The sequence below is a fragment of the Trachurus japonicus genome, chromosome 21, assembly GCF_045865225.1.
Source record: "Trachurus japonicus isolate A0001 chromosome 21, Traja_1.0".
Lineage (NCBI taxonomy): Eukaryota > Metazoa > Chordata > Actinopteri > Carangiformes > Carangidae > Trachurus > Trachurus japonicus.
The window spans coordinates 36,970,096-37,041,861 of record NC_140927.1 but is presented as its reverse complement, the minus strand read 5'-3'; the positions used below and the strand labels follow the sequence as shown (position 1 = coordinate 37,041,861).

The window sequence follows — 71,766 nt, the reverse complement described above, 5'->3', positions numbered from 1 at the left end:
GTAAGTACTAAGTCAAGGATATGATTAAAAGTGTGAGTGGGTTTGTTTACCCTCTGAGAGAAGCCGACTGAATCCAAAAGTGACTTGAATGCAGTAGCCAGACAATCATCATCGACGTCCACATGAATGTTAAAGTCACCTACTATAATGACTTTGTCTGAGCTCATTGCTAAATTTGACAGAAAGTCAGGGAATTCTTCTAGAAACTCAGAATAAGGTGCAGGAGGACGATACACTACAGCAAGTAAGAGTGGTTTTTCTGCTTTCCAGTCTGGGTGAGAGAGGCTGACAGTAAGGCTTTCAAATGTATTATATGAACTATTATGTCTAGGGTTGATAATCAGATTTGACTGATAAATAGCAGCCACTCCTCCTCCTCGGCCTGTGTTACGAGGCACATGACAGTTAATGTAACTAGGAGGGGTAGATTCATTCAAACTAACATATTCATCTTGCTGCAACCAGGTCTCAGTGAGTGTTAATATGTCAATATGGTGACTTGTAATTAAGTCATTCACTAGGAGAGACTTGGATGGGAGAGAACGAATGTTGAGCAAACCACATTTAATAGTTCTATTAGTTTGGCTTGCTGGAGCAGTGGTTTTGATTTTAACTAAGTTGCTATAAACAACTCCTCTAGATTGGGGTTTAGGCTTAGACAGCCTCGAGGCAGACACAGTTTCTATAGGCTGGGTGGGTGACAACAAGAGGGACCCAGCAGAGGGGCGTCTTAAACTGCGGCTCTGCCTGCTGGTCTGAACTCTGGGTGCTTGTCAGGGATTAGCACGGCTAATAAAGTTCCCTATATTCCTAGATAGGAGGGATGCGCCATCCAGAGTAGGATGGACGCCATCTCTCCCAATCAGACCAGTCTTTCCCCAGAAGGAGGTCCAGTTATCTATGTAAGCCACGTCGTTATCTAAGCACCACCTAGACATCCAGCGATGGAATGAACGCATGCGACTAAACATATCGTCACTCACTAGGTTGGGCAGCGGGCCAGAGAAAATTACGGAGTCCGACATTGTCTTTGCAAAGTTGCACACCGAAGCCATATTAACCTTAGTTAACTCCGACTGGCGAAGCCGGGTGTCATTACCGCCGACATGGATTACAATCTTACTGTATTTAACCTTACGTTTACATGCCAGCAGCTTCAGATTAGCCTCAACGTCGCCCGCTCTGGCCCCTGGGATGCACTTTATGCTCGCTGGTTTCTCTACCTTCACGTACCGTAAAATGGAGCTGCCAATGACTAATGCCGACTTCACAGCGGGGCTGTGAGCAACAGAGTCGACATGTTGAGTTACGTTCTCAGCGGGTGTGTCGCTGAGTGGGGAAAAGCTGTTGGAGACGTGAAGGGGTTGGTGGGCCAACACGGGCTTATTGCGTCTATGTTTCCCTCGGTTTGTTGTCACCCAGCCGGACTGACTAGTTCCCGGCTGCTCGGGGGCTGGGAGGGAACTGCTAGCGGCGGCTAGGCTAGGTGGCTCCGCACCGGCTAAGCTGGACTGTGAAGCTACTATAGCTGGACTAGCCTCCATGGTGCGGAGCCGGGACTCTAACTCGCTGAGCCTCGCCTCCAGAGCTACAAACAAGCTACACTTATTACACATACCATTACCACTGAAGGAGGCAGAGGAGTAGCTAAACATCTGACACTCAGAGCAGGAGAAGGAGACAGAGGAGGGAGGGGAAGCCATAGCTAGTATGTTAAGCTAACTAGCGGACCTGTGGCAAATACAACAAGTTGAATGGAGAAATACAAAGAGAGTCCTGTTAAGGACTTAAGTGACAGAAAGTTGTGTTAATGTAGCAAAACGTGGTGCACACTGGTGCTTAAAGTGATTAAATTAGCAGAACACTAGACGGAGGATTGAGAAAGTCTAACACAACACAGCAACAGTGCAGCAGGTACAGGCAGGAAATGACGTAACACGCTCACCGTAAGTCACGCAGTCACGCAGCCACGCTAATCGAGCACAGCCGATCTGGGTGGGAGTAGTAGCGTTGACAGACAACCCCATTCAGCCAATCAGCAAGTTGGTGTAGTGACGGGGCTTTGCACCAGTCGGTCCCTGATTGGCCAACGTGCTGTGTCAATCACAGCGGCGACGCTGATTGGCTCTTAGGCCTTCTGAGGGTTTCAGGCCAAACGCTTACAGCGGATATGAGGCCAGACTCTCCCTCAGAAATGAAATGAAATGCATTTCCGGGAGCGGCTGGTTTACGAGGCTACATTACTGTAGCATTCCTGGCCAAGCGTACCGTGCCCAAGCTACACCTCTTCCAACCGCGCCGGGCCAGGGAAGTGGAGGAACACTTCACTCACACCAGCAATAGAATCCGGACTTTAGGGGGCAAACGTGCTTGGGCACAGTACGATTGCCTAGTGTGAGTGCACCCTAAAAGCTTTCTTCCCCATTTCTGTTCTGACCTTGAAATGACAAAAGTCCTGAGAGCGGAGACAGTAGAGACAGTAGAGACAGTAGAGACAGTAGAGACAGTAGAGACTGTAGAAACTGTAGAGACAGTAGAGACAGTAGAGACAGTAGAGACAGTAGAGACAGTAGAAACTGTCGGCTCTGTTATTATAGATTAGAAGAGATGATAAATAAGATGGAGTCATCTCAAGAACAGCCTTGTAAATCAGCACATACCAATGACCGAGCCGGGGCACATATAAAGATGGCCAATTTACTTTACTGTGTGTGTGTGTGTGTGTGTGTGTGCAGGCGGAGCTGCTGGACCCGGGCCCGGGGGGGGGGCCGGGGGGGGCCTATCTGTCCGGCCTGGAGGAGCTGGCGGACGGGGAGTCGCTGCTCTCCAGGAAGAAGATGAAGAAGACTGAAAGTGGTATGTACGCCTGTGACTTGTGCGACAAAACATTCCAGAAGACCAGTTCCCTCCTAAGACACAAATATGAGCACACAGGTATATATCACATTTGGACACTTGTTCTTTTTACCCCCCCTCCACCTGCCCCCTACCTACCCCAATGCTTCTTTTCTTTTCACCCCCCAGTAGGGAGGTTAAGCGACATTTGACTTCAAGTCATGATGCAAAGCTCCCCTTTGGCATGGAAGTACCTTAGGGTCATACAGATAAATCTATCCTAAGACACAAGTGAGATCACACTTTGTATCTGAAATAAACACGTTTTTAAAATGCCTTTTTTTAATTGAGAAAACACATGTTAAAAGCACATTCCATGTAGAATGTCCATAGAAACTACAATGTTTTCAGCTCCTGGATGTTATCTACAGCTTATTTGTGACATGATTGCAATATTTCAGGATTGTTTCTCAGTTTGAATGATGAACAGGGATCTAATGTTTTTAATCTGTAGGGTGGACTGACATAGGAAGCCTAAAGTCCAGTCAAGACATTCCATTATGGCTCATTTAAAATAAGAAATAAAGATACTGTAACATCATGAGATTGATAAGATGAGCATTAACAAGCATTTGCAAAAGTAAAACTCTACCAAAATAATGAAGCTTACCAGTTTATCAACATTACTCTAAGAGAGGATCTTAGCCAGCTATACTGCGCAGGTGAAATAAGTCAGTCCTCATCATATGCTTTATGTGGGAGCTGTGAACCTAAACTTCCCTATATGTACATAAAAGCTGAACATTGCTTATTAAGGGCGTTCTAAAATGTGTTAGTTTACTTTAGGAGCATAATGTAAAATGATTTCAGTATCAGGTTATATAAGCCTTAAATAATGTAGAGGGTCCAATGTGACCCATCTTTACATTTGAGAACAGTAAAAACATTTTTCCTTTGACTTTAAGATGACCCAGAATGGGTCAAACACATGTCATACATGTAAATTCAACTTTTTTTAAATCAACATACACAAGCAGTAACTAGTTATAGGTAGGCCTAGATAGATAGATAGATAGATAGATAGATAGATAGATAGATAGATAGATAGATAGATAGATAGATAGATAGATAGATAGATAGATAGATAGATAGATAGATAGATACTTTATACATCCCGAAGGAAATTCAGTTTCTCAGCTGCACAATAAACAAACAGTCATTCAACAGCAAGACATAATAGCCTACATTTTGACCAACACAATATTTGGCTAATGGGTCTTTCCTGACACCACTGTGATATGAATTACATCTTATTATTTAACTACTTGTATCAGTATAGTTTTATTAATGTTTTTACATTAATAAAACCCAATATCCTGTCACACAAGCAGCTCCATGTTGTCTCAGAAGCTGTAGATCTCATCCAGGAGCTGAAGGCATCAGGGGATCTGCCTGAGTATAATGGACAATCTACAGTAAATGGAATGTGCTTTTAACATGCGTTTTCTCAATTAAAAAAAGGCATTTTAAAAACGTGTTTATTTGGGATACAAAGTGTGATCTCACTTGTGTCTTAGGATAGATTTATTTGTATGACCCTAAGGTACTTCCATGCCAAGGGGACCTTTGCATCATGACTTGAAGTCAAAGGCCTATTTTTTGGGCTTAACCTCCCTACTGATGTCTTCAGTCACACTCCTCCACTGTAGCTGCTCCTCTCCTCTTCTGTTCTGTCTGTTCTGTTGTGGAGAGAAACACCTTAACATGTTCATTTCTTTACAGCTGGGGAGGGGGGGGACGTCCATTTATTACATTTATAGAAACTAACAGAGACAAACATCTGGTGCTCCTACATGAACACATGAACACATGAACACATGAACACATGAACACATGAACACATATTCCATCTCCAGTGTGTGAGGGCGGTTCAGAGGATGTCTCCATCAGCGTGTTTAGTTGCATCTAGACGTATGGCATCAGAACATTATGATGGAAACGCTGTAATTCAAACACAAACTAAAATCCGCTGGCTGGAGCCGGGTTTTGGTTGATTCTAAGAGATGGAAACAGTTCTGTTGAATTAAGTGTAACGTAGTGCACTTTAACCCCAACTGCTCCTGTGTTGCAGTTACCTCACAAGACAACAACATCAAGGTTTTTAGTGTAGGGTCAGCTGCAGCAGTCTCTTTCATTAATAAGGGCAGCCCCAAAAAATGCAGTTTAATGTCTATTTCAGTGTGCAGCAGATTTCCGTACCGTACAGCAGCCGTCAACCTGAATATACTCGGTTCAAGGTCCGATATAGAAATATAGCTATATTTTCAAAATAATAGCTCATCTCATAATTCCTCTCACCTGGTTAATGTGATTACTGCCTCTGAACTTCACTGCACGGGTTGTAAGACGCCACTTTCCTTTTCACAATTACAAGCTCTCATCTGTGAGACGCGAGCGATGTTTACTTTATGGTGGAAAAAAAACTGATGCTTATGTTGATCGACAAAATCTTAGTGTTATTTTAATAACCCGTGAGCACCTCAATCTCCAAAGAAATAACTATTACAATGAACAAGTGAATGGCCTTAGCCTATATCTTTTTTATTGTTTTTCTCCCCAAATGAGCTGGCCCTCTCTAAACCAGGAGAGCCACACGGGAGCCACAGCAGAGAGACGAAAGAGCCGCAGGGTGCCGACCTCTGGGTTAGATCAGGGCGCTTTCACACCGCTAGTTACAGCGTTACACTGATGCTGCATTCACCTGCAGTCGGGCAGACGGCCGTCGCTAACAAACCAGATGTCATTTTATTTTAGTCACAGAAGTCCAGAGAGAAGGCCGGTAAAACAATACCACATCGCCATGACAACGTATTGTCACAACGTGTATTGTTTTGCCTCGTGCTGCTGACGGGCCACTTGTTTACATAGAGCAGGGATGTCAAACTCAATTTAGTTCAGGGGCCACAAACAGCACAATTTAATGTCAAGTGGGCCGGACCAGTAAAATAATAGCATAATAACCTTTAAATATACTTTAAAAATTGCGATTTTCCTCTGTTTTAGTACATTAATAAGATGTTTACAGTTACTGAACTATCCTTTTACAAAACATATTATGAACCACCTGAAATTTATTGATAAAAATACGTGCAATTTCAAATTTTCACACTTGACAAATTCATCGTGAGGGCCAGATTGGACCCTCTGCAGGGCCGGTTCTGGCCCACGGGCCGCATGTTTGACACCCCTGACACAGAGGCTTGTTTATGTCCGTCTGCCCTCTGCCAGATTGCAGGTGAATGCAGCATGACTCCGTCTCTTTCAGTCTGTTGCATCACCTCGTTCCCGTCGCCCCCTCGTCACTCTGAGCAGGAACCACCGTCTCGCTTATTTCAGCTGTGTGTGAGTGTGTGTGTGTGTGTGTGTGTGTGTGTGTGTGTGTGTGTGTGTGTTTGTGTGTGTGTGTGTGTTTATGTGTGTGTGTGTGTGTGTGTGTGTGTGTGTGTTACAGTGAACTATGCCAGCTATGGTGGATGTTACAGCCGTTCCAGGTCTATTTGTGGCTACGATCTGCCTGCAAGTGTGTGTGTGTGTATGTACTTGTGTGTGTACTTGTGTGTGTGTGTCTGTGTGTGTGTGTGTGTGTGTGTGTGTGTGTGTGTGTGTGTGTGTGTGTGTGTGTGTGTGTGTGTGGGCTGTGTGTTTGGATGCGGTTCAGGCCGGTTGGCAGCGTCTGTAGCCGCCTGTTCAGTCAGATGGAAGAAATCTGTGTTCGTAGTAAATCCAGCAGAGTGTGTGTGTGTGTGTGTGTGTGTGTGTGTGTGTGTGTGTGTGTGTGTGTGTGTGTGTGTGTGTGTGTGTGTGTGTGTGTGTGTGTGTGTGTGTGTGTGTGTGTGTGTCAGGTTTAAATCCGGCGCTGTGATGTCATCGCAGCCGTCGCAGGTTCACGTTGCCTCGCGGCGTCTCAGGCATCTCGTCTCGTCTCGTCTCGCTCCGCCTTCGTCGTCACGGCAACGGACGGACACACACACACACACACACACACACACACACACACACACACACACACACCTGGTGCTGGTGTGGGGGCGGAGCTAAGTTAGTGATGTCATCGTTACAGATTATTGTCAGAGAAATAATAAAGTTACAACACTTTGAATGTGTGAAATCAAATATAATCCAAATATAGTGACATTACTATTGATATAAACATAATATTTAAAGTTTCTATGAACATGGAAACAACTTCTAACCCTCAGAGGAAACTTATTCAAATGTTTGAGGTTTCTTTTAGTCGTGTTTTGCAGGAAAAACACAGTTTTTATTTGGACCTAACCAACTGCTGATCGGCGGGCGCTAACCCTGGGCGGAGGGATACGTGAGTTGGTTAGGTCCAAATAAAAACTGTGTTTTTCCTGCACTTTGAAGGGCTGGAAAAAATTATATTATAGTGAACAATGGAACTGTGTATTTTTTTTTCACGTAAAACCTCTTTTAGGCCGTGAAAATAGGCCGTTTCTTTGGGTCTGTTCACAACACTGAGTTGATTACTTTCATTAAGACAAACAAAAAATGTATTACAAGTTTTTTGAAATTCTTTGTTAATATGAGCAAATTTGCATAAATTGCACCGTTTTGACGGCACATGTATATATAAAGGTGCTGTGGTGGTACCGGCATGAAAACTGGTATGAGTTGACTCCATCGGTCAACCGACAAGAAACCACTTTACATTTCAAGATGACTGCAATTTTTCAAGAATGCATTTTTTGTTTGTCTTAATGTAATTAATCAACTCAGTAATTTTCATGGAGATATCTAAAGGTTAAAAATGTTACCCTATTCATGTGAGAAAAATAATTAATAGGCGTATTATGGGATATATTTGGGTGTTTTTCTAAACTTTCCCCTAATAGGATTCTTCAGGGCTTTCTTTCCCTCACTCAGGACATGCTGAGGATACAAAACCAGTTGAGTTTGATTCTGTTGCAGTTTGTTCAACGTTGACCCCTTTTTTGGCCTAAAATTACTGGACTATTAGGGGCTATTTGGAGATCATACAACCACACTTTTTAAAAAAAAGAGCTACTATCCCTTTAGGAATGCAATTCTTATTCAGTCCTGGCTGATTCATTTTCAGTTAGTTTATGCAAATTGTGTGAAACTAAAGATTAAACAATGGTTTATTAGTGGCAGGTGGTTCCAAGCTGTGGCCAAAAATGGACATTTTGGAAAGTTCGCCTGAATATTTTGTAGTAAAATCTCAATAATTTTGTCCTGCTTCAATTAATCAGAATCAACCACTGCAGAGACAATGTTCACATGTTGTACAATGATTTTATAGAGAGTTTGAGCTTCATTAGCATTATTCTAAAGGGCACTCATCAAAAATATGATTTTGTTTTTAGGCGAATATTAATTTTTTTTTTTTTTTTTCTGTGTGTCATCTTCATTTACTCTTCACCAGTAACAGATAGACTGAAATTTACATATCTCAGCAATTTTTTCCCTTTACTATGACACCAAAAGTATTCAAATAGACCTTGTGGTTGCAGAGATATACTCTTTTTATTATGGATATGCCATTTTCGAGTTTTTTTAGTTATAAAATAGGCTGTTTTTTCTTGATGTGAGGAGGATGAAGACTGGTCTCTAACCTCTCCTCTTGTCCCCTCTCCTCTCTGTCTGCAGGTAAACGTCCTCACCAGTGCCAGATCTGTAAGAAAGCCTTCAAGCACAAGCACCACCTGATCGAGCACTCGCGCCTGCACTCCGGGGAGAAGCCCTACCAGTGTGACAAGTGTGGCAAGCGCTTCTCACACTCCGGCTCGTACTCGCAGCACATGAACCACCGCTACTCCTACTGCAAGAGGGAGGCGGAGGAGAGGGAGGCGGCCGAGAGGGAGCAGGCAAAGGAGGGAGGAGGAGCAGGAGGAGCAGGAGGAGGAGAAAGAGGAGGAGAAAGAAGAGAGCTGCTGATGAGGAACGCTGCTTACCTGCAAGGGCTCAGATTCCCCGACACGGAGGAGATGCAGGAGGAGAGAGGAGGAGGAGGAGGAGGAGGAGGAGGAACGATGCTAAGGGAGGAAGGAGAAGGAGAAGGAGAAGGAGGAGAGGAGAGAGGAGGAGAAGAGAGAGAAGTGGATAAGGAGGTGACAGACAGACAGGAGGAGGAGAGAAGTTTCAGTTTCAGGGAAGGAGAAGGAGAGGAGGAAGAAGGAGAGGAGGATGAAGGCGACGTGGAGGTTAAAGATGCGACGCAGCAGCAGATGATGATGATGATGAGGATGGAGGAGGAAGAGGAGGAGCAGGAGGAGGAGCAGGAGGAGCAGGAGGAGCAGGAGGAGGAGGAGAGCTCACAAGGGAAGACGGACGGTCGGGACTGACCGATGGACAAACGGACAGAAAAAGGAAAAAAAAAAGAACATTTAGTTCTGTCGCTCAGCTTCTCCTCACAGGGAGGGGCTTTTAATCTGAAGGGTCAGTCGGGGCTTTTATTCTGAAGGGTCAGGGCTTTTATTCTGAAGGGTCAGTCGGGGCTTTTATTCTGAAGGGTCGGGGCTGATTCTTCCTGTGTTGTGGCAACAGTCGGACTGATCTGTGACCTTTGACCCGTCAGGTTGTAATGTGGCGACTAGTCGCTGCAGGAAGCCAAACGAAGCCACCGGCTAATTTTCAAAATAAAATGCACCGTTCCCATGGAAACGATCTGAACAGAAAACACCAGCGTGGCGTCGGTTCTCACTGTTAGTTGAATAAATCTGCGTTCATACGGTGACGCGTCGTAGCAGACTTTAGCGTTTTTACCGTTTAGACGGGAACGCCACAACAGAGCGTTTTTACACTTTTTTTAAGCCCCAAAAACGCCGTCGTCGTCTAAACTAAAGGCACATCCCATAAAATATTTAGTTGTTTCCACCTCCACCATATGTGTGAATTTGCAAGATGTCGTGGGTCCTGGTGATTCCCTCCGTCCGGCGGAGCTGGAGGCGCCTCTGACCTCTGATCCAGCGTCTTCCTGTCAGTTAGCATCAGTTAGCATCAGTTAGCTTCGTCCGCTAACTGTTCGATGTGTCCAATCAAAACGTCCAAAAAACGACTTCCTGTTGTTGTTACCACGGCGACGACCGGTGGTTTGACACTGTCTTCCTGCAGCTCTGACGGTGCGTTCACACCGGCCGCGAATTGCCCGCTGAAATATTTGTTTTTACTCGCAGCATTCACGTGTATATTTCGCTTGAGTTCAATACTTTGAACTCAAGCGAACGGGCGAATTTCGCATTTTCGCTTCATTCGCGTCGCGCCATTCGCGCCACCGGCACAAATTTGCGTCCATTCGTGTCTGTACATTGACATTGTCGAGTTTGCCCGCTGGAATATTTAAGCAATATATCCCTCCAGTCCTCCAGGTGGTCTATTCTCATTCTACCACTCTGAGGGGAGTTGTTCCCCCTTAGAGTGGTAGAATGAGCAGAGACCACGGACTGGAGGGATATGTTGCTTTTATAAAACGGTTACCAATAATGACAATATGAAAGAGGGATACGCAATCAATTTCATGTAGTTTTATTTAGCCAGAAATACATATTATCCAATAAAATAGCCTCATTGTGGAAAAACTAGTCCCACCTCTCCAGACGTTAGCTCCAAGTAGCTCTGTCACTGCTCAGTCCCCTCTACCATTGTTAACCCTCTGGAGGTCAAAGTTCACCTTCAACATGTCAATTACACTACTTTACTACATTTTTAACATCCTAAAAACATCAGCTGTCTTTTGCTACGGACTGCAACAGTCCGTTGTCATGGATACATGACAACAACTTCCATTCATACCAGTCATACGTGCCTGAGGCGGAGTGATAGTCTACGCTGTGATAAGGCTTTAGAACAGTAGCCGTGGTAACTGCTCATTATACCACGGTTAACAACCAATCAGATCGCAGGATTTCACCTTTACGTTTTATAATTGTTTTTACTCGCGGCATTCGCGTGAATATTTCGCTTGAGTTCAATATTTTGAACTCGAGCGAACGGGCGATTTTCACATTTTCGCTTCATTCGCGTCGCGTCATTTGCGCCACCGGCACAAATTTGCGTCCATTCGTGTCTGTACATTGACAATGTCGAGTTTGCCCGCTGGAATATTTGTTTTTACTCGCGGCATTCGCGTGAATATTTCGCTCGAGTTCATTCGCGCCGCCGGCACAAATTAGCGTCCATTCGTGTCTGTACATTGACTTTGTATGTAATCTGATCGCGCGAAACATTCGCCTGGCGCCCGGTGTGAACTCGCCGTGACGCGTTATTGTAATTAAATGTAATTAAACCTCACGGGTCAAAGGTCACAGCTGTCCCACGTCGCGTCGAGTCGCGTCGGTCGCCATGACGACCAACAGGACCGGTGCTGAGTTTGGTCCTTAGAGAGAGAGAGAATAAATAAATACTAATACCACTGTTAAATCCACATTATGCAAAAAAAAAAAGAGAAAAGAATAAGACGAAGAAAGAGAGGCTGTGATGATGTAATGATGATGTAATGATGATGTAATGATGATGTAATGTACAGTATTAAAGGTCTGGACGCTGTGTGTGTGTGTGTGTGTGTGTGTGGTGCTACCATGTTTTAACTTCCTGTGTCTCGTCGTCGTCGTTGTGTTCGAATCCCGAATCCCGCTGCCCGCTGCCCGGCAGGAAAATGCAAATGCACTCCACTCCCGAATCACTACAAAAATACAAAATAAAAACCCTAAAAAAAGAGAAGAATAATAATAAAAAGGAGGAGAAGAAGGAGGAGAAAATGGCGGCCACTTCCTGTCAGTGTTGTTGTCGTTTTATTACTGTGACTTTTCATTTGACCTGTTTTACTACTAACCTCCAGACTCTGCTTTTATACGTCCTATATACATATAAATGTACATGTAAAGGAGCATTTCAACCTGTGTGATCGGCTGTGAGTCTTAATTAAGCCGGAGCGAGAATAAAGCCTTATTATATGCAAACCCTCTCACCTGTAAAGTGCCATCCCATAGTCTCGCCTGTGGTCCGTCAGTATTGTAGCTTAGACAGTAGTTTAGTTTACACGTGTTTGTGCAATTCTCTCTGTTTTTCTTTGTTTCTTTCTGTTCCATCACAGTATTTTTTCTTGTCAGTATTAAATATTTTTTCTGTTTTGTTTTGTTGAATTCCAACACAAATTTTCCATTTTTATTTATGTGACTCATTTTATAATACCTAATTTTATTTATTTCATACTGTAGTGTACAGTATAAGAGTTCCTCACACATAGATATATTTTAGTAAAATGATTCTGTCATTGACTTATTGGAAGAAATAAAATATGAAAAAAAGGGTGTTTATGGTGTTTAACCAAATTTTTAATTTTTTAATTTTGTTCTGTTTTTTTTTATTTCTTTTTGTCTTTTTCATTGAAACTACTGGAAATTCTAAATTTGGGGAACTTTTGATACGATGATTATTGTGAAAACACTGTATTTTTGAAGTAAGATCCACTTTATTCATCCCACTGGAGAGACTAACGATGATGATGATGAAGGAATTCCTGCAATGTCTGAAGTATTACTATTATTATTATTGAATTTTTAATTTCTCTTGGAAATGACCATGCTCGAATAAATGTAGCCAAATTAAATTTTAATAAAGCTGTGTTATTCTTCTTGTAGCTCTGCAGCCGTGTCTCATTCATCAACACCCGGCGTCATATAATGTTTTATTTTCTGTAAAAAACTAAAAAAGATTGAACAGAAATTCACAGATTTCTGTGGAGACGATCAGAATGATGCAGGTCCATGTTTAGTTTTGTTTAGTTTAGTTTTTAGAACAATATAGCACTGTGCAAGGGAACAAAGCCCCAGACAAAAACATGGGAAATAAGAAACAGGCTACATCAATTTTAGTTTTCTGGGGTCTGATAAAGGGAAAGATCTAATAAATGTTGATATAGCCCAGATGTTGTGCATTTTAGGGGAGTCACAAAATATAGAAATCTCTGTCAAGATTAAAGTGGAAAATATGGGTTAACGTTTAGAAATGTAGAAATATTTTGCCAATATTGTGAGGTTATTAGGATAAATTCCAGCGTTGAGTCCTTTAAAATGACACAAAACTGATATCACTGTAGCCTATAGTTACTTTAGACAGAGACTAATTATTATGCAAGTCTGTCGACGACACAATGATTAATTAATGATGAACCAGGATTAACCAGGGTTATTATACTGCTCCATTTCTTTTTGAAAAAGATAAAATCAAGGGGTTTTCTTACAACATTTACTTTTATGAATATGAAATGTTGCAAGAAATAAAAACAGATTTATTAAAAAGAAACATTTTCCTTCTCTCTTAGGGTAATTATGGAAACCAAAGTAAAATAAAACCTATAGTGAGAGAGTTGCTACGGTGTTTTTTCGTGTGAGAGCAAAGCCAGAACAAATTAACTTGAATCTTTGCAGCTTTTTTTTTTTTTTAAACAACTTTATTGACAACACGAGTATACACATGACTGAATACAGTTAGAGATGAAATAAGTGTATACGACATTATTACACAACCAGACCATCATAAATACGCCAGGGGATGACAGCAAGACAGAAAAAACATAAACTTAAATCAATATGTTGTAAAGTTTACAGAGATCATAGCTACGTTTTATCGGCTTTTTTATTCTCACAATCACAGAGGGAGGAGATATATTGACCAACATATGCAGACTGTTCCAAGAAGTTTGGCTTCTTACCAGAAAATTTAGACTCATGTATATAAAATTTGGACAAAATAATTAACAAATTAATCATATAAAACTGAGAATTTAGTTTTTTATCATATTCAGTGTAGCCAAACAAAACATTTTTCCAGCATAAATGAAACTGAGGATAAATATGATCACTGATAAAGCTCCAGTTGTCTGGTGTGTCGGCCAGACCAGAATAAATTAACCAAGGTTTTTTTTTTTTTCTTTCAAAAAACTTTATTGAAAGTGACCAGCACATACAAATGCAAATACCATACAATACGTTGTTGCTGGTGTGAACATCAACACAACACCGAGAGAGAACAAAACATTAACAAAGAGATGAGAGGTGAAGGGGAAAAAAGAAAAAAAGGAGAGAGAGAAAAATAAAAATAATATTAGCAGCAATAAAAGTAAGTAAATAGTAATAAAATAAAGAGGTGCGAGAATAAATGATCAGATTACGTAAATACCTTAAAAGTACAGCATACACTCAGAGTTTTGATCGCTCTTTTGTTCTGTGAGGGGGAAACTGTTGAAATATACTGTTCCATTTCTTTCATAAACACAGTGAAGTTTGGTTTTTTGCTTGTGAATTTACATTTGTGAATGTGAAATTTAGCTATAAAGAATAAAATCAGATTAATAAGGAAAAAAGCATCCTCATTTTTACAGCTGTGTTCATAACAACCAAATAAAACATGTTTATAGTATAAGACAAGGTCTGGGAAAATACAGGCAACTATAAATCTATTAATCTCATTCCACAGATCATGAGTAAAGTCACAGCAGCAACATAGATGAGAAGATGTTTCAGGAAGAGCTTCACAGAAGGAGCATTTCACATCAATATCATTCAACTGAACCAAGGTTTCGTTGACAGAGACACTTTAAATCGACGTCATGACGTACGGGAACGTGCGTGTGTCGTCATGACGCCGGGCGGAAGCAGAGATGCAGTGTGAGGTGAGTGTTGTTGACTCCACGTGAGAGACTTGTTTACACCGGAGTTTCTCTCCGGTAGAGGGACCGGGGGGGCTGAGGGTCTCCGGTTCTACGGGAGATAGAACCGGTCAGAACCAGATAGAACCAGCTGGTACCGGCTGGTACCGGCTGGAGGAGGAGGAGGTGTTGTTGTTGTTGTTAGCTCGATGCTAGCTGCTAGCCGCTAGCTGCTAGCCCCCCCCCCTTCTCCCCTCATTGAAACAGCAGCAGTGGAGCTGTGTTGACCCTGTGTTGGTGTTTCAGTTTCATCCACCGCCACCTGTTTCACTGTTCATTCAACCATTCAATATTTAGACTACAACTTTAAGTTTTTAAGACATAACCGTTGATTTTCACCTTTCTGACCAGTTTCAACGTCCAATATCTAGTTCTATCTTATTGAAACTGACCAGGGAGAACTTACCAGCAATACACTATACTACAATACATTATATAATACTATATAATACAGTACATTATATAATACTATATAATACAGTACATTATATAATACTATATAATACAATACAGTATATAATACTATATAATACAATACAGTATATAATACTTTAATACAATACAGTATATAATATACAGTGCAGCATCTCCACTGGTCTCAGGTCAGTCTGAAGCAGCCTCTGTCCTCTGGTTGTGTTACACATAGTAGAGTTTCTACACAAGAAATCTTTTATTCATTAGTATAATATGCCAGACGTTAATGCACCAATGGAAACTGTGATTTGTGCACTAAAAATAATAAATATTAGTCTATAAGTTCAGATAGAAGCTATGACATCATGAAGCTGTAACTTACATCTCTTAGTTATATGCTATGAACTAACACCAACAGTCACGTTGTAAATATGTCATTATGAGCAGTGTTACATCCACAATATAATACATTACATATTATTAGTTACTGTCATTTAAAAGTACTTAGTTACATTACAATCTTACTGTCTCTTTTAGCCTGTAAGCTATGATAATAATAACAATCATTAAAGTAGCCGGCGCTGCTGGGGAAAGCCCTGTTGTCATGGTGATGGTGATGATGGTGATGAAGGTGGAGGTGGTGACATCCAGAGTTGGGCAAGTTACTTTAGAAAGGTAATTAGTTATAGTTACTAGTTACTTTCCCCAAAAAGTAGTAGAGTTAGTAATGGAGTTAAAGAATGTCAACATGTCTAACTCAGTTTATCTGGGACTAACCGACCGACTCACTCAGTCACTCAGTCAGTCAGTCAGTCAGTATCACTCCACAGACACTCTGTATCACTCCGCCAGCAGCTGATTGGCTCAGCAGCCTGACCAATGAGGAGCTGAATATATAATAATGTTGATTTAATGTGAGAGGACCTGAACAGGATTATTACCGTCGTTCCAGGGAGAATGGAGCGTCTCTTGGCTGAAAACCAACCTTATATAAATATAAATATAAATATATAGACTGAAGAACATTACTGTTTTAGTCAGTGTAGTTTATGTTCAAATTAGGGCCAATGGCGTTAATTTGTGGAAATATTGTAGAGAAATTTCTGGAAGAAAGACTTTTTTTTTTAGAAAAAAGCGATAAAAATTCTCAAAAAAAAAAAAAGTTTTAAAAAAGATTCTAGAAAAAAAGTGGTAAAATTTCTCAAAAAAAATCAAATAAAAAAAGTAGTAAAATTTCTCAAAAGTTTAAAAAGAAATTCTAGAAAAAGTGGTAAAACTTCTCAAAAAAATAAAAAATTAGTAAAAAAAAAACGATCGCAGTGGAATTAATGAAAGTGATGTCAAACAAACACTGCATATCTCCAACATCAGGCAGGTGCCAAGTCACCGACTCATTTTAATGTAACAAGTGCCGATGAGAGCCGGTGTCAAAAAGGAAGAAAAAAACAAAACAATCGATCACGGACTTCATGATCGATCGATTTTTTGGGGTCACAGGGCTCCAGACTAACTGTGTTGACTAGGAGCACAGTGAACCCCTAACTTAAACTTTTAGGAGCGCAAACAGGAAATTTCGGGGCGCACACCGAAATCGCAATTCACAATTCCTCAAATTTTCACTGTATTACTGATGAATACTTTGATAAATGCAGAAACTATAATGTTTAGACACACACCTTGTGGTAAACTCATCCTAGAACAGAGTGAGCGAGTCAACCTGCTTCGTTGCCTTGTGACGATTTGAGTACCGCTGCTGAGAGCGCGAGCATATTATGGGATGTTTAAAGGTGTACAGAAACGGCCGTTTGTCCTGTTTGTCGCGCCGAGTTGTCCCGAGCTGCAACACGAGTTTACCCGAGTAAGGAAAACTAATTTGATTGGTCGTTATCGAACGGGCGGGATATTCAAAGCTTGGGGCGAGACCGAGCTCCGTGTGTGTGTGTGTGTGTGTGTGTGTGTGTGTGTGTGTGTGTGTGTGTGTCTCAGACGTTTGATTAACGAATGACGGATCCAATATCAGTGGCTGGTGAATCGTGTACAGGCTGACGTATAATCCGTGCGCCTGCATTATCCAATGCGAAAAAAAAAATACACACTTTCATCCTGGATTTACTCAAAAATAGAATTTTGCACAAAGTTTGGCCTACATCGTCTGATAGATGAGTTATCACATTAATTTTATGGGGTCATGCCTATGTTCCCACAGCCCTATGTTCCCTCAGCCCTATGTTCCCTCATTTCTAACTTTTGTTGTCACTGAAAATTAGGCCCTACGTTCCCTCAGCCCTTTGGTCCCACCATTGGTTGGGTTTAGGCAATGAAGAAAGGAGTTGGTTAAGTTTAGTAAAAAGACCAGGTAGAGGCTAGACAGGCCAGATAGGTAGAGTCCAGATAGGTAGAGAGAGTCCAGAGGGAACATAGGGCTGAGGGAACATAGGGCTGTGGGAACATAGGCACGCTCCCAATTTTATGATCCAGAGTGGACTCAAATTCAGTTTTCTTTTCTGTACACCTTTAAGCAGTCCCTCCAGGAGTTCGCGATGTTGCGATCGCAACAATTAACGCAAATCCCCGCAAATGTTTGCGATCTTGCAATTTTGTACAATCACCGCAACTTTTCCGCAAATTGGACCAATCGTCGGTACTTTCCGCGAGTTACACAGCAGAGAGTCTGGACGGAGCGGTGGTTGAAAGTGAGTCCACGGAGGAACAGCAAGAAACTTGATACAACGTGTACAAAGTGACAAGTAAAGGAACACAAGCTGAGTTGAACGTGTTGAGTGTGTGAGTTGTCCTGGTTGACCACCCGAGGCTGTGTCAACCCCGCAGCACTCGCCGAGGGGGAATCCAGTGAGTGCGCCACTGCAGGGCCGGAGTGGAGCAGCCGGCGGCCAGGTGCCCCTTACCCCATCCTAAGGCCCTGGACTTGAGTAGCCCCCCTCCCCTTTTTATTCAAAGACTGGACTGTTTTAATGGCATTTTAAAACAGTTGTTTTACCATGATTTTTTAACAGACATTTTAATTAAAAGTAAAACAACTTTCAACTCTATGTAATTTTCCTGTGCCTTTCTTAACAAGTGGAAAATTGCTGGTATAACAGGACCTCACATTATTTTGTGACATTTCAAAATTTTCAATTTTCCTTTGATTTTTAATCATTTTAATCATTAATCATCTATTCAGAACAAAATTGCAACTTTTTTTTTGCAACTTTCGCTGTCTCCCGCAATTTAATCGCAACAAAAGCGCTTAAAACATCGCAACATGCGCCGCAATTTTTTCAAAATGTGGCCGCAAAATCAGGCACTTTAGGCCGCAACAATCACAAAAAAAGCCCGCGAAGTCCTGGAGGGACTGTTTAAGGTTTGTAGCGAGCCGTCGGAAGAAAAAAAAAATATCGTGTGGACAGACGTCTCCTCAGAGGTGTAGAGAAGAGAAACACACGTTTCTTTTCACACATCAGCCAATCACAGTGGTAATTTAAAAAAATAAAAATAAAAAAATCGGCAAATTTACTGGTCGCACATGCGCGAGTAGATGAAAAATGTACTCGCATTGTATCAAATTTTAGTCACAAAATGCGACCATTTAGTGGCAGTCTGGAGCCCTTCTGTTAGTGAAACAGGTATCGTCGTGGTAACGGCGTTGATCTTAACGCTGTTATTCCCATCAGCGATGACATCACGGCGAGGCAGCAGGATCTTCCTCCTACGGCTTCATGACTCAGCCTCATTAACCCTTCGCTGCTCTGAGTGTGTGTGTGTCTGTGTGTCTCTGTGTGTGTGTGTGTGTGTGTCTGTGTGTGTGTGTGTGTGTGTGTGTGTGTGTGTGTGTGTGTGTGTGTGTGTGTGTGTCTGTGTGTGTCTGTGTGTGTGTGTGTGTGTGTGTCTGTCTGTGTGTGTGTGTGTGTGTGTGTGTGTGTGTGTGTGTGTGTGTGTGTGTGTGTGTGTGTCTGTCTGTGTGTGTGTGTGTGTGTGTGTGTGTGTGTCTGTGTGTGTGTGTGTGTGTGTGTGTGTGTGTGTGTGTGTGTGTGTGTGTGTGTGTCTGTGTGTGTCTGTGTGTGTGTGTGTGTGTGTGTCTGTCTGTGTGTGTGTGTGTGTGTGTGTGTGTGTGTGTGTGTGTGTGTGTGTGTCTGTGTGTGTGTGTGTGTGTTGGGGGGGCCCCGGGGAAGCGCTGACATTAACCCTTTGTTTCCTGTGAGCTGCAGGGCTGCAGGGTGTGTGTGTGTGTGCGTGTGTGTGTGTGTGTGTGTGTGTGTGTGAGATGAGTGTGAGCGTGAATCCCCTGCTGTAGTTCTGGGGTTTCCCTGGACTCGGTTTAAGGTGGAATGATGAGTTCTGTTCTCTCACATTCACTAACACACGTCGCACGCCGGCCCACGCCGCTCCTTCACCTTCATCTACGACTTTCATCCTCCTCTTCATCCCTCTCTCCTCCATCCCTCCTTTATTCTGTCAGCTCATAGTTTTCATTAAAGCTCCAGTCTGTAACTTATTTGTCTTTTTATGATCAAAAATCAAACCTGTCTTTCATAAATCTGTATTTCACTGAAGGTGAATCACAGCTGCTTTCTGGTCCCTTAGACCAGTGGTTCTCAACCTTTTGTACATCAAGGACCCTAGATAGACACAGATTAGACCACGGACCCCCATTGGACCAAATCTAGAAGTTAACACCAGAAATACACAAATATTTGTTATGAGACTGAAGAACATTACTTTTTTATACTTTTAAATTAGGGCCAATACATTTTTAGAAATATTATAGACACAGTCGGCAAGCAAGGAAACGTCACTTCCGGTTAGGGCCGTGGGGGAAAACAAACCGTGTCCCCCATACACACTCATGCAAAAACACGGCATTTTAAACCTTTGTCAAAGGCTTTTTGGCCGTCCTGTCTTAGTTTTAATCACATGTATATGCTGACAGAGAGCTATATTTTTAGAAACTCATCACGATCTGGGTCGATTGTTGTCCGTACATTTAAAAATATTAGGTATTTCACAGTCAGTCATATTTGTCTTCCCCCACGGATCTGACGCTCTCTTAGTCGCCGCCGGCCGGCTCTAGACACTCGTAGACACTGTCTGAGTTATTGTGTATTATTTTGCACCGCAAATAAATTCAAAAACCACAACCTGAACTTTTATATCGGAACTTCGCTCATCTTCTCCAAACGTGTAACGCTCTGACCGGAAGTGAAGGTTGCCGACCCTGCTGACTCGGTGTAGGCTATGGCTGTGAAAACTTTATATTTTAAGATGTACGGACAGCAATCGACCCAGATCGTGATGAGTTTTCTAATATATAGCTCTTTGTCAGCACATACATGTGATTAAAACTAAGACAGGACGGCGAACAAGCGTTTGACAAAGGTTTAAAATGCCGCCTTTTTGCATGAATGTGTATGGGGGACACGGTTTGTTTTCCCCCACGGCCCTAACCGGAAGTGACGTTTCCTTGCTTGCCGACTGTGTCTATAGAGAAATTTCTGGAAAAAAGTGGTCCAATTTCTCCCAAAACATTTAAACATTTCTAGGAAGAAGTGGTAAAAATTCTCCAAAAAAAGTAAAAAAAAAATAATAATAATAATAATTTTCTTTAAAAAAAAAGTGGTAAAATTTCTCGTAAAAAAAATGTTCAAAATAAGAAAGTAAAATTTTTCTAGAAAAATGTGGTAAAATTTCTAAAACAAAAAAGTAAAAAAAAAAATCTAGAAAAAGTGGTAAAAAAAAAAAAAAGTTCCAGAAAAAAGTGGTAAATTTTCAAGAAATAAATTGGGGACCCCCTTCAGGTCTCTCAAGGACCCTGAGGGGTCCCCGGACCCCAGGTTGAGAACCACTGCTCTAATGAATGAGTCGTTACAAATACATAAGTGGGCGACGCACCGAACCGAGGCGGCCATGTTGCAGCGCCATTTTTTATACGTTGAGTGGCAGCGTGAGTCTGAGATGTTTATTGCTTATTTTTTGGGCGGCACGGTGGCACAGTGGTTAGCACTGTTGCCTCACAGCAAGAAGGTCCTGGGTTCGAATCCCGGGCCGCCCAGGGCCTTTCTGTGTGGAGTTTGCATGTTCTCCCCGTGTCTGCGTGGGTTTCCTCCGGGTTAGCCACCGGTTCTAGCGAGTGGCTAACTGGTAGCGTTAGCGGCTAACTGGTAGCGTTAGCCACCGGTGTAGGCACCAAATGTGGGGGCTCCGGGCTGCCAAAACCGTTTGGACTAAATCTGATGTTTGTGAAGTCTATAAAACTTAAAAAAGCTTATTGAACAAACATTAGGCTACTATTTCTGTGTGCACGTTTTTGTAATTAGTCATGGCTATCGTAGCCGTTAGCTTTGCTGCTGCTGACAGCTAACAGCGGTAGCTAAGCTAACAGCAGGACGTCAGCTGTTAAAACCCTCCCGTTGTGGGACACGACATGAAACTACTCCAGTTAGCTCAGTCATGTTGGAACTCAGATATCCACTGGAGAAAACATTTTTTTCATGGAGCGTTTATTGGGTTATTTAAGTCACTGCTAACGGCTAACAGCTAACGGTTAGCCCAGCTAACGTTAATCTAAAATGTAATGAATGGAGTGTCATGGCAACACCCAGCGTCGTTCCCCGGAAGGTTGGTGGATACCTTTAAACAACTCGTCCTCTCTCTTGTTCTTCCACTCTGTTTTATCTTCATCTTCATCATCTTCATCTCCATCTTCATCATCATCTTCATCATCTTCATCTTCATCATCATCACTGTTATTCTCCGTCTGGTTGAGTTCCTCCAGGTCGTGTAGTGGTGGAGTGGGGGAGGGGGGAGGGGGGTCGAGGCCTGAACCACTTTGGACCTCATTTCTTATTTAACAAAAGGTCACCACCACCACAATCAGCCCCCCCCCCCCCCCCCCCTCCCCCCCTCAGACACATTCACATTCACATCTTCATATTTTCATATTCCAGATTATGCAGCAGCAGCGGTAAAGAGGTAAATTGGCCCCGGAGGGGGGGAGGGGGGGGGGGACAATGGGGGACAATGGGCCACATTAGGCCGAGTCTCCAATCAGATTCTCCTTCTATTGCGGCGTCAGCAGGACCCGGACCCCCCCTCTACCCCCCCCCCCTCTGTCTATCAGCCCCGGCTGCAGATTGAACAGCTCATTTCCTGCTGATAGAGAAGAGAAGAGCAGCAGCAGCAGCAGATAGGGACGATGGAGACGAGCTGCTGCTGCTGCTGCTGCTATTGTGGCAGATAAACGCTGTGTGTGTGTGTGTGTGTGTGTGTGTGTGTGTGTGTGTGTGTGTGTGTGTGTGTGTGTGTGTGTGTAAGAAGGGTAGGCGAAATAAGCGATAGCTTCAGCCTGATGCCTTTTCAGTTTGGCTCTTTATAGTTGAACTGATGTTTTCTGTTGGACTTTTAATTTTGAATGACCTGACCCAAATAAACAAGTTTTCATTCATTCATTAAAGAGAAAACAAAACAAAACACCAGCTCTCTAACAGTAAGTGTGGTCCCCCCCCCCCCAGGCCCCGCCCCCCCCCCGGCAGCGTGCTGCTGCTGGAGCCGTTCTACGGCGGCTCTCACCGCCAGCTGCTGGACCTGCTGAGGGACAACGTCCCCGGCTGCTGCGTCTTCACGCTGCCGGCCAAGAAGTGGCACTGGAGAGCCAGGACGGCCGCGCTGCACTTCAGCCTGACGGTCCCCGCCGCCGGCCCACAGCTCAGGTCAGGCTCCGACATCACCACGGTGACCCTCTGACATCACTGTGACACCACAGATTAATGCTCTTCAGACCAAGGAGCCGGTCCTACAGAATAAAACAACTATTAGGAGGCCAGTAAATATAGATGGACAAATGGTCGATGATTTTAAATATTTGGGCACATACATCGACAGTAGTCTTACCTTCCAAATCAATACGGATCATGTCTTTAAAAAATGCTCACAACGCCTCCACTTGCTACGCAAGCTGAACAGTTTTGGAGTGAGTCAAAGTATTTTAGAAACGGTGTATAAGAGCCTGGTGGAAAGTATTTTATCATTTAACATGATCATGTGGTACAGAAACCTGAATATTAAAGGAGAAACAAACTGCAGAGAATAGTGAACATGGCCTCTAAGAGTTTAGGGAAGCCACAGAAACATTTGAGCTGGACAACATTCTGGATCTGGTTCTGGATCTGGTTCTGGTTCTGGTTCTGGTTCTGAGTGATGTGGTCCTGGTCCTGTCCTCAGGGTGCTGTTCTGCAGCTCGGTGCTGAACCTGTGTGAGCTGGTGGCCCTCAGACCGGACCTGGCCCGGCTCAAGAAGGTGCTGTACTTCCACGAGAACCAGCTGGTCTACCCGGTCCGCAAGGACCAGGACCGGGACTTCCAGTACGGGTACAACCAGATCCTGTCCTGGTAGGTCTCTGTCTGTCTGTCTGTCTGTGTGTGTGTGTGTGTGTGTGTGTGTCTGTGGTTGTGTGTCTGTCCGTGTGTGTGTGTGTGTGTGTGTGTGTCTGTGGTTGTGTGTCTGTCTGTGTGGTTGTGTCCTAAACCTCCTCCCTACTCACTATATAGTGAATTCAATATAGTGACTCACTGGTCAAATAAAAAAACACTTTCAGACACTACTCCGCCGCACAGTTAATAACGTGTTACGTCACGTAATTAAAACGTTCCGACCGCGATCGTAACGGCCGGCGTAGTTACCATGGATACAACCATGATAGGTACCAACATAAAAAGAGGAGTAAAGCAATATATTAAGCGGTAATATATATATTTAAGCATCAAAGATGTTCAATCAAACCCACATAGTTTGAAACAGCCAGTGTCACAACTAAGCATAAAGTCTGCTAGCTTAATGCTAACGTATAATGTAAAACACTATAGACGGGCTAACAGAAATTAGCATCGCTATCCAGAGCCTGTGGTCAGTTTATAACGCTTGTTACACCGGTCACTACTTCATTTATTTGGTAGCTACACCGGTCACTACTTCATTTATTTGGTAGTTACACCGGTCACTACTGCATTTATTTGGTAGCTACACCGGTCACTACTTCATTTATTTGGTAGCTACACCGGTCACTACTTCATTTATTTGGTAGCTACACCGGTCACTACTGCATTTATTTGGTAGCTACACCGGTCACTACTGCATTTATTTGGTAGCTACACCGGTCACTACTGCATTTATTTGGTAGCTACACCGGTCACTACTGCATTTATTTGGTAGCTACACCGGTCACTACTTCATTTATTTGGTAGCTACACCGGTCACTACTGCATTTATTTGGTAGCTACACCGGTCACTACTTCATTTATCTGGTAGCTACACCGGTCACTACTTCATTTATCTGGTAGCTACACCGGTCACTACTTCATTTATTCGGTAGCTACACCGGTCACTACTTCATTTATTTGGTAGCTACACCGGTCACTACTGCATTTATTTGGTAGCTACACCGGTCACTACTTCATTTATTTGGTAGCTACACCGGTCACTACTTCATTTATTTGGTAGCTACACCGGTCACTACTTCATTTATTTGGTAGCTACACCGGTCACTACTTCATTTATCTGGTAGCTACACCGGTCACTACTTCATTTATTTGGTAGCTACACCGGTCACTACTGCATTTATTTGGTAGCTACACCGGTCACTACTGCATTTATTTGGTAGCTACACCGGTCGCTACTTCATTTATTTGGTAGCTACACCGGTCACTACTTCATTTATTTGGTAGCTACACCGGTCACTACTGCATTTATTTGGTAGCTACACCGGTCACTACTTCATTTATTTGGTAGCTACACCGGTCACTACTTCATTTATTTGGTAGCTACACCGGTCACTACTGCATTTATTTGGTAGCTACACCGGTCACTACTGCATTTATTTGGTAGCTACACCGGTCACTACTGCATTTATTTGGTAGCTACACCGGTCACTACTGCATTTATTTGGTAGCTACACCGGTCACTACTGCATTTATTTGGTAGCTACACCGGTCACTACTGCATTTATTTGGTAGCTACACCGGTCACTACTGCATTTATTTGGTAGCTACACCGGTCACTACTTCATTTATTTGGTAGCTACACCGGTCACTACTGCATTTATTTGGTAGCTACACCGGTCACTACTTCATTTATTTGGTAGCTACACCGGTCACTACTGCATTTATTTGGTAGCTACACCGGTCACTACTGCATTTATTTGGTAGCTACACCGGTCACTACTGCATTTATTTGGTAGCTACACCGGTCACTACTTCATTTATTTGGTAGCTACACCGGTCACTACTGCATTTATTTGGTAGCTACACCGGTCACTACTGCATTTATTTGGTAGCTACACCGGTCACTACTGCATTTATTTGGTAGCTACACCGGTCACTACTGCATTTATTTGGTAGCTACACCGGTCACTACTGCATTTATTTGGTAGCTACACCGGTCACTACTGCATTTATTTGGTAGCTACACCGGTCACTACTGCATTTATTTGGTAGCTACACCGGTCACTACTGCATTTATTTGGTAGCTACACCGGTCACTACTGCATTTATTTGGTAGCTACACCGGTCACTACTGCATTTATTTGGTAGCTACACCGGTCACTACTGCATTTATTTGGTAGCTACACCGGTCACTACTGCATTTATTTGGTAGCTACACCGGTCACTACTTCATTTATTTGGTAGCTACACCGGTCACTACTGCATTTATTTGGTAGCTACACCGGTCACTACTGCATTTATTTGGTAGCTACACCGGTCACTACTTCATTTATTTGGTAGCTACACCGGTCACTACTGCATTTATTTGGTAGCTACACCGGTCACTACTGCATTTATTTGGTAGCTACACCGGTCACATGATTGGTTAACGAGCTGGGCAACATGATTGGTTAACGAGCTGGGCAACATGATTGGTTAACGAGCTGGGCCGACATGATTGGTTAACGAGCTGGGCCGACGTGATTGGTTAACGAGCTGGGCAACATGATTGGTTAACGAGCTGGGCAACATGATTGGTTAACGAGCTGGGCCGACGTGATTGGTTAACGAGCTGGGCAACATGATTGGTTAACGAGCTGGGCAACATGATTGGTTAACGAGCTGGGTCGACATGATTGGTTAACGAGCTGGGCAACATGATTGGTTAACGAGCTGGGCCGACGTGATTGGTTAACGAGCTGGGCAACATGATTGGTTAACGAGCTGGGCAACATGATTGGTTAACGAGCTGGGCAACATGATTGGTTAACGAGCTGGGCAACATGATTGGTTAACGAGCTGGGTCGACATGATTGGTTAACGAGCTGGGCCGACATGATTGGTTGCAGAGCTGCGGTGGTCGATGAGGTCGTTACTCTCTCGTCCGTCACTGCAACACAAACTGATGGTTGTTGACCACACAGCCGCCTGTCAATAACCTCGTTAAGACCGCTCGTCAAGTCTCCTCTGATTGGACGGCAGCCAGACCACAGAGTCTCCTCTGTTTGGACGGCAGCCAGACCACAGCACTGATGTGAGCTATAACGAAGACAGAGGATCAATGATCAGTGATCAATGATCAGTTATGAAGAATAAACTCAGGTTTCATTTCAATCAACATGGAGACGTTCAGGACCCGAACTGTCCCTTTAGTCTGTCTCTGTCTTTGTTTTTGTCCTCATCCTGTGTCTGTCCTCAGCCTGGTAGCAGACATGGTTGTCTTTAAAGACCCCCTCCCATGAAAATCGTGTTTTTCGTGCTTTTCACATGTTCCTGTGGCATTTTTCTTGTGTTAGAGCACATATCAGCAGAAAAAGAAGTGCAAAATTGCATTTCTGAGTTTTTCTGCCTTCAAATTGCTGTGAACCAATGGCAGACGCAAACTGGCAGTTTCAGGGAGACTGGAGCTGACGTGTCACAGCTCCAGGGGAGGGCACTAGTGCTACAAGCTCCTGCCCCGCTCTGCATCTGGCTCAGAGGTGAAAGCCTTGGCAGCTCGGTGTAGCTGTCAAGGTATAACAGGTATAGCTCACCTGGTAGAGCAGCTTGAACCATGAGCAAGGACTATGCTAGCCAGGCTAGCGCCGCCTACTGGTTCTGGCTAATTTCATTTGCCTCAAACATGTAGTCAGAGAAACTAGTAACATGTTTTCGTTTGCTCCGTCCGCTCTGGTGGACGGACCAATCAGCGAACAGATGGGGAACTGAAGGCGAAGCCGTTGAACTCAAGCGCTCAAGCTAACCTATGCGCTTAACCGGTGTATAGCACACGTGACCACCAAGCAGCAGCGATTAGTTGAAGCAAATGTAAGCAACCGCCTCCCGGAAGCAAACAAATCCCTATGGCTCAGGTTCAGACGCTATATGAAATGTAATGAAATAAGCGGCTGATGCATCAGGCTAGGACTATGCTCCAGTCTGGGATCGAATCCCAGTGTGGAGTTTTACGCTAAACGCGCTGAATCTGTAATTGTACAATGCGAGGAGGTGGCTGGGCGGGTGCAGAGCAGCGCAGTCTCCGCCCACCCTCCAGAGGTGCATTGCTAATGAGCTTGTTTTAAAATGACCAAAAAGGGTCGCGGGAGGGGGACTTTAAACTGTCTTCAACATGGACTCCTTCCTGTCCTCAGCCTGTCTCTGTGTCTGTGTCTGTCCTCAGCCTGGTGGCCGACGTGGTCGTCTTTAACTCTGTCTTCAACATGGACTCCTTCCTGTCCTCAGCCTGTCTCTGTGTCTGTGTCTGTCCTCAGCCTGGTGGCCGACGTGGTCGTCTTTAACTCAGTCTTCAACATGGACTCCTTCCTGTCCTCATCCTGTCTCTGTCTCTGTGTCTGTCCTCAGCCTGGTAGCAGACGTGGTCGTCTTTAACTCTGTGTCTGTGTCTGTCCTCAGCCTGGTGGCCGACGTGGTCGTCTTTAACTCAGTCTTCAACATGGACTCCTTCCTGTCCTCCATCTCGTCCTTCCTGAAGAAGATTCCCGACCACCGTCCGTCCGGTCTGGACCAGCTGATCCGTCCCAAGTGTCTGGTCCTCCACTACCCGGTCCACTTCCCCGACGTCAGCAGGTCGGTGGGGGGGGAGGGGGGGGGTTGTCATGGAGATGTCTTCTGTCTCTGGGCCTCTGACGGCTGGGGGGGGTCATGGAGATGTCATGTCGTCATGGTGATGTCTTCTGTCTCTGTCTGACAGCTGAAGCTCAGTAATCTAATAGAGATCGATCAGATTCAGCAGAGCTGTCACATCCATCATCAGGACGCCACTTCAGAGTTCCTTCTCCTCTCCGCTCCGCTCTCAGTAGCTTCTCTATGCTAACAGTGGCTAACGCTAGCTCCTTCAGGCTAACGCTAGCTTCTTTATGCTAACAGCAGGACACCACTTCAGAGTTCGTTCCTCTCCGCTCCGCTCTCAGTAGCTTCTCTATGCTAACAGTGGCTAACGCTAGCTCCTTCAGGCTAACAGTAGCTTCTTTATGCTAACAGCAGGACGCCGCTTCAGAGTTCCTTCTCCTCTGCTCCGCTCTCAGTAGCTTCTCTATGCTAACAGTGGCTAACGCTAGCTCCTTCAGGCTAACAGTAGCTTCTTTATGCTAACAGTGGCTAACGCTAGCTTCTTTATGCTAACAGCAGGACACCACTTCAGAGTTCCTTCCTCTCCGCTCCGCTCTCAGTAGCTTCTCTATGCTAACAGTGGCTAACGCTAGCTCCTTCAGGCTAACAGTAGCTTCTTTATGCTAACAGCAGGACACCACTTCAGAGTTCCTTCCTCTCCGCTTCGCTCTCAGTAGTTTCTCTATGCTAACAGTGGCTAACGCTAGCTTCTTTAACAGTTAGCTCCTTCAGGCTAACAGTAGCTTCTTTAACGGTAGCTTCTTCAGGAGCGGTGTGACCTTCATGTCTCTTGTTTAGTCAGACAGAGGTGATGATGTCATCACACTGATCACTGTTGATTTATCAATAAGACAATTACCCCCCCCCCCCCCGTTTTTACTGCCTCCAGTCCAACATCTAATTTCTAAAATGGATTATTGAATCAAGTTTCCCAGAGGCCTCGGAGGCAGAGACATCACCGTGACAACCACATGGAGACAGGGACGTCCAGCTGTGTTTCTATCAGCAGCTTCTCTGTCTGTGGCGAGGCGTTCAGGGACCTCGTCTAACTGATTCCTCTTCTCTTATTGTTCTCAGGCTGCTGCCGAAACACAAGCTGCTCCTCCAGCAGCCGGGAGAAGCTCCGCCCCCACGGTGAGGTCACCTGGTCTCACCTGGTCTCACCTGGTCTCACCTGGTCTCACCTGGTCTCTGTCTCACCTGGTCTCTGTCTCACCTGGTCTCTGTCCTCTGTCTCACCTGTCCTCTGTCTCACCTGTCCTCTGTCTCACCTGTTCTCTGTCTCACCTGTTCTCTGTCCTCTGTCTCACCTGTCCTCTGTCTCACCTGTCCTCTGTCTCACCTGTCCTCTGTCTCACCTGTCCTCTGTCTCACCTGTCCTCTGTCTCACCTGTCCTCTGTCTCACCTGTTCTCTGTCTCACCTGTTCTCTGTCCTCTGTCTCACCTGTCCTCTGCTGTCTCACCTGGTCTCTGTCTCACCTGGTCTCTGGTCTCTGTCTCACCTGGTCTCTGTCTCACCTGGTCTCACCTGGTCTCTGTCTCACCTGGTCTCTGGTCTCTGTCTCACCTGGTCTCTGTCTCACCTGGTCTCTGGTCTCTGTCTCACCTGGTCTCTGGTCTCTGTCTCACCTGGTCTCTGGTCTCTGTCTCACCTGGTCTCTGTCTCACCTGGTCTCTGGTCTCTGTCTCACCTGGTCTCTGGTCTCTGTCTCACCTGGTCTCTGGTCTCTGTCTCACCTGGTCTCTGTCTCACCTGGTCTCTGGTCTCTGTCTCACCTGGTCTCTGTCTCACCTGGTCTCTGGTCTCTGTCTCACCTGGTCTCTGGTCTCTGTCTCACCTGGTCTCTGGTCTCTGTCTCACCTGGTCTCTGGTCTCTGTCTCACCTGGTCTCTGGTCTCTGTCTCACCTGGTCTCTGGTCTCTGTCTCACCTGGTCTCTGTCTCACCTGGTCTCTGGTCTCTGTCTCACCTGGTCTCTGGTCTCTATCTCTCTCAGGTCTGAGCAGCAGCAGCAGGATCCACCTGAATCCAGCTGTGAACCAGGTCCAGACCAGACCCTGGACCCTGGTCTGGACCCTGGTCTGGACCCTGGTCTGGACCCTGGTCTGGACCCTGGTCTGGTCCCTGGTCTGGTCCCTGGTCTGGTCCCTGGTCTGGACCCTGGTCTGGACCCTGGTCTGGTCCCTGGTCTGGTCCCTGGTCTGGTCTGGTCCCTGGTCTGGTCCCTGGTCTGGTCCCTGGTCTGGACCCTGGTCTGGACCCTGGTCTGGTCCCTGGTCTGGACCCTGGTCTGGACCCTGGTCTGGTCCCTGGTCTGGTCCCTGGTCTGGTCCCTGGTCTGGACCCTGGTCTGGACCCTGGTCTGGTCCCTGGTCTGGTCCCTGGTCTGGACCCTGGTCTGGTCCCTGGTCTGGACCCTGGTCTGGACCCTGGTCTGGTCCCTGGTCTGGACCCTGGTCTGGTCCCTGGTCTGGACCCTGGTCTGGTCCCTGGTCTGGTCCCTGGTCTGGACCCTGGTCTGGACCCTGGTCTGGTCCCTGGTCTGGTCCCTGGTCTGGACCCTGGTCTGGACCCTGGTCTGGTCCCTGGTCTGGTCCCTGGTCTGGTTCCTGGTCTGGACCCTGAGGACCGGCTCAGACCTCTGCACATCGTCTGGCCCCACAGGTGGTGAGTTCGATTCCCGATTTGGTGTTTTAGTCAACTCCCTTGTTGGGTCTTAAACCCACAACCTCTGTCACCAAGAACCAGCTGCTAACTCACTGAGCTGAATGTCTTGGTGACAATTGTGTGTTGCGTCTAACGAGCAGAGCTAGAGTGGTGACATCGTCAGCCAGAGTGGAGAGAGGCAAAAAAACATTCTAGAGTTTTTCTGGCTAAACTGTCAGCACGGCCACAAATTAAACTCTAGACACATTATTTTCTCCAGTTTTGTAGCCACACTTGTCTTCTGGCTAAAATTCTGGTCAAAAATGCAAAGAGACTTAGATAATAATTTAAAATATTTTTTAAATGCAGCCAGGGAGCTCTCTGCTCTCATTCAGCCCAATGCATTTTTTTCACAGCAGCAGGAGAAGGAGCTCAACTTTGTAACTTGCTGTTAAGTGCTTTTTAATTCACTTTAATTCACCAAAAAATAGTCACAGGTCACAAAAAAGTCCTCTTCTTACTTGGTGTGGCTAATTTTCATTTCTTTTTATTTTAAGCATCATTGAAAAATCTCACATTCATCAAAGTCTCAACCTCTCTTCTCCACAACTCTACTGTAGTGTAGTGGGTAGGTTGGCTGCTTGCCAACCCCAAGGTCACTGGTTCAAATCCAGGCTGAGCACTCTTGTTATGTTATGTTGAATTCTGCTCTCCTCCCCCACCTTCAATTGGTTACAGGTGTTCGTTAAGAGACTCATTAATTGCTACTGCCACCGTTTGCAGCACATCATCACATTACAATGGCAACATGCTTCAGTCTGTGCTCTCTGTGGCGAAGCGGCAGAGTAACGGTTTACTGATCATAAGGTCGTGGGTTCAATTCCTGCCTCAGTCATGTCATTGCTTGACTTATAATTCCAATTTTGTAATTCACTGGAATGGGCATTATACTTTGTTTGAATTCACCAAAAAATAGTCGCAAGTCACAGAAAAGTCCTCTACTTACTTGATGTGGCTCATTTCTACTCTATTCTTTTTTTTTAAGCAGAAGTCAGTGAGCCTCTTTTTTTTTTTTTTTTTTTTTTTTTTTTTTAAGCCTTTATTCGATAGGACAGTTGAGAGTGTGACAGGAAATGGGAGGCAGAGATGGGGGGAACGACACGCAGGATAGGGCCGTCCGACACGGGACCCGAACCGGGGCCGCCCGCAGTGAGGACTACAGCCTCAACACATGGGGTGGGTGCTCTACCAACTGAGCTAAACACCACCCCCAGTGAGCCTCTTATACAGGGATTTCTTTTACCCTTCTCTCATAGAATGTAACTATGGTGAAGTGGTTAGATCACTGGGATGAAGACCTAAAGGTTGCTGGTTCAAATCTTGCCTCAACAACAATTATAGTGAATTATTTTCCCAGTCGTCCTCTGTTGACTTCTGATAACTTGCTTCATGTTGAAACTGCTGCTCTCAGCCTGAAATTCACAGACATTTTCATTGTAAGTCATTCAAGCTTGACTCTCAAGCTTTCTTGGTGTTGACACAGTGTGTTTCCAACAGGTGCAGCTTTGGGCTCGTTAACTTCAGAGTGAGACAGAGTGCAGCTCATCAACAGACAACAGTCTCTGTAACTGTGTGTACACTGTGGCCTAGAGGCAGAGTGGAAGTCTACTGACCATGAGGTTGTGGGTTCAATTCCTACCTCAGTCAAACGTTTGTATGGTGATCACTGCTTGCACTATTTGCTAATTCTGCAACAGTTCAGCTGCTTTCAGCATTCACACGCATTTCCATCAGGAAATGCTACTTTATCGAGTTCATAATTTGTAATGAGTTTAAGTGGACAAAAGTTTCAGCAGTATCGGGGCGACATTTTGGTGAAAGTTTCAAAACTGTAGCATGTACCGTTGCTTTGGTAGGAATGTTTAAAGTAGTAGTAGGAAGTAGGATTTCTTGGGAGGAAGAAGAGGAATTCCTAGGAATACGATAGGGTCCTAGTAGCTGGGACCCTAGAAACTAAAGTGCTGGTGTTTTGAGAAGAGGAGAGAGTGAAGCGGTGGATTCAGCAGCAGCAGCAGCAGAGAGGTAGCGATAAACATCAACATGTTGTGTGCAGCAGCCGCTCTAATCCTCTGAGTGTTGATGTGAAAGTGCAGCGGTCAGATTTCCAGGTTGAACATGTTTTTAAATCAGATTAGTGGACGTGAAGTGAAGTGGAGCGTCCCGTGTTTTTCACCTTCTCTTGTATCAGTGACAAAGCAGCGCCGTGTAATCTGCTCTCAACTGAGCAAAACACAGATGGATTAGAGCCGTTGCTGCTGCTCGCCGCTCGCCGCTCGCTGCTCGCCGTGCTCGCTACACGCTGCTTTTATTCTGCAGGTCGGTGGGACGGACGGAGGATTTGAGCAGAGATGTTCTGTTAATCTCTCTGATTGAAGCTTCTCTCCATTTCATCTGTTTTTATGTTTAATCTGTGTGTGGCCTGGATCCTCAGATTACAGCCCCGTCTTATTGCTGCTGCTGCTGGGGGGGGGGGGGTAGAGGGGGGGGAGAACAGCTGTTCCAGGTGAAGAAGCTGCAGCACCGGAGCTTCATCCTGCCTGGGGGGGGGGGGGGGGGGGGGGGAGGGGACAGGGGGGAGGATGGGGGGGGGGCTGAGTGAGAGCTTTATGCTGATCGGGATCAGCTTCTACCTCCAGAGGATTGAGACTCTGATTGAAAAACACAACACATCAAACAGCAGGTGGTGGAGGAGCTGCAGGGGGGGGGGGGGTCATCACATGCACCACATTCATCACTAGGGTTAGGGTTAAAGGACAATTCTGGGCAAATTCACCTCGGGGTTGTATTTTCCTAACATTTTAGGTCTAAAAGAAGGAATCTGAAGTAGGGCTTTGACATCGAACTTCGAAATTCGAATATTAAAGGGACAACGAGGAGTTTTGTTAAAGCGAAGTGTTTTCTCACTACATTTATGAGCCTCCGCACCGTGAAATTCTTTGACCGGCGCAAGACAGACTCATGTTTTCATTCATCAAGAATTAAAGTCAGAGGTTGGAAGACGATCACATACCGTCGTAGTTCCCACCATAAACGGAGATTCATACGGCGGCGTTATTCTCATGACTCGCCACGAAACCCAAAGTAAAGAAACGCTGGTCGGCTCGCCCAGCATTTCCACCACCACTAATAATAACAAAATAACCATAGAGACAAAACCATAGATTTATAGAAAATGGACCATTAACAAGTGGTAACGGAGATTCATCCACATTAATATCAGACTTTTTTATAACCAGATAGAAACTCCTTGTTGTCCCTTTAAAAAAAAAGTGATATTCGAACAAATATTAGGGCAGCTCTAAATATTCTAACCTGTAATAAACATTATTTTTGGTAAATGTGTTTGCCTTAAAATGTAGTTTTTAATCCAGATTGGAGGCTTTTTTCAGCCTGTTGAAGTTGTGAAACGAGAGCAGCTCATTAGCCTTGATCACCTGGGGCTCCTGTACTTACGACATTATCACGCCTGTTCACACTTCTTCACTGATAAACAACGGCGGAGCAAAAGGCTGCGAGTGCGACCGTAGATACTCTACAAACCACGGAGGGAGAAGTTGAAATATTATATATATATACACAGTGTTTCCTCTACATTCATTTAGGGGTGGCGGGCCGTTGGTTTTTTTTAATTGTCGCAAATACTATCAAAATATTATCAATAGCCTAAATATTTGAATATATTTGAATATTAATAAACACACAAAGTTCGAATATGACTTTTTGGGCAAATGTCAAAGCCCTAATCTGAAGGTTTTCAGTTTAATGTCTCCTGTTTTGCGGTAGTTATGGTCTGTCCCCGCGTTGCCATGGCAGCGATGAATGGGAGTGGATGTAAGTTCTGCTGCTTAGGCTGTTTCCATCCCTCAAAGCCACAGACAGCGTCAGATGGAGACTCAAACATGCAGCCAGAAGTTTATTTACTTCAACAAGCCGACATGTTTGTAAAACTAGATCTAATTCAAAGTCTGGCGGAGTCGAGACCCAAGTTGACGCTCGGTGTGTTCAGGTGCAGTGGGAAGCTCCCGTTGGTGTCATAAACACAGGAATATCAACTCTGGACTTGAAGCTTCAAGTAAATAAACTTCTGGGTGCATGTTTGAGTCTCCATCTGACGCTGTCTGTGGCTTTGAGGGATGGAAACAGCCTAAGCAGCAGAACTTCAATCCGCTCCCATTCATCGCTGCCGTGGCGACGCGGGGACAGACCATAACTACCGCAAAACAGGAGACATTAAACTGAAAACCCTCAGATTCCTTCTGTTAGACCTGAAATGTTAGAAACATACAGCCTGAGTTGAATTTGCCCGGAATTGTCCTTTAAGGTGGGAATATTTTACTATCTCACGATTCAATTAGATTCTGAGTTTTGGGGCTACGATTTGATTCAAAATGGATTTTCGAGTCAAAGCGATTTGATTCCTAATGATTCCTGCTTCAGTTTGTCGGTGTTAGAGGATCCTCATGATCTACTCCAGTCTGCTTTACAAGACAGAACGACTCAAGTGTCTTTTACACATTTATTGAGTTTTAACGTTTATCCATGCTTAGATGGACTTGTTGAAACTGTTGCATAAAAACAATATCACATATTGCTGAAGTAAAGTAACAAAATTAAAAGTGCCTCTTTATTTAAAAATAAATAGTGCAGTTAAATGTACTGCCTTTTGAGGCCGACAGCCACACCACATTTACCACATTCATCACTAGTAGGGCTGGGACGATACGCTTTTCTCCCGATTCGATTCTTCTACGATTTTTTGGATGGCGATTCGATTTAAATTGCGATTCTACGATATTGCAGATTCTCTCTATGATTTTTAGTCTTTAGCATTTTTAACATTTATCTGCACACAAATACTGTAGGAGCCTATAAATGAACATACTCCATTATAAAGTGAACTTAAACCCTTTTCAACACCTGGACTCTCTGTATGTAAAAAAGGCGAACAACTGCACATTGCACAATATTTAAAAAAGATTCAACAAAAAAAGAATTAAAAAAAAAATCGATCTTTGAAAGAAAAAATCAATTTAAAAATCGTCAAAAAAGATATTGCGATATTTATGTGAATCGATTTTTTCTCCCACCCCTAATCACTAGGGTTAGGGTTAAGGTGGGAATCTTTTACTATCTCCACTTCGATTCGATTCAGATTCTTGGGGCTACGATTCGATCCAAAATGGATTTTTGATTGAAAATTATTAGATTCCTAATGATTTGTGCTTCAGTCTGTCGGTGTTAAAGGATCCTCATGATCTACTCCAGTCTGCTTTACAAGACAGAACGACTGAAGTGTCTTTTACACATTTATTGAGTTTTAAACATGTATCCATGCTTAGATGGAATTGTTGAAACTGTTGCATAAAAGCAACATCACATATTGCTTAAGTAACTAAACTAATAGTGCAGTTAAGGTCGATGTTTTTCTGGGTGAGGGTGAGTGCTGCCCCCTGCAGGCCGAGTGTCTTCCTGTCAGGACGGAGTTAAGTGTTGTCTTCTCCCGTTGTCCTCTCAGAAAACGCCACAACGCTCAGTCTACGTGGTGAAGGTCCGTGGACGGATGCGTGCCGCTACAGACTCGCTCAGGAATAATCCGTGTACCCTTCGTTCTTTGGTTTTTCCGCTTCAAAACAAAATTAAAAAAATCGGGAAAAATGTTTTTCTGTTTTTTCCATTTTGAAACAAAAAACAAAAAAAAACAGCATTTTTCTTTTCATGAATTAAAAATGGGAAAACGTAAAATTGTAATATTTAAAATTTGGTTTCTGCAAATTCCTTTTTTTCGTTTGTTTCCAATAAAAGAAGCAGCTGTAGTCAGATGTCAGGCTGTTGCTCTGGTTTATTTAGTTTAATGGAAGAGCAGAGAGCTGAGAGCTGAGAGACGTAACAAACTAAGTTACATCTCAGCTTCAGGTTTAGTTGATCTGGATCAACAGAGTCTGGATGTTGAGCTCCTAGTGAAGCTCTCAGCTCCTCTTCATGTCACCACTGCTCCACCTGCTGGTGGAATACAAACTGCACTGGAGTCGTCATTCACTCATAAGTTCTCATTTTTAAATGATGATTAATACCATCGTAGTTGTTGGTAGCCGTGTCAGTGTTGCTGTGGTGATGATGGGATGTCTGCTGCTGACTTCAGACAGGCTCTTTCTTCAGACAGGGAATCTAGTTAAAGGGATAGTTCACCCTAGAATGATATTTCGCTCATTATCTACTCACCCTCATGTTGACTAAGGGCTGGAAGAAGTTTCAGAGTCCTCCGTCCCTTCTCTGAGTTACAGGGGGTCTTAGCGTAGCAGTGCATTTCAAAGCAACGGTTGTAAAGGGACACCAGAGCTCTTCGTAAAAAAACACACACAAAAAAACATCCAAATACCTCCATGATGCTCGTATGTAATGTCCGTCTTGTGCTGAAGCCCCAAATTGCGTAATTGTCCCGAAAAAAATTAAATAAGTCCACATTCCAAGCATGTTTGTAGCATTAGCTCTGTGTCTGTTGTCCGGTCTTCCGCTGCCAGCGCGCATGCGCAACCAGACTGAGACTCGAGTCGGTCTCAGTGCGAACTTTGCGCATGAGACAGAAAATCAGAAAAACCAGATCCATTTTACCATTTTTCTAATTTAGTTTTGAAAGGTAAAAACCAAAGAATGAAGGGTTGTGAGTGTGCATGACGCACGTTGACAAAACTAATACAATAGAATACGATAATATAATATAATATAATATACACAGTCCTCAACGCAGGCGTCCCCGGTTCGAGTCCCGCGTCGGGCAGACCTTTCCTGCATGTCATTCCCCCTCTCTCTGCCTCCCCCATTTCTGTCTATCTCACTATGTGCTGTCAAATAAAGGCAAAAACGCCAAAAAATATACTTTAAAAAAAAAAAGATTACTAAAAATAACTATACACAATATACTGAATTCTAATTAGGATTAAAATAGTAAATATAATATCAACTAATACTAACTTGTTTTGCAGGTTGATGAGTGTATTAGATATTCAGCAGCTCAGTTTGTCCTGCTGCAGCTGCCGTAGCTCCGACTCACAGCTCACTCACCTGATGGTTACCATGACGTCACCACGCCTCATCACATGACCCGATGACTCGTTGACCACGTTGGTCCTCAACACAACAACACAACAACACAACAACACAACAACACAGCGACTTCCTCCACAGCTCCAGATGTTGACACAGATGTGTCTTCACCTGAGTGTCGGTCTCCATCTGTCTCTGCAGCGCTCTGATCCCCCACGGCCCTCGAACGCCTCCTCACCTCTCTGTCTCTGTGTGTGTGTGTGTCTCTGTGTGTGTGTCTGTGTGTGTGTGTGTGTCTCTGTGTGTCTCTGTGTGTGTGTGTTTCTGCGTTCAAAACAACTCGGAGGTCGGAATTCCCAACTCGGAAATCTCCGACTTCCGACATCATTGCGTTCACGCTGCAGGAACTCAGAAGAAAAAAAGCATGGCTACCTGAAGGAAGTTTGTCGTATTGTGGCTCAGAGCTGAATATGATAAATCACTGCAGCAGTAAATGATGTTTATTCTGGAGGAGAGGAGACGCTGCAGATGAGTGCACATATAATGTTACAGCCTTGATGACAGTTAAACCTTATTTCATCACATACGAGAACTGCAATTTCACACCATACAACAATCACAGCTTCATATAAACGTACTTCATATAGGCTACTGCAATAATACACAAAAATATGCATTAAAACCTCAACAAATAAACTAAAATGTCTAAATTCTAACCGTTTAAGACGAGAGCTGCCATGTTTTGATGTTGTTGTGTGTGTGTGTGTGTGTGTGTGTGTGTGTGTGTGTGTGTGTTTTAGGGAGCACGATAAGAACCCAGAGCTCTTCTTCAACACTCTGTTCAAGCTGGAGGAGGAACATCTGGACTTCCAGCTGTCGGTGCTCGGAGAGACCTTCACCGACGTCCCTGGTACACACACACACACACACACACACACACTCACACACACACACACACACACACACACACACACACACACACACACACAGAGAGAGACACACACAGGTCTGGTGTTGGTAGTGTAGCTGGTAGCAGCGTGTGGTTTAGTGGTTTAGTGGTTTTGGTGCAGCAGCTGCAGCTCCACATCTGGACCAACAGGAAACTGGATGAAGTCAGAGAGACGATGTGGAGATGTGGAGCTGAGACATGACGGGATTCTACTGGATGCAGAACGGTTCCTAAATGGGTCCGCTACGGAACAGCTGCGTACTTCAACTCCGTCAACTCACACCGGCTCCGCCGCACAGCGGGAACACGTGATCTGGCGATAAAGCCGGTTGTAGTTTCCATAAAGTGAACCACAAAATCAATAACAATGAATTTAATCCAGAGGAAACAACTTGGTGCTGACCTGACTTGGTTTTATAATTACTATCTCCTTGTCCGTGGTGTAAACGGGGTGAAATGATGTCTGAAAACCTCCGAGCTGCTGACTTCAGGCCGCTCGCTGCCCATTACAACGTTTTCAAGGTGTAAAGCAGGAAATATGCTCCGCTGTAAACATGGTGTATTTTCATAGGCGGCCTTACCTATGTTTCAACCGTTTCAATTGAAACGGGCCCCAGCCACCAGGGGGGCCCCAGCTGCCAGGGGGGCCCCAGCCACCAGGGGGGCCCCCAGCTGCCAGCCACCAAGTAAAAGACAGAACAATAATTCATAGGTTTCACCTTAACATACACACACACAGGCCTACATCCACCACACACCAACAGCTCTGTCCACCGTGCGGTCACACACTCGACCCCTGATCCGCTCTACAACCTGATGCGCGTATCATGCCACACCGCGACTGTAGCCTACTAGTCGCTCCTAATTAATAATACGGCAGGAAATATCAATAACAACGTAGCTTACCTTTGAAAACGGCCGCAAACTATCAATAGACCCTCGTTTTCCTTCTCCCAGTATTATTCCTTTTCTCTTAGCGTTTCTAATGTCCTTGTGTTTTTCCTGCTTTCCTCCTGACGTGCGCCCAGTTGCGTAACCTGATGATTGACGTCTGATCACTTTCCTCCTCTTTCCTTTTTTTCCTCGGGTTAAAATGCCTCCAAACAGGCGATCTATGAGTACGTCCTAACTTAACAGAGAAATAAAACACAGCCAGAGCACAACTAAAATGTGATTTTATTGGCAGCTTATTTACAGATGTTAATAATGGAGGAGACAGCTGTCTGTCTGTCTGCTGCTCCAGCACCGCAGCACCGACAGGATCAGCACCTGTAGACGTCTGTCTGTCTGTCCGCATGTCTCGTCCTTTCCTTCTCCGTGGTCGTGGTGCTGAAATAACGTGGAGCACTTTGCTCTCATTACTTTTGTTGCCAATTTAAATTTAGAATATTGTTAAAGCCTGTAGTTTTTGACTGTGTTAAGATTCCTGTTCATGTCTGAAAATGTAGCTACATAATGATTTAGCTTTTTGATGAAAACCAACTTCAGTCCTCGTTTTTCCTGCTAAGTCCTGGTTTCTTGCCCTGATAGTGATTTTAACACTTAATGTGTTGTGCGTAGCTGGGATGCATGGATAGTGCGTTTACTGGGTCCTTTCAGGGTTTAAAGCATCAGCGACACATGGGCACATAGCTGGCAAATCATTTTATGTTTAACATAGGGCCTCATATGAAATATTGAAACGGGCCCCCAGATGCCTAAGGCCGCCACTGTGTATTTTATTTTGAAAATTAACCGGGTGTTTTATTTTGTATTTTGCCCGCGATTTCCTGTCATACAGGACCTGCTCTGTGCTGCTTGATGCGCCGATAGAAGCTCTGCGTATGTGTTGCTCCGGCTGCCGGATGCGACCTGGAGTCGGTGGACGCTCACACAAAAAAAAATTCCCCCGCAAATGACCGACTATATTTCACCAAAGACCGACGTCCCGTGGTAAAACTAGTCCCGTGGTAAAACTGGTCCCGTGGTAAAACTAGTCCCGTGGTAAAACTGGTCCCGTGGTAAAACTGGTCCCGTGGTAAAACTAGTCCCGTGGTAAAACTAGTCCCGTGGTAAAACTGGTCCCGTGGTAAAACTGGTCCCGTGGTAAAACTAGTCCCGTGGTAAAACTAGTCCCGTGGTAAAACTGGTCCCGTGGTAAAACTAGTCCCGAGGTTAAACTAGTCCCGTGGTAAAACTAGTCCCGAGGTTAAACTAGTCCCGTGGTAAAACTGGTCCCGAGGTTAAACTGGTCCCGTGGTAAAACTGGTCCCGTGGTAAAACTGGTCCCGTGGTAAAACTAGTCCCGTGGTAAAACTGGTCCCGTGGTAAAACTGGTCCCGTGGTAAAACTAGTCCCGTGGTAAAACTAGTCCCGTGGTAAAACTGGTCCCGTGGTAAAACTAGTCCCGAGGTTAAACTAGTCCCGTGGTAAAACTGGTCCCGAGGTTAAACTGGTCCCGTGGTAAAACTGGTCCCGTGGTAAAACTGGTCCCGTGGTAAAACTAGTCCCGTGGTAAAACTGGTCCCGTGGTAAAACTGGTCCCGTGGTAAAACTAGTCCCGTGGTAAAACTAGTCCCGTGGTAAAACTGGTCCCGTGGTAAAACTAGTCCCGAGGTTAAACTAGTCCCGTGGTAAAACTGGTCCCGAGGTTAAACTGGTCCCGTGGTAAAACTGGTCCCGTGGTAAAACTGGTCCCGTGGTAAAACTAGTCCCGAGGTAAAACTAGTCCCGTGGTAAAACTAGTCCCGTGGTAAAACTGGTCCCGTGGTAAAACTGGTCCCGAGGTAAAACTGGTCCCGTGGTAAAACTGGTCCCGTGGTAAAACTAGTCCCGAGGTAAAACTAGTCCCGTGGTTAAAACTAGTCCCGTGGTTAAACTAGTCCCGTGGTAAAACTAGTCCCGTGGTAAAACTAGTCCCGAGGTAAAACTAGTCCCGTGGTTAAAACTAGTCCCGAGGTTAAACTAGTCCCGAGGTAAAACTAGTCCCGTGGTTAAACTAGTCCCGAGGTAAAACTAGTTCCGTGGTAAAACTGGTCCCGTGGTAAAACTGGTCCCGAGGTTAAACTAGTCCCGTGGTTAAACTAGTCCCGTGGTAAAACTAGTCCCGAGGTAAAACTAGTTCCGTGGTAAAACTGGTCCCGTGGTAAAACTGGTCCCGAGGTAAAACTAGTCCCGTGGTTAAACTAGTCCCGAGGTTAAACTAGTCCCGTGGTTAAACTAGTCCCGAGGTTAAACTAGTCCCGTGGTTAAACTAGTCCCGAGGTTAAACTAGTCCCGTGGTTAAACTAGTCCCGTGGTAAAACTAGTCCCGTGGTAAAACTAGTCCCGTGGTAAAACTAGTCCCGAGGTTAAACTAGTCCCGTGGTTAAACTAGTCCCGAGGTTAAACTGGTCCCGAGGTAAAACTAGTCCCGAGGTAAAACTAGTCCCGTGGTTAAACTAGTCCCGAGGTAAAACTAGTCCCGTGGTAAAACTGGTCCCGAGGTTAAACTGGTCCCGAGGTTAAACTAGTCCCGTGGTAAAACTGGTCCCGTGGTAAAACTAGTCCCGTGGTTAAACTGGTCCCGAGGTTAAACTGGTCCCGTGGTAAAACTAGTCCCGTGGTAAAACTGGTCCCGAGGTTAAACTGGTCCCGAGGTTAAACTGGTCCCGAGGTAAAACTAGTCCCGTGGTAAAACTAGTCCCGTGGTAAAACTAGTCCCGAGGTTAAACTGGTCCCGATGTAAAACTAGTCCTGTGGTAAAACTAGTCCCGTGGTAAAACTAGTCCCGAGGTTAAAACTAGTCCCGTGGTAAAACTAGTCCCGTGGTAAAACTAGTCCCGTGGTGAAACTAGTCCCGTGGTAAAACTAGTCCTGTGGTAAAACTAGTCCCGAGGTAAAACTAGTCCCGTGGTAAAACTAGTCCCGAGGTAAAACTAGTCCCGATGTAAAACTAGTCCCGTGGTTAAACTAGTCCCGTGGTAAAACTAGTCCCGAGGTAAAACTAGTCCCGTGGTTAAACTAGTCCCGTGGTAAAACTAGTCCCGAGGTAAAACTAGTCCCGTGGTAAAACTAGTCCCGAGGTAAAACTAGTCCCGATGTAAAACTAGTCCTGTGGTAAAACTAGTCCCGTGGTAAAACTAGTCCCGAGGTTAAAACTAGTCCCGTGGTAAAACTAGTCCCGTGGTAAAACTAGTCCCGAGGTAAAACTAGTCCCGAGGTAAAACTAGTCCCGAGGTAAAACTAGTCCCGATGTAAAACTAGTCCCGTGGTAAAACTAGTCGTGTGGTAAAACTAGTCCCGATGTAAAACTAGTCCCGTGGTTAAACTAGTCCCGTGGTAAAACTAGTCCCGAGGTAAAACTAGTCCCGTGGTTAAACTAGTCCCGTGGTTAAACTAGTCCCGTGGTAAAACTAGTCCCGAGGTAAAACTAGTCCCGTGGTAAAACTAGTCCCGAGGTAAAACTAGTCCCGATGTAAAACTAGTCCTGTGGTAAAACTAGTCCCGTGGTAAAACTAGTCCCGAGGTTAAAACTAGTCCCGTGGTAAAACTAGTCCCGTGGTAAAACTAGTCCCGAGGTAAAACTAGTCCCGAGGTAAAACTAGTCCCGAGGTAAAACTAGTCCCGATGTAAAACTAGTCCCGTGGTAAAACTAGTCGTGTGGTAAAACTAGTCCCGAGGTAAAACTAGTCCCGTGGTAAAACTGGTCCCGTGGTAAAACTGGTCCCGAGGTAAAACTAGTCCCGTGGTTAAAACTAGTCCCGTGGTTAAACTAGTCCCGAGGTAAAACTAGTCCCGTGGTAAAACTAGTCCCGTGGTAAAACTAGTCCCGAGGTTAAACTGGTCCCGAGGTAAAACTAGTCCCGAGGTAAAACTAGTCCCGTGGTTAAACTAGTCCCGAGGTAAAACTAGTCCCGTGGTAAAACTGGTCCCGTGGTAAAACTGGTCCCGAGGTTAAACTGGTCCCGAGGTTAAACTAGTCCCGTGGTAAAACTGGTCCCGTGGTAAAACTAGTCCCGTGGTAAAACTGGTCCCGAGGTTAAACTGGTCCCGAGGTTAAACTAGTCCCGTGGTAAAACTAGTCCCGTGGTAAAACTAGTCCCGAGGTTAAACTGGTCCCGAGGTTAAACTAGTCCCGAGGTAAAACTAGTCCCGTGGTAAAACTGGTCCCGTGGTAAAACTGGTCCCGTGGTAAAACTAGTCCCGAGGTTAAAACTAGTCCCGAGATAAAACTAGTCCCGAGGTAAAACTAGTCCCGATGTAAAACTAGTCCTGTGGTAAAACTAGTCCCGTGGTAAAACTAGTCCCGTGGTAAAACTAGTCCCGAGGTAAAACTAGTCCCGAGGTAAAACTAGTCCCGATGTAAAACTAGTCCCGTGGTAAAACTAGTCGTGTGGTAAAACTAGTCCCGTGGTAAAACTAGTCCCGTGTGAATCTGCATCTCAGTAATTGAGGGGCATTTTTTGTTTTTGTTGTTTTTATTGTTTTATTGTTATGTTTTATTGTTATTGTTTTATTGTTATTGTTTTATTGCGTGCCTTTTCTACTTCTTCCCCGGGTGAAACCATAGCTACTGTAGGGTTGAAACATGGAGGCTGCAGTGGAAATTCTGAGCTGCATCTTCGAAGGCGTTTTAGGTGCAAACACACGGGCTGGTATCGCTGCTGGTCAGAGAACCATTTAAATAAACAGCTCACATCCATGAAAAGAGAGAAATGTAGGAGGATATTGAGATGGACGACGGCGGCTTTCAACAGGCTGAATACAGACGCCATGACGGACCGTTACTGCAACAACACCTGCACTGTTGTGAAGTCACGTTGCTGCTTTGACATTTTATAATCCCGTGCGAATAGAATAGGGCTTTATAGTCCGTAAAATCTGGTAGAAGTTTGTGTTCTCTGGTCAACTAGTTCTCTAGCTGAGTCTGAGCCTCAGGCTGGACGTCTTCACACAGGAGGAGAAACTGGAACTAACTGGTTCAACTGTCTAAAGGGAGGTTTAGTTTTACTTTATTAGTTTATTTCATTCACTTATCGAGCATAAAAACAAAAAATAAAATGAAACTCATAAAAAACAATGACAATACTGTAACTCTGGAATGAAAGGGGGCAGAAAGAAGAGAACTTATATTGTCTAGCCCTGGTTACAAAGAATGAATTCACAGATTAGATAATTAATACCTACATGGAGGGACGGAGAGTTACTCACTCAGTGTCTGTGAGACAACCACAAGAGTCTCAGGGAGTTTGTGCGATTAATGTGCAATGTCCCTGATCCTTAAACCTTTAAATAAATAAATAAATAAAATAGGAGAAGAAACTGGAACTAACTGGTTCAACCGTCTAAAGGGGAGGGGGCGGGGGGACAACAGAGTCTCAGTGAGTTTGTTCGACCTTTAAAGTTGTGTTGTATCAGAGGTCAGAGGTCAGAGGTCAGGCTGCCTCGGCCTCACGACACGTTTTAATTGATAAAACACACCGTGTATCATCAGCTGATGATGCTATAATGACTCTGTGTGTGTGTGTGTGAGTGTGTGTGTGTGTTAATGTAATGAACACACACACTCTGAGATATTGGGCAGTAAAGGTTTAGTGCGGCATAAACACACTGACGGTAACTCAGCTGATTAGCCGCTGCAGCCAATCACATTAGAGCTGCTTTAATCGACTTTGATTTTGTTAATAGGGTCAGAGTATCGATCCTCCGCTTCACCCCTCACCTGCACGCTGTGTGTGTGTGTGTGTGTGTGTGTGTGTGTGTGTGTGTGTGTGTGTGTGTGTGTGTGTGTGTGTGTGTGTCTGTGTGTGTGTGTGTGTGTGTGTGTGTGTGTGTGTGAGTTCATAAACGTCCACATTCATAAACATCGTCTCGTTTCTGTTTCTCATCGTTCAGTCTGACGTCTCGATCTGATTTAGAACGACTGCTGCTTTATGGTTTAATCTCATCATCTCTACACACACACACACACACACACACACACACACACACACACACACACTGTAATTAAAGGGATAGTTCAACATTTAGTCAGATTGTCCCATTCTCATAACCCCTATAGTCATAGCAGTAGGTTCGTTACCTTTAATTGTCGGTGCAAGATGTTTTTAGAACGGCAGCTATGGACACTGCAAAAACTCAATATCTTACCAAGAATATTTGTCTTATTTCTAGTCAAAATGTCAAAACAAATCTCATTCTACTTAAAATAAGACTCATCACATTAAAAGCAGCTTGTTTTTAGACACTTTTTACTTCTTTCAAGCAGATTTTCACTTGAAATAAGTAGAAAAATCTGATAGTGGAACAAGTTTTTCTTTCTTATTACAAACACACAAAAAAAACTTGCTTTCACTGGCAGATTTTTCTACTTATTTCAAGTGAAAATTAGTTTGAAACAAGTGAAAATGATCTAAAAACAAGTTCATTTTTAGGTGATGAGTCTTATTTTAAGTGGAAAGAGATTAGTTTTGACTAGAAATGAGACATTTTGACAAGAAATAAGACAAATATTCTTGGTGAGATTTAGAGTTTTTGCAGTGGAGGCTCATTATGGGATTTCTTGGTTTCCCTCATCAAACTCATCAAATACACAATCCAACAACTCCACAACGCTCTGGTGGACAAGTTGTGAGCTGCACATTCACCACGCTATGAGATAATAACACAACGTTACCACACAGAGTTGTTTTAGAGGGAAATTCATGCAAAACAGCTGATGCACGTTGCCTTCAAGGACAGTTTTTCATCAACAGTCTCTGTATTTCCCTCTAAAACAACTCTGTAAAAGTTGTAAAAGTTGAAATAAAAATATTTCATTATAGCGAAAATCAAAGTAACACCAATGACACAAAAAAAGAACCACATTGAAAAATGACATTTTAATTGGAAATATCTTACTTTTTACTCATGAAAGAGACACTCACAATGTACTGTCTTAAATGGCTCTTTTTCTTCTAATTCTTTCTGACCTTGGGAGTTCTTTTACATATTCTTAACCTTTCAAAATAAAGGTCTGTGATACCAGTAACACCAATGACACCAAATCGAAGGACAGAATTCTTTTAAAAATATTTTTATTATTAAATAGCCATTTTAGATTAAATTTTATTCATATATTAAGCCCAGTGTTTGCTCATTATTGACCACTTTTTAAAAAAAAAAAAAAAAAAGAGGAAATATTTTCACACTATCCAATAGCGTTGAACCATGGCAGTGTGACAAGTGTTTTTTAGATACAAAGGAAATTAAAACTGAAAAAAATAAAAATAAAACAGTAAATATATAAACTGAAATTATCATCATCATTTAAAATGGTTTTAAATTACATACTTTTGGTTTAATGTGGATGATTTTTTAAAATTTTCAAGCATTTGTGTGTCTGGAAAGTGCAGGGACATGTTGTTCACCGTATTTAGATAATGACCCGTGTGTGTGTGTGTGTGTGTGTGTGTGTGTGTGTGTGTGTGTGTCTCTGTGTGTGTGTGTGTGTGTGTGTGTGTGTCTCTGTGTGTGTGTGTGTCTCTGTGTGTGTGTCTCTGTGTGTGTGTGTGTGTGTGTGTGTGTGTGTGTGTGTGTGTGTGTGTGTGTGTGTGTGTGTGTGTGTGTGTGTGTGTATCTCTGTGTGTGTATCTCTGTGTGTGTGTCTCTGTGTGTGTGTGTGTGTGTGTGTGTGTCTCTGTGTGTGTGTGTGTGTGTGTGTGTGTGTGTGTGTAGAGGTGTTTGCCGAGGCGCGGCGGCGGCTGCAGACTCACATCGTGTCGTGGGGTTTCCAGTCCAGTCGGGACCGGTTCCTCCAGGTCCTGTGTGAGGCCGACGTGGTCGTTTCCACCGCCAAGCACGAGTTCTTTGGAGTCGCCATGTGAGTACAGACACACAACAACAACAACAACAACAACACAACAACTTGTTCACTATAATATAATTTTTTCCAGCCCTTCAAAGTGCAGGAAAAACACAGTTTTTATTTGGACCTAACCAACTCACGTATCCCTCCGCCCAGGGTTAGCGCCCGCCGATCAGCAGTTGGTTAGGTCCAAATAAAAACTGTGTTTTTCCTGAAAAAAATTATATTATAGTGAACAATGGAACTGTGTATTTTTTTTCAGGTAAAACCTCTTTTAGGCCGTGAAAATAGGCCGTTTCTTTGGGTCTGTTCACAACACTGTATGTTGTAAATCTCTGGGCAGGGCTATTATGGGCTGGCGTTGCTAACGGGAGGAGTGCAGAGAGTCTTCTACTGCAATTAAAGTACTTAGGGGCTATTTGGAGATCATACTACCACACTTTAAAAAAAATGATACTATCCCTTTAAGTTATTTGGGTTAATTATCTTGTATGCGCTATTATTACACCTCGCTACAATCTCCTGGAAACTATTTGGTGACATAATGGCATACACATTCAGAATAATGAAATGTAATAAATAAAATAAAATAAATTTCACAATGTATTTACATGATACACATCTAATTAATCAAATGTCACAATTTATTTGAATTTTTTTTACCGATAAGTCTGGAAAAAGTATGGGTCGGGATTTTTTTACTTTTTTGTTTTAAAAATTTTACCACATTTTTCTAGAAAATTTTTACTTCCTTATTTTGAACATTTTTTTAACGAGAAATTTTACCACTTTTTTTTTTTTTTTTTTTACTTTTTTTTGAGAATTTTTACCACTTCTTCCTAGAAATGTTTTTGGAGAAATTGGATCACTTTTTTCCAGAAATTTCTCTATAATATTTCCAAAAATCTATTGGCCCTAATTTAAAAGTATAAAAAAGTAATGTTCTTAAGTCTCAGAACAAATATTTGTGTATTTCTGGTGTTTACTTCTAGATTTGGTCCAATGGGGGTCCGTGGTCTAATCTGTGTCTATCTAGGGGTCCTTGATGTACAAAAGGTTTAGAACCACTGGTCTAAGGAACCAGAAAGCTTTCATCTGTCTGCAGCTGTGATTCACCTTCAGTCAAACACGGATTTATGAAAGACAGGTTTGATTTTTTATCATAAAAAGACAAATAAGTTACAGACTGGGACTTTAATTTATAATATTAACAACCGCACACTGTTATCAAACGGTGCAGCACTAGTGTGTGTCTGTGTGTGTGTGTGTGTGTTGATGGTGACATGAGCAGTCGACCATCACAGAGTTTCTGCTGTTTGAACTGTGACTCCTCCAGGCTGCCGTAGGTGAGTCTGTGTGTGTGTGTGACTCTGTGTGTGTGTGTGTGTGTGTGTGTGTGTGTGTGTGTGTGTGTGTGTGTCCTGCAGCCAGACTTCAGTCACCTGGTCGTTGCTCTGATCTCCGTCTCAGTCAGGTGGAATCGGCGCCGTCGGCCAATCAAACGCTGCGCTCTCTGAGGAGCAGCGGCCAATCAGACGCTCCGATCTGAGCCACCGTCTGAGCCACCATCTGATTCATGTCGCTGCGTCTGTAGCTAACCGTGTGTGTGTGTGTGTGTGTGTCCCTGAGGGGGGGTCAGGTCGTGTTTGTCTTTGATCCAGAACCTGGTTGCCATGGAGCCCAGCAGGAGCTGTTGTGTTGACTCAGATGAAACAAACTCTGAGGATGACGTCATACCATTAGCATGCTAGCATGCTAACATGCAGCAGCTTGTTAGCATGCTAGCTGCTAACACGCTGTAGCTTGTTAGCATGCATAGATCTATATACTGACTAGAGCTGCGTTCTCATGCAGCTCTATTGAGTGGAATGCCTCAACACGGCGGCCATCTTGGTCAGGGGGAAGCCGTGTCTACTTCCTGCATCAGAGGTCTATCAACCATTAAAATCACAACAACTCACTGGATATTCAACCCATTCTCAAGCCGGTTGGTTTATTATAAATGTCAGACATATATTTATGAGACAACAACAACAAAAAAAATTTGAAAAATGTTTTATAATTTTTTTTTTAATGTATTAAACATACACTTAGATACTCAGACACACACCCACATGCATCAACACACTGAAACATGTTCTACAGGGTCTGACTGGTCTGACTGCTGGTCAGACGTTTATATGTCTATGGTCAGAAACCCCTGACCAAGATGGCCGCCGTGATGACGTACGCTGAGAAGCAGAAGGCAGCATCTAGTCAGTATATAGACCACTTCGGCGTCGACGTCACAGTGATGTACTGGTGGCAGAAAAATACCGGAAGTAAGCAACAAATACACGTCCTGACATACAGCTCAACTTTAAAAAGCAGCGCAGCTGCTTGGCTCAGCACGACCCTAAGCTGTGATGATGAGCCACATTAGAGGGTGAATTTTATTTAATTTTGGTAATCGCGGTGCAGAACAGTGAGTTTGGAGCTGACGAAAGGAGAGAAAAAAGAGAGTCGTGCCGCGGCGAGACCGATGAAATGCTGATTAGAGGAGTGATCAGCGGTGACCGCCACGCTGACGGACCCGGTGGAAATTGGGGTGAGACAACGACTGCTGAGGAGGAACTATAAAGAACTCAGCTGTGATTTAAACTAGGACCTAAACCGAGTCGAGTAGAGCCGAGCTGTAACTGTGTAGTGGAGAAGCAGCAACACACGCGCGTCCCCTCAGATGGCTGCATCTCTAGGTCACTGGTGTGTGAGTGTGAGAGAAAGAAAAGCTGTGACTTGCTTGGGCAGACGTTGTTTGGTGTCACCCGCTGATTTGCACATGTAGGCTACAATATCTAGACCCCGAATATAAGACGACCCGTCCTTTACAACTTTTTTCAACGGAGAAAATACTCTTATCAGTCAGTGTATAAAATATATGTAGATATTGCGTGCATCGTTTAGGGATTTTTATTAAACATTTACTGTTTCATTCAGTGTAAACGTTAACACGTGTACACGTTCACCCTCTTATTCATTTATTTTGACATTCATTCATTCATTTTTACACACATCGGGTCATGACCGGTGTCCCTAGCAACGGTCTGTGATATATAGCCTAACAACGGTCTGACTAATACAGAAATAACAGACATGGATCCGTTAAATAAACTGTAATATACAGCCATACAAGTAGGCTACAGTTTGCTGTCATACCGTAGTTGATGGACTTGTTGATGATCGCCCACGCAGCGTTTTGTGTCCCTAGGCAGTAGCCTACGTCGGTCCGTAACACACAACACACTCCGTTGCTAATCGTTAACTTAGCCTACTCAGGTATGACAACCTGTTTTCTGTTGGCAAAACATTAAAATAATCAGAGAAGGCCTCTGTATGATCCATCTTCCTCTGATTTGATCGCTCTTGATGCCGCTTTCCACTGTTGACACCAGATCAGCTGTCACGTTCTGCCACCAGTGAAGCCCCGCCCACAACATACGTCATCAATGTTTATAAACATAGAAATGGTCTATACATCTGTGGTATAAACTAAGCTACATTCATTCATTCTGGTTTGACCTGTTAAATGAAATGTTTTATCTGAATTTGTTCATTTCTCTTTTATTATATGTTTGTGTATTTGGTATATTGGTTGGTTGAAGGTTGGAGGCAGTTCACTCAGCAGTTAGTTACTATTACTTAGTTACTTAGTTACTCTGGTTCCAGGTTGGAGGCGGTTCACTGCGGCTGTTAGTTACTATTACTTAGTTACTTAGTTACTCTGGTTCCAGGTTGGAGGCGGTTCACTGCGGCTGTTAGTTACTATTACTTAGTTACTTAGTTACTCTGGTATCTGGTTCCAGGTTGGAGGCGGTTCACTGCGGCTGTTAGTTACTATTACTTAGTTACTTAGTTACTCTGGTATCTGGTTCCAGGTTGGAGGCGGTTCACTGCGGCTGTTAGTTACTATTACTTAGTTACTTAGTTACTCTGGTATCTGGTTCCAGGTTGGAGGCGGTTCACTGCGGCTGCTAGTTACTATTACTTAGTTACTTAGTTACTCTGGTATCTGGTTCCAGGTTGGAGGCGGTTCACTGCGGCTGTTAGTTACTATTACTTAGTTACTTAGTTACTTAGTTACTCTGGTATCTGGTGTGTTATTCCAGGTTGGAGGCGGTTCACTGCGGCTGCTAGTTACTATTACTTAGTTACTTAGTTACTTAGTTACTCTGGTATCTGGTTCCAGGTTGGAGGCGGTTCACTGCGGCTGTTAGTTACTATTACTTAGTTACTTAGTTACTTAGTTACTCTGGTATCTGGTTCCAGGTTGGAGGCGGTTCACTGCGGCTGTTAGTTACTATTACTTAGTTACTTAGTTACTTAGTTACTCTGGTATCTGGTGTGTTATTCCAGGTTGGAGGCGGTTCACTGCGGCTGTTAGTTACTATTACTGAGTTACTTAGTTACTCTGGTATCTGGTTCCAGGTTGGAGGCGGTTCACTCAGCAGTTAGTTACTATTACTTAGTTACTTAGTTACTCTGGTATCTGGGTGTGTGTTATTCCAGGTTGGAGGCGGTTCACTGCGGCTGTTAGTTACTATTACTTAGTTACTTAGTTACTTAGTTACTCTGGTATCTGGTTCCAGGTTGGAGGCGGTTCACTGCGGCTGCTAGTTACTATTACTTAGTTACTTAGTTACTCTGGTATCTGGTGTGTTATTCCAGGTTGGAGGCGGTTCACTGCGGCTGCTAGTTACTATTACTTAGTTACTTAGTTACTTAGTTACTCTGGTATCTGGTGTGTTGTTCCAGGTTGGAGGCGGTTCACTGCGGCTGTTAGTTACTATTACTTAGTTACTTAGTTACTTAGTTACTTAGTTACTCTGGTATCTGGTGTGTTATTCCAGGTTGGAGGCGGTTCACTGCGGCTGCTAGTTACTATTACTTAGTTACTTAGTTACTTAGTTACTCTGGTATCTGGTGTGTTATTCCAGGTTGGAGGCGGTTCACTGCGGCTGTTAGTTACTATTACTTAGTTACTTAGTTACTTAGTTACTCTGGTATCTGGTGTGTTGTTCCAGGTTGGAGGCGGTTCACTGCGGCTGTTAGTTACTATTACTTAGTTACTTAGTTACTTAGTTACTCTGGTATCTGGTTCCAGGTTGGAGGCGGTTCACTGCGGCTGCTAGTTACTATTACTTAGTTACTTAGTTACTCTGGTATCTGGTGTGTTATTCCAGGTTGGAGGCGGTTCACTGCGGCTGCTAGTTACTATTACTTAGTTACTTAGTTACTTAGTTACTCTGGTATCTGGTGTGTTATTCCAGGTTGGAGGCGGTTCACTGCGGCTGTTAGTTACTATTACTTAGTTACTTAGTTACTTAGTTACTCTGGTATCTGGGTGTTATTCCAGGTTGGAGGCGGTTCACTGCGGCTGCTAGTTACTATTACTTAGTTACTTAGTTACTTAGTTACTCTGGTATCTGGTGTGTTATTCCAGGTTGGAGGCGGTTCACTGCGGCTGTTAGTTACTATTACTTAGTTACTTAGTTACTTAGTTACTCTGGTATCTGGTTCCAGGTTGGAGGCGGTTCACTGCGGCTGCTAGTTACTATTACTTAGTTACTTAGTTACTTAGTTACTCTGGTATCTGGTGTGTTATTCCAGGTTGGAGGCGGTTCACTGCGGCTGTTAGTTACTATTACTTAGTTACTTAGTTACTCTGGTATCTGGTTCCAGGTTGGAGGCGGTTCACTGCGGCTGCTAGTTACTATTACTTAGTTACTTAGTTACTTAGTTACTCTGGTATCTGGGTGTGTTATTCCAGGTTGGAGGCGGTTCACTGCGGCTGTTAGTTACTATTACTTAGTTACTTAGTTACTCTGGTATCTGGTTCCAGGTTGGAGGCGGTTCACTGCGGCTGTTAGTTACTATTACTTAGTTACTTAGTTACTCTGGTATCTGGTTCCAGGTTGGAGGCGGTTCACTGCGGCTGCTAGTTACTATTACTTAGTTACTTAGTTACTCTGGTATCTGGTTCCAGGTTGGAGGCGGTTCACTGCGGCTGCTAGTTACTATTACTTAATTACTTAGTTACTCTGGTATCTGGGTGTGTTATTCCAGGTTGGAGGCGGTTCACTGCGGCTGTTAGTTACTATTACTTAGTTACTTAGTTACTTAGTTACTCTGGTATCTGGTTCCAGGTTGGAGGCGGTTCACTGCGGCTGTTAGTTACTATTACTTAGTTACTTAGTTACTTAGTTACTCTGGTATCTGGTTCCAGGTTGGAGGCGGTTCACTGCGGCTGTTAGTTACTATTACTTAGTTACTTAGTTACTTAGTTACTCTGGTATCTGGTGTGTTATTCCAGGTTGGAGGCGGTTCACTGCGGCTGTTAGTTACTATTACTTAGTTACTTAGTTACTTAGTTACTCTGGTATCTGGTTCCAGGTTGGAGGCGGTTCACTGCGGCTGTTAGTTACTATTACTTAGTTACTTAGTTACTTAGTTACTCTGGTATCTGGTTCCAGGTTGGAGGCGGTTCACTGCGGCTGTTAGTTACTATTACTTAGTTACTTAGTTACTTATTTTCTCTGGTATCTGGTTCCAGGTTGGAGGCGGTTCACTGCGGCTGTTAGTTACTATTACTTAGTTACTTAGTTACTTAGTTACTCTGGTATCTGGTTCCAGGTTGGAGGCGGTTCACTGCGGCTGTTAGTTACTATTACTTAGTTACTTAGTTACTTAGTTACTCTGGTATCTGGTTCCAGGTTGGAGGCGGTCACTGCGGCTGTTAGTTACTATTACTTAGTTACTTAGTTACTTAGTTACTCTGGTATCTGGTTCCAGGTTGGAGGCGGTTCACTGCGGCTGTTAGTTACTATTACTTAGTTACTTAGTTACTTAGTTACTCTGGTATCTGGTTCCAGGTTGGAGGCGGTTCACTGCGGCTGTTAGTTACTATTACTTAGTTACTTAGTTACTTAGTTACTCTGGTATCTGGTTCCAGGTTGGAGGCGGTTCACTGCGGCTGTTAGTTACTATTACTTAGTTACTTAGTTACTTAGTTACTCTGGTATCTGGTTCCAGGTTGGAGGCGGTTCACTGCGGCTGTTAGTTACTATTACTTAGTTACTTAGTTACTTAGTTACTCTGGTATCTGGTTCCAGGTTGGAGGCGGTTCACTGCGGCTGTTAGTTACTATTACTTAGTTACTTAGTTACTTAGTTACTCTGGTATCTGGTTCCAGGTTGGAGGCGGTTCACTGCGGCTGTTAGTTACTATTACTTAGTTACTTAGTTACTTAGTTACTCTGGTATCTGGTTCCAGGTTGGAGGCGGTTCACTGCGGCTGTTAGTTACTATTACTTAGTTACTTAGTTACTCTGGTATCTGGTATCTGGTTCCAGGTTGGAGGCGGTTCACTGCGGCTGTTAGTTACTATTACTTAGTTACTTAGTTACTTAGTTACTCTGGTATCTGGTTCCAGGTTGGAGGCGGTTCACTGCGGCTGTTAGTTACTATTACTTAGTTACTTAGTTACTCTGGTATCTGGTTCCAGGTTGGAGGCGGTTCACTGCGGCTGTTAGTTACTATTACTTAGTTACTTAGTTACTTAGTTACTCTGGTATCTGGTTCCAGGTTGGAGGCGTTCACTGCGGCTGTTAGTTACTATTACTTAGTTACTTAGTTACTTAGTTACTCTGGTATCTGGTTCCAGGTTGGAGGCGGTTCACTGCGGCTGTTAGTTACTATTACTTAGTTTACTTAGTTACTTAGTTACTCTGGTATCTGGTTCCAGGTTGGAGGCGGTTCACTGCGGCTGCTAGTTACTATTACTTAGTTACTTAGTTACTTAGTTACTCTGGTATCTGGTTCCAGGTTGGAGGCGGTTCACTGCGGCTGCTAGTTACTATTACTTAGTTACTTAGTTACTTAGTTACTTAGTTACTCTGGTATCTGGTTCCAGGTTGGAGGCGGTTCACTGCGGCTGCTAGTTACTATTACTTAGTTACTTAGTTACTTAGTTACTCTGGTATCTGGTTCCAGGTTGGAGGCGGTTCACTGCGGCTGTTAGTTACTATTACTTAGTTACTTAGTTACTTAGTTACTCTGGTATCTGGTTCCAGGTTGGAGGCGGTTCACTGCGGCTGTTAGTTACTATTACTTAGTTACTTAGTTACTTAGTTACTCTGGTATCTGGTTCCAGGTTGGAGGCGGTTCACTGCGGCTGTTAGTTACTATTACTTAGTTACTTAGTTACTTAGTTACTCTGGTATCTGGTTCCAGGTTGGAGGCGGTTCACTGCGGCTGTTAGTTACTATTACTTAGTTACTTAGTTACTTAGTTACTCTGGTATCTGGTTCCAGGTTGGAGGCGGTTCACTGCGGCTGTTAGTTACTATTACTTAGTTACTTAGTTACTTAGTTACTCTGGTATCTGGTTCCAGGTTGGAGGCGGTTCACTGCGGCTGTTAGTTACTATTACTTAGTTACTTAGTTACTTAGTTACTCTGGTATCTGGTTCCAGGTTGGAGGCGGTTCACTGCGGCTGCTAGTTACTATTACTTAGTTACTTAGTTACTTAGTTACTTAGTTACTCTGGTATCTGGTTCCAGGTTGGAGGCGGTTCACTGCGGCTGTTAGTTACTATTACTTAGTTACTTAGTTACTTAGTTACTCTGGTATCTGGTTCCAGGTTGGAGGCGGTTCACTGCGGCTGCTAGTTACTATTACTTAGTTACTTAGTTACTTAGTTACTCTGGTATCTGGTTCCAGGTTGGAGGCGGTTCACTGCGGCTGCTAGTTACTATTACTTAGTTACTTAGTTACTTAGTTACTTAGTTACTCTGGTATCTGGTTCCAGGTTGGAGGCGGTTCACTGCGGCTGCTAGTTACTATTACTTAGTTACTTAGTTACTTAGTTACTTAGTTACTCTGGTATCTGGTTCCAGGTTGGAGGCGGTTCACTGCGGCTGTTAGTTACTATTACTTAGTTACTTAGTTACTCTGGTATCTGGTTCCAGGTTGGAGGCGGTTCACTGCGGCTGTTAGTTACTATTACTTAGTTACTTAGTTACTTAGTTACTCTGGTATCTGGGTGTTATTCCAGGTTGGAGGCGGTTCACTGCGGCTGTTAGTTACTATTACTTAGTTACTTAGTTACTTAGTTACTCTGGTATCTGGTTCCAGGTTGGAGGCGGTTCACTGCGGCTGCTAGTTACTATTACTTAGTTACTTAGTTACTTAGTTACTTAGTTACTCTGGTATCTGGTTCCAGGTTGGAGGCGGTTCACTGCGGCTGCTAGTTACTATTACTTAGTTACTTAGTTACTTAGTTACTCTGGTATCTGGTTCCAGTTGGAGGCGGTTCACTGCGGCTGTTAGTTACTATTACTATTACTTAGTTACTTAGTTACTCTGGTATCTGGTTCCAGGTTGGAGGCGGTTCACTGCGGCTGCTAGTTACTATTACTTAGTTACTTAGTTACTTAGTTACTCTGGTATCTGGTTCCAGGTTGGAGGCGGTTCACTGCGGCTGCTAGTTACTATTACTTAGTTACTTAGTTACTCTGGTATCTGGTTCCAGGTTGGAGGCGGTTCACTGCGGCTGTTAGTTACTATTACTTAGTTACTTAGTTACTCTGGTATCTGGTTCCAGGTTGGAGGCGGTTCACTGCGGCTGCTAGTTACTATTACTTAGTTACTTAGTTACTCTGGTATCTGGTTCCAGGTTGGAGGCGGTTCACTGCGGCTGTTAGTTACTATTACTTAGTTACTTAGTTACTCTGGTATCTGGTTCCAGGTTGGAGGCGGTTCACTGCGGCTGTTAGTTACTATTACTTAGTTTACTTAGTTACTCTGGTATCTGGTTCCAGGTTGGAGGCGGTTCACTGCGGCTGCTAGTTACTATTACTTAGTTACTTAGTTACTCTGGTATCTGGTTCCAGGTTGGAGGCGGTTCACTGCGGCTGTTAGTTACTATTACTTAGTTACTTAGTTACTCTGGTATCTGGTTCCAGGTTGGAGGCGGTTCACTCAGCAGTTAGTTACTATTACTTAGTTACTTAGTTACTCTGGTATCTGGGTGTTATTCCAGGTTGGAGGCGGTTCACTGCGGCTGCTAGTTACTATTACTTAGTTACTTAGTTACTTAGTTACTCTGGTATCTGGTGTGTTGTTCCAGGTTGGAGGCGGTTCACTGCGGCTGTTAGTTACTATTACTTAGTTACTTAGTTACTTAGTTACTCTGGTATCTGGTATCTGGTTCCATGTTGGAGGCGGTTCACTGCGGCTGTTAGTTACTATTACTTAGTTACTTAGTTACTTAGTTACTTAGTTACTCTGGTATCTGGGTGTTATTCCAGGTTGGAGGCGGTTCACTGCGGCTGCTAGTTACTATTACTTAGTTACTTAGTTACTTAGTTACTCTGGTATCTGGTATCTGGTTCCAGGTTGGAGGCGGTTCACTCAGCAGTTAGTTACTATTACTTAGTTACTTAGTTACTTAGTTACTCTGGTATCTGGGTGTTATTCCAGGTTGGAGGCGGTTCACTGCGGCTGTTAGTTACTATTACTTAGTTACTTAGTTACTTAGTTACTCTGGTATCTGGGTATCTGGTTCCAGGTTGGAGGCGGTTCACTGCGGCTGTTAGTTACTATTACTTAGTTACTTAGTTACTTAGTTACTCTGGTATCTGGTTCCAGGTTGGAGGCGGTTCACTGCGGCTGCTAGTTACTATTACTTAGTTACTTAGTTACTCTGGTATCTGGTTCCAGGTTGGAGGCGGTTCACTGCGGCTGTTAGTTACTATTACTTAGTTACTTAGTTACTTAGTTACTCTGGTATCTGGTTCCAGGTTGGAGGCGGTTCACTGCGGCTGCTACCCTCTGTGTCCGCGGGCGCTCGTCTATCCAGAGATCTTCCCAGGTAGGGAGCTGATGATGATGATGTCACTGATGATGTCACTGATGATGTCACTGCTGATGATGACATCACAGCTCAGCCTCCCCCCCCCCCCCCTCCCTCAGCCCAGTACCTGTACTCGACCCCGGAGCAGCTGTGTAAACGTCTGAGGAGTCTCTGCAGGAGGCCGGACGTCGCCCGCAGACACGTCGTCAAGGTAACGGCCAGTAACCGCCATCCAGGATCGCACTTATCCGCTGTTTACTTCTTCTTTTCTTTTTTTTTTTGTTTTTTGTATAAGTTTAAAGGGACAACCAGGAGTTTCTCCAGCGGCAGAACGAAAAATTCCGCGACAATAAAAAAGTCTGATATTAATGTGGATGAATCTCCGTTACCACTTGTTAATGGTCCATTTTAGATAAATCTATGGTTTTGTCTCTATGGTTATTTTGTTATTATTATGATTAAAGGGACAACCAGGAGTTTTGTTTCCACACTACATTTATGAGCCTCCGCACCGTGAAATTCTTTGACCGGGTCAAGACAGACTCATGTTTTCATTCATCAAGAATTAAAGTCAGAGGTTGGAAGACGATCACATACCGTCGTAGTTCCCACCATAAACGGAGATTCATACGGCGGCGTTATTCTCATGACTCGCCACGAAACCGAAAGTAAAGAAACGCTGGTCGGCTCGCCCAGCATTTCCACCACCACTAATAATAACAAAATAACCATAGAGACAAAACCATAGATTTATCTAAAATGGACCATTAACAAGTGGTGACGGAGATTCATCCACATTAATATCAGACTTTTTTATAACCAAATAGAAACTCCTGGTTGTCCCTTTAATTATAATAATAACAAAATAACCATAGAGACAAAACCATAGATTTATCTAAAATGGACCATTAACAAGTGGTAACGGAGATTCATCCACATTAATATCAGACTTTTTATTGTCGCAGAATTTTTCGTTCTGCCGATGGAGAAACTCCTCGTTGTCCCTTTAAAGGTGGAAATGCTGGGCGAGCCGACCAGCGTTTCTTTACTTTCGGTTTCGTGGCGAGTCATGAGAATAACGCCGCCGTATGAATCTCCGTTTATGGTGGGAACTACGACGGTGCGCCGAGGCTCATGGGAAATGTAGTAGGAAAACACTTCGCTTTCCAAAACTCCTCATTGTCCCTTTAAATTATATTAAATGGTTACGGTACACAGCAAAGATACTCTTTCTTTTTCTCTCTCTTTTTTGAGTTTGGTTTTTTTAATGTGTGATGACATCATCATCATAATTGTCTCTCTTTGTAGTTTTTATGTCTGTTGGATACATGTGTGTTTTTCCTGTTCTATGAATTCTGTTGTTATGTCCTTTGTGTTCATTTTAATGGCTTTTAACACCTCGCCAGGAGGACGACAGTCTGAAACACTGGCACCTTTACATTTTATTATGTCCATTAATGTGCACTGTCCTCCTTAAATAAATAAATAAAATAAAAAATAAAAAATCAGACGTGTGACATCATCACCTGCTGGTCGTCCTGCAGGTGGACACGGCCTCCTTCTCCTGGACGCGTCTGCAGGACCAGTACAGGGCTCTGCTGACCGACCAGGTTACCACGGAGACCACGGCTCTGCTGACGGACCAGGTTACCACGGAGACCACGGCTCTGCTGACGGACCAGGTTACCACGGAGACCACGGCTCTGCTGACCGACCAGGTTACCACGGAGACCACGGCTCTGCTGACGGACCAGGTTACCACGGAGACGACGGCCCATCACACTGGGACCGACACAGAACTCTGATCGATATCTGATCAATGACATCCATCACTGACCAGAGAGACGATTATTATTATTATCATGAATGAATGAATGAATTTTATTTTTCGAACATGTATAAAAAGAAAATAAATGTATGTAACTACTGTACATACAAAAGAAAGAAAAAGAGAAATAAAATAAAAAAATACAATAAAATAAAGAGCTAAGACAAAACAAAACACCGCACGTTGTTGGAAAAAGGAGCGGGAAGACGTACAATATTTTTTTAATTTCCCACAACTTTTTAACTATTCTTCAGTTTATAACTACACAGATATCATAACTACATCATCATGATGTAACGATGATGTAACGATGATGTAACGATGATGTAAGGAGTCACGGTGTGAAATGAAGAAGCTGAACTCAGAGGAAACTGATCGGTCCAGTTCAGTTGATCAGTAGAGAATGTGAAGTTGCGTCACGCCGCTTTGCATTGTGGGACGTTGGGCGCCATCTTTGGAGGATCGCGGATGTAAACACTTGCTCGTCTCCCTAAAAAAAGTTCCCCAAAGTGGCTTCAAAGTAATATCATGGTGGGACAGTACTGCTGCCACAGTAGTATATATATGCAGTAATACCAACAACCAGATAGTTGAGGATGTCTGGATCAGTCAGTGGAGGGAGTAAATCTGGGTCTTAATAAGTTGTAGCTAGTTTTTCTGTGTACCTTGTTTCTCGTTAAATTTGAGTTTATCATGATACGTTCCTCCTTCGTTTCCCTTCCCCTTCTCCATTTCTTTTTTTAAATTTTATTTTTGTCCGTCTTCCTCATCTCTTTTTCTTTCTCTTTTACTTCTTACACTCACTCTGTTTACGTTTGCGTTCCTCCAAAGATGGCGCCGACGTCCCACAACGCCAAAGCGGCGTGACGACGTCAGCTTCACATTCTCTATACACAACACGAACCGACACTCAGCAGAAAGCTGTTTATTAACGTGTACTACAATTATACTCGTTTTATACTAAAACTGAGGCAGTATACTTGGAAGTGTACTTTTGTAAACTTAAAATGACCTATAAAGTAGGGGTGGGGGGTATAGGTGTGTGTGTGTGTGTGTGTGTGTGTGTTAGGGGTGTCACGATTCTCCAAATCCTCGATTCGATTCTCGATTTCTTTTCTTTTTCTTCCAGCGCAGACGCCTTTGCTATTTTCAGACTAGTCTGGTCTACGATCATTGGTTTTATTCATCACATGTTGTACAGTAAATCTTATTTCTAAAGATGGGATACATATACTAAGTGATGCAATTTCCATAATGTATCACATTAGGCACTAATGGTCACATTTAAATAATTTATTTACAATATAAAGGTAACATGCCCCCAAAAATCATGATCCAGGGGCCAAAACTGCCCCCAAGGTCGTTGATCCTCTCTCTGACTTCGATGCTCGAGACCATGTAATTTCGATCGACCCCTACTATAAAATATACTTGTATAAACTTAAAATGTTCCAATTTAGTCCGAAGAAGTATTAAATTAGTATACTTTCTAGTATGCTACAAGTACATGGTCCATAGTATACTTGCTATATTTATACTTATACTCAAGCATACTTAATAAAATGAAATTCAAGTATAGTACTTTTTGCCAAGGAGAGACTTTTTGTCTTCAGCTCCGTTCACCAACATGAAGGAAACAAACTCCTCAGTGTCTGTTTGAAGACATCTGACATTATGGTCTGGTTTATGGGATGTAAACAGCCTACGTTGCCGTGGCGATGCAGGGACAGACAGACTGAACTACTGCAGGACAGGAGGCAGTAAAAAGAAAATCTACACGTTCATTCAGTCAGAGCTGAAACATTAGAAACTATATAGAGCCTCGGGTTGAGTTTGAGTGGAACTGCCCTTTAACTTCCTTTAGTCTAAAGAAACGAACCAAAAAACTAAATTTCAGATTCTGCTCAGTGGCGCCCCCTACCTGTCCATGTTAGAGCTGCACGGTCGGCTTCAAAACATGAAAACCTGAGAAACTCTCTCTTCTACTTTCTCTTTTCTTCTAAATAAAAAGTTTTAAACTGAGTCTTTGTAGTTTTATTGATTATTATTCTGTCAGTGATGAATTATATTGTGTTTTTATAACTGAACAGAACGTTGGTCGACTGTGCTTTAAGAATAAACTGAACGGTGATAAAGGACAGACTGAGAAGAGGTGTAATATCAGAGGTTTATACTTTAGTTTTATATCATCTTCACCTGAAAGTTCAGTCTATAAGCTGAAGGTCTGGAAGGAAAAACATACCAAGATGTTTACAAGGAAGAACGGGAAACCGCATGTACACGCCTTAAAATAATACAATATAAATGGTTAATGTGGACATACAGTATGCGACGCTGGTAGAATTGAATAGAAATTACCAAAACATACCAGACATAAGCAGAAAATGTACAGAAGACAGAGGAACAAACACTGTTTCATTGTGTTTGGCTGTGTAGAATAATTAACAAGAAAACTGTTTCAAAATGAGTTTTATTGGAGCCTGAGCTGTTTCTGCCCAGAGAAACATGACTGTAATAAATATGAACAGGCATTTATAGACCTCTGCTCTTATTGGCAAAAGATGCATCGCATTATTATGGAAAAGGACTCGTAAACATAAAAGTAGCACTCGATGGTGAAGACAGATGTTGTCCCGCCTACCACTGGAATTACTAGAATTACTTACACACTGAAGGCTAAACAACACATATTTGAATGTATATGGAGGCCCTTCATTTCAGATATAATAGACAATTAAATCAATGACTAATAGTGTGGATATAGCCTAGCAGTTTCCAAGATGGTGATTATTATTATCTTTTTTTTTTTTATTGCCCAGATACCTATAGTTGTTCTTTCTATCATGTGATAGGACTCCATTAACATGTCATCTGGTTAAATAACAAGAGAAGCATGTTTAGTTGTTTTGTGTTCTTGCAGCTAACATGTTGTATGACATGTGGCAGGAATGTCTTTATGCTGCTTGAAACTCAAATAAAGATATTGTGGAAAAATAAATAAATAAACTGAACAGAAAACATGGATGTGCTGAGGCGTTCAGGTGCTTTATGTTCTGTTGGAGATCTGAACATTGCTCACTGCAAAAACTCAAAATCTTTCCAAGAATATTTGTCTTATTTCTTGTCAAAATGTCTCATTTCTAGTCAAAACTAATCTCTTTCCACTTAAAATAAGACTCATCACCTAAAAATTAACTTGGTTTGAGATAATTCTCATTTGTTTCAAACAAATTTTCACTTGAAATAAGTAGAAAAATCTGCCAGTGAAGCAAGTTTTTTGTGTTTGTAATAAGAAAGAAAAACTTGCTCCACTATCAGATTTTTCTACTTATTTCAAGTGAAAATCTGCTTGAAAGAAGTAAAAAGTGTCTAAAAACAAGCTGCTTTTAATGTGATGAGTCTGATTTTAAGTAGAATGATTTGTTTTGACTAGAAATAAGACGAATATTCTTGGTAAGATGTAGAGTTTTTGCAGTGCTGGACACTTCACATCTCGAGTCGTGTTAAAAACCAGCCTTTTTTTAGGCCTTTTCTTGAAAATTGCATATCTATAATAAAATGAGTATATCTCTGCAACCACAAGGTCTGTTTGAATACTTTTGGTGTCATAGTGAAGGGAAAACATTGAGAAATATCTGAGATGTGTAAATTTCAGTATATGTGTTACTGGTGAAGAGTAAATGAAGATGGCACACAGAAAAAGAAAAAAAAAATCCTATTTTAGATGAGTGTCCTTCAGAATGATGCTGCTAAAGATCAAAACCTCTATCACATGATTATACAACATATGAACATTGTCTCTGCAGTGGTTGATTCTGATAAAGTGAAGCAGGACAAAGTTATAGAGAGCCAGAAATGTGGCGACTGGGTCCACACAGAGCTGCTTCATGAAGGTTGATGTCTAGTTGTTTATCTGAGTAACGTTTGGGTCATAGAAACATGGTTTTTACACGTTTAGCCCAGCTTCTACTGTTTAATTTGACATATAATATGACTATATTCTTTCATAATTAGTGCTGTAGAGGCTCTGTGACAGGGGACTGGGATGTGTAAACACTGAGGCGTTAGAGGGAAACACCTGGACAGATGTGGAGGTGAACGGTGTTTTCCCGGTGCCAGTGAACGCAGCACGGCCGCAGCAGAGTCAGAAACAGTTTGAGGCTTTTCTCCAAACTGTTGGATTATCAACACACAACAGAGACGCTAATTTCACGCTCCAGCTGCACACACACACACACACACACACACACACACACACACACACACACACACACACACACACACACACACACACACACACACACTCACACACACACACATTCACATACACGCACACACACACACACACACACACTCACACGCACACACATTCACACACACACACACACACACAGGGAGCTGATGCCGAGAGGCGTCGTCGTCTTGACAACCAACTGTCAGTGAGCAGCTTCAGAGAAAAGCTGAAGAGCGTTCACTTAGCTTAGCTTAGCTTAGCTTAGCTTAGCATGGCTAACTAGCTCACATCTCTCCATTTTTTCCCCAACACACCGGCGTGAACGGAAAACACTTCACGCCAGATATATAATATATAATATAATATATAATATATAATCACGCCAAAACATCGGAGCAAACTTCCAAACAGGCGTCATGTGATAAACTGACCACATGTTGGGATGTAAACGGTTACTGTCTCCATGGAAACATATTAAAACGTGATGAAGTGACGTATTAGCGGCGCTACAGCGGGAATCAAAACAACTTATAGCTTCTTTACCGCTATCTCGTTCTGACATGAGAAGCTGCTCCAATAGAAACGTTACAGCTTCACTTCCTGTCTCCTAAAGTGGGCGTGGCCACTTTTCTCCTAAAGTGGGCGTGGTCACTTGTCTCCTATAGTGGGCGTGGTCACTTGTCTCCTAAAGTGGGCGTGGCCACCGTCGCCCCACCTCCTGTTGTCAACGTGTGTGTGGATTAATAAAAGTAGTTTTTTTCTCATGATAACATTAAATATGTATATAGCTAACAGTCAGATTTAACATTACAGACATTGGAGCTACGGTGGCCACGCCCACTTTAGGAGACACGTGGCCACGCCCACTTTAGGAGACACGTGGCCACGCCCACTTTAGGAGACGAGTAGCCACGCCCACTTTAGGAGACAAGTGACCACGCCCACTTTAGGAGAAAAGTGGCCACGCCCACTTTAGGAGACAGGAAGTGAAGCTGTAATGTTTCTATTGGAGCAGCTGGTAGTGAGACATCCAGTCAGAGTGGAGGATCTTTGACTTGATGCTCCTCAGTGTTTTTTTTTAGCTGCTAATGTGGTGTTAGCTTAGCTTAGCGTAGCTTAGCTTAGCTTAGCCGTAGCTAGCTCCCGACTGACTCTGTGGTGAGTTCAAGTGTCCTCGGCCTTTAGAGCATCAGAGTGAACATGTCGCTGCTGAAGGAAACTCGTGTGTGTGCGTGTGAGAGTGTGTGTGCGTGCGTGTGTGTGTGTGTGTGAGAGTGTGTGTGCGTGTGTGTGTGTGTGTGTGTGTGTGTGTGTGCGTGCGTGTGTGTGTGTGTGTGTGTGTGTGTGTGCAGCATCAAACAGAGTCTCTGTCTCCGTCTGGGATTCACTTCAAACTGTCGTTGAAGTTAAAAGACTTCGTTTCTAAATGAACTCAGCTACTCGACTTCAGAGACCTTCTCTTTCTCTTTCTCCTCCTCCTCTCTCCTTCCTCCTCCTTTTCCTCACTCTCTCTCCTCTCTCCTCTTCTTCCTCCTCTTCATCTTCCTCCTCCTCCTCCTCTCCTCCTCCTCCTCCTCTTCCTCCTCCTCTTCCTCACTCTCTCTCCTCCTCCTCTTCCTCATTCTCTCTCCTCCTCCTCTTCCTCCTCCTCCTCTTCCTCCTCCTCTTCCTCATTCTCTCTCCTCCTCCTCTTCCTCCTCCTCATCCCTCTCTCTCCTCCTCCTCTTCCTCCTCTTTTTCCTCCTCCTCCTCTTCCTCCTCCTCTTCCTCACTCTCTCTCCTCCTCCTCTCCCTCCTCCTCTTCCTCACTCTCTCTCCTCCTCTCTCCTTCCTCCTCTTCTTCCTCCTCCTCTTCCTCCTCACTTTCTCTCCTCCTCCTTTTCCTCCACTTCATCTTCCTCCTCTCTTCTTCCTCTTCCTCCTCTCTCCTCCTCCTTCCTCTTCCTTCCTCCTCCTCCTCCTCCTTTTCCTCTTCATCTTCCTCCTCCTCCTCCTTCCTCCTCCTCCTCTTCCTCCTCCTCTTCCTCATTCTCTCTCCTCCTCCTCTTCCTCCTCTTTTTCCTCCTCCTCCTCTTCCTCACTCTCTCTCCTCCTCCTCTCCCTCCTCCTCTTCCTCACTCTCTCTCCTCCTCTCTCCTTCCTCCTCTTCTTCCTCCTCCTCTTCCTCCTCACTTTCTCTCCTCCTCCTTTTCCTCCACTTCATCTTCCTCCTCTCTTCTTCCTCTTCCTCCTCTCTCCTCCTCCTTCCTCTTCCTTCCTCCTCCTCCTCCTCTTCTTCCTCTTCTTCATCCTCACTCTCTCTCTCTCCTCCTCCTCCTCTCTCCTTCCTCTTCCTCCTCTCTCCTCCTCCTCTCTTCTTCCTCACTCTCTCTCCTCCTCCTCCTCTTCATCTTCCTCCTCTTCCTCCTCTCTTCTTCCTCATTCTCTCTCCTCCTCCTCCTCCTCCTCCTCCTCCTCCTGATCATTTACCAAAGTAAAAGCCTCATCACCTGGATGTCAGAATAAAAGCCCTGAAGGCCTTGAACCTCCTCAGTAACAGGAAGAAGATTAAACTGATCAGATAAATCAGCTGCACATTAACGACCATAATCTTCATTTATTTAGGAGACAAGATGGAGGACGAGCAGTAAAAATAAATGATTAAAACACCGGTTTAAAGGTTTCACTACATTTTAGGAGCGGGGGGAGAGAAAATAAAAACAGTTTAAACACCAACCGTCCCTTCAACTACAGCACTGTCCCGTATTAGACACTAAAAGACGTTTCTCTTCTTGAACCGATAACAGACGCACTTCGTTGTGTAGTTTTGAAAATCCATGTTGGTTGATTTGTGTTATAATGAACTGGTGCAGTTGGATGAGCTTCTCGTGGACCAATGAGACGCCGTGATGTTTGTTGTTGTGTCACTCGTCAGGTTTCTGTCCAAATGTACACCGCAAAAACTCAAAGTCTTTCCAAGAATATTTGTCTCATTTCTAGTCAAACTAATCTCTTTCCACTTAAAATAAGACTCATCACCTAAAAATGAACTTGTTTTTTGATCATTTTCACTTGTTTCAAACTAATTTTCACTTGAAATCAGTAGAGTTTTTGCAGTGTAGCGACGTCTTTGAGCTGATTTTGTGAAACCGCGTTTCCATTGGTTCTTGTGTTGTGATCATGTGTATAAGTTCATTAGTGATGGTTTTCTCTGACTGCTGCTGTCATGTTGCTGCTGGAGATGTTGATGCTGATTAATGAGCAGGGGGGGGGTGTAAGGGTCTAACTAACCCCCCAGAGGAAAACCACTAATTAGATCATGATCACTGACTGCTTCAGACCGGGGGGAGAGGGGGAGGGGGGGTCTGGGAATCTGCTGTGATTCCTGAATCTTCCCAGGCTGAACATCATCCTGGTCCTGGTTCAATATTGGCGCATTTCCACTAGCACGGCTCGGCTCGGCTCGGCTCGGCTCGGCTTGGTTGTGTTTCCATTACAACTGAGTATCACTTGGTGCCTCCTCGATGTGGGCGGGGTCGTCATAACACGGCTGCGTGAAACCGAAACCCCTTCGTTCCGTGTGGAGCCGTGGCGCTCCCTCTGAATCCTTTCTTCTGCAGCCAGAGTCAGGAACGTCTGGAGCTCCTGGACCGACCGAGGACTGGATTTCTCCTGAGAAGTCAAACAGCTACAAACTGAAGCAGTAGAAAGTGCTGTCTTGTCTTGAGTCTCGTTTTTATTTCGGTCACACAACACCAACATCACAATCAACCATTCTGTGTGCAGTAGTCAAACAGCAGTGTCACTACCCGATTTGCAACGCTTTTTAAATAGAAAGATAAAGGCCCAATCCCATTTCCCCCCTTGGCCCTACCACTTACCCCTACCCCTCCGTTTTGCGCGTTCACGTGTAGGGGTAGGGGTGTCCCAATTCCGTAAGGACAGAGGGGTAGGGGGAAGTGGTAGGGCTACATACCCCTCCAAACGGAGATTTTTCAGAGGCACACTCCAAACGGAGGGCTATGAAAAGTTTCCCAGAATGCATCTTGCGGCAGCCGGCAGCGGTGGCTGTAAAACGAAAAGCTGTTTTATTTCTCACTGTAGCGCGGTTATTACGTCACTTTATTAAGTTTTAATATTTTTTCTTGCGAGAAAGTAACTGTTTAGGCCCCAAATGTGCGGTTAGTTTATCCAAATGACGGCTGGTTAGAAGTTTGCTCCGACGATTTTTGGGAGAAGTGAAGCTCTAGGAGGAGCGGCTCCTCACAGAGGCAGCAGCCGGCCTGCAGAGCTGCTCCGCCGGCCAAACTACGTCCTCGTCCCGGTCCCGCCGGGAGAGAAGGCGGTCGTTAATTAACTTATCCGCGGGTTTTTAGAGGTTTACCACCAGCATGTTAAATTATTTTCAGCATTTAAATGTTGGTCTCATTGATGAAATCTGACAATTGTGGCAGTAGCACTAGTTTATTTGAATGAAAAGTGAAGCTTCATGTGTGTATCAGTCAGAGGAGCAGGCAGCTGCCTCTGGGCTCTGTACGTACAGAAATCACCACATTTACATCAGTAAATAAATGTTTTACAATGAACCGATCAGTCTGCATTAAGTTTTATCTTATTTTATTAAGTTATATGGAACACGCTATTTGATTTCTGGCAAAAGCTCGCCGCATTACGGAAAAGCCAGTGAGACTACGTGATGACGTATGTGACTGTTGAAGGGGCGTCCCAATTCGGAGGGGTTGACTTTCTACCCCTACCCCTTGTAGCTCCGTTTCAAGGGGCGAGGGGCAAGGGGTAGGAGAAGGGGTAGGGGTAAAAAAGAGAAATGGGATTGGGCCAAAGCGTCTCTGGCGACCACACAGGGCAGTGATCCTAAGTCAATTCAACTAAGTTTGTCCAAGTGGAGTTGCCGTACGTAGCTGTTACAGATCGGGTAGCGATGCAAATCGGGCAGTGACAGTGACAAAGCAGTACAAACTGAAGCAGTAAAACCTGCTGTCTTGTCTTCAGTCTTGTTTTTATTTACATTCTAGTCGGTCGTCGAGCGGTTATGACGCTTCCAGTGACGACACTCATCGGCCAATCAGTGGAAGGCAGTCGGCTGACGTCACGTTTTAGTAACGCTTCGGCTGCTTGGAACCAGGGCTGAGGTGATACCAACAGTACCTGGTTGCAGGTGCTGCTGCTAGTGGAAACACGCAAATAGCGCCGAGCCGAGCCGAAGCGTGCTAGTGGAAACGCGCCATATGAGTCCTGGTCCAGATACCTGTGGTGGATCTGGACCTCAGCTCAGCGACTTCTGTCCTCTACATCAGCGGCCCCCAACATCTTTATCTCTGCAGACCAGACACCGGTGGAACTAGACTAGATATAGGATCACAATAATACTGTCAGTCATCTGGGGTGATGCTTCGTCTGTCATCTCAGGTCCTGTCTACTCTGTCGTCTCGTTTTGCTGCTGAAGCTGCAGAAAACTCAGCTTCACAAACATAATAATATGTTTGTAATGGAAGCAGGTGTTCAGTGCTTTTGTAGCGATCTCAGGATATTCTGCTTAAGAAGATATAAGTACAAGTCCATTTAGATAATATGTTACAAAATACCTTTAATCACAAAATATAAAAAATATAATGTTTTTACCTTTAAAAATATAAGAAAAGGTTGTAAACACAGTCTCAGGGTAGGTTCATGCTTTATATGCCCTTCAAAGTAAAAGCCCCCGTTTCACACCTCACTGCACTGCAAAAACTCGAAATCTTTCCAAGAATATTTGTCTTATTTCTTGTCAAAATGTCTCATTTCTAGTCAAAACTAATCTCTTTCCACTTTAAATAAGACTCATCACCTAAAAATGAACTTGTTTTTAGATCATTTTCACTTGTTTCAAACTAATTTTCACTTGAAATAAGTAGAAAAATCTGCCAGTGAAAGACAGTTTTTTGTGCTTGTAATAAGAAAGAAAAACTTGCTCCACTGTCAGATTTTTCTACTTATTTCAAGTGAAAATCTGCTTGAAAGAAGTAAAAAGTGTCTAAAAACAAGCTGCTTTTTATGTGATGAGTCTGATTTTAAGTAGAATGAGATTTGTTTTGACTAGAAATAAGACAAATATTCTTGGTAAGATATTTGATTTTTTGCAGTGTGTAAAAACAAAAGAGAATATCATAGCTTTTTAGAGAAATGAAGATAAAGTAATTGCTGCCATATGAGGGTTAACGTGTGGCCTGTAGCTCCATCAGACGTCTTTATCTTCATTCTGAGCTGAGTTGTGTGTCTGTTGTCGTGTCCCTGTGTCTAACGTCTTTAACATAATTAATTCACTGTATTAATTTCCGTGTGTGATGCTGATGAGCGGCGAGCGGCGGTTAGCGTGTCGGCCCCGAGGCCCCGAGGCTCGGCAGCAGCAGCAGCAGCAGCAGCAGCAGCAGCAGCAGCAGCAGCAGAGTGTGTTGTTGGCAGCAAACCTACAGACAGTAAAGTGAAACGTGTTGATTGGTTTGAACGTCTCGTCTGTGTCGGACCTTGAACTCGTCCGCGATACGTTCACCAGATAAAAACCTTGTAGCAACCAATAACGTAATAACAGCCAATAATGTAATAATTTTGGCCATTTTAAATGTAATAAAGCCAATAATGTAATAACATTTTTGAGCCAATAACGTAATAACTTTGAGTGAGTGAGAGGGAGAGGAAAGATAGTACATATCTTGGATGAATAAATATGACGACTATGTCATCCACACCTATTTTTAATTAGAAAACTGCACAAAAACTGCAAAAAAAACCTTTTATTTCCAAGAACTGCAGTCATATTTATGTATTATTACATTATCGACACCAGTTATAACCAGCCAATAATGTAATAACTTGTTACATTATTGGCAAAAAAGTTATTACGTTATTGGCTCAAAAGTTTTATTACATTATTGGCACATTATTACATTTAAAATGGCCAAAATTATTACGTTATTGGCTGTTATTACGTTTTTGGTTGCTACAAACCTTCATTCTTCTCCTTCTCTCTGAGTTTCTGCCCCAGAACTCGAGGAAAAACCGACGGCGAGAAATGAATCCTCTCTGGTGAATGATCCAGTTTTACAGCGACACGCTTACGTAACCTCCCTTTTCCCTCTGATGTGCCGTCGAGGCCTCGGTTTAACACAACAGGCAGTTCATATTAAACCGCTTCGTTCTGCCTTTTACGTTGATTAGTTCTTCAATTTCTACAAAAATCACATTTTCCTGCTGCTGCTGC

At 43.7% G+C, this 71,766-nt stretch overlaps 3 protein-coding genes across 3 annotated transcripts in view; 2 read left to right on the top strand and 1 right to left on the bottom strand.

The window, feature by feature from the left end:
- The window catches only part of LOC146965761 (uncharacterized), a 2,363-nt gene extending 660 nt beyond the window's left edge, over positions 1 to 1,703 (bottom strand). Inside the window, exons 1-2 of the mRNA XM_085765302.1 lie at positions 1,311 to 1,703; positions 1 to 1,265 (exon numbers count right to left, since the gene is read on the bottom strand). The exon at positions 1 to 1,265 is cut by the window's left edge and continues 660 nt beyond it. Of these exons, the coding sequence (XP_085621428.1) occupies positions 774 to 1,265; positions 1,311 to 1,703 (885 nt within the window). The 3' untranslated portion in view covers positions 1 to 773. The remainder of the gene's footprint in view (positions 1,266 to 1,310) is intronic.
- LOC146965760 (zinc finger E-box-binding homeobox 2-like) overlaps positions 1 to 9,737 on the top strand; it is a 74,979-nt gene extending 65,242 nt beyond the window's left edge. Inside the window, exons 9-10 of the mRNA XM_085765303.1 lie at positions 2,736 to 2,934; positions 8,527 to 9,737. Coding sequence (XP_085621429.1) covers positions 2,736 to 2,934; positions 8,527 to 9,221 — 894 coding nt within the window. The 3' untranslated portion in view covers positions 9,222 to 9,737. The remainder of the gene's footprint in view (positions 1 to 2,735; positions 2,935 to 8,526) is intronic.
- A 5,865-nt stretch (positions 9,738 to 15,602) lies between these two features.
- Positions 15,603 to 60,275, top strand: LOC146965759 (tRNA-queuosine alpha-mannosyltransferase-like). The gene is made up of 12 exons (XM_085765126.1): positions 15,603 to 15,655; positions 22,507 to 22,704; positions 23,216 to 23,383; positions 27,863 to 28,036; positions 29,156 to 29,212; positions 30,076 to 30,158; positions 30,200 to 30,746; positions 38,627 to 38,736; positions 47,452 to 47,596; positions 58,418 to 58,488; positions 58,590 to 58,681; positions 60,015 to 60,275. Exons 1-12 carry the CDS (start codon positions 15,603 to 15,605, stop codon positions 60,273 to 60,275), a joined length of 1,959 nt encoding a protein of 652 aa, XP_085621252.1.
- Positions 60,276 to 71,766: the final 11,491 nt, after the last annotated feature.

Excerpts from the sequence above, each read along its gene's own strand:
- LOC146965759 (XM_085765126.1), top strand. The coding sequence starts at position 15,603 with ATGGTGATGGTGATGATGGTGATGAAGGTGGAGGTGGTGACATCCAGA. Across the intron at positions 30,747-38,626 it reads ATCGTCTGGCCCCACAGGTG|GGAGCACGATAAGAACCCAG; the intron begins GTGAGTTCGATT and ends TGTGTGTTTTAG. Across the intron at positions 58,682-60,014 it reads CCCGCAGACACGTCGTCAAG|GTGGACACGGCCTCCTTCTC; the intron begins GTAACGGCCAGT and ends GTCGTCCTGCAG.